General features: G+C 35.9%; 1 protein-coding gene across 1 annotated transcript; it reads right to left on the bottom strand.

Annotated features, from left to right (window-relative positions):
- Positions 1-38121: 38121 nt before the first annotated feature.
- On the bottom strand, positions 38122-67506 carry HNF4G (hepatocyte nuclear factor 4 gamma). The gene is made up of 10 exons (XM_043601228.1): positions 67316-67506; positions 64239-64410; positions 58132-58226; positions 55186-55292; positions 53477-53632; positions 50376-50463; positions 45862-46014; positions 45497-45733; positions 44328-44450; positions 38122-39913 (listed from the first exon to the last, which is right to left on the bottom strand). The coding sequence occupies exons 1-10, from the start codon at positions 67449-67451 to the stop codon at positions 39792-39794; spliced, it is 1389 nt and encodes a 462-aa protein (XP_043457163.1). The 5' UTR covers positions 67452-67506; the 3' UTR covers positions 38122-39791.
- Between the last annotated feature and the right edge of the window lie 4583 nt (positions 67507-72089).

Below are 72089 nucleotides of genomic sequence, written 5' to 3'. Positions count from 1 at the left end.
GTATGTGGTTCTGAGGGAATGTGTTAAACAGAGGGCAAAAATGTTAACAAAGTTGAGTTGCTGAGATGTGGTGCAGCCAAAGTTCCAAAAATGAGAGTGTGAAGTAAAGGGTGCTCCCACTTCAAGAGGGTACTGAAGAAACAAAGGCTACAGTATCGAAGGGAAGTGGTAGAGAACTACAATTCACAAGAAGAGATACAAAGATGCCAGAAACAATTATGTAATTTCAGAGGAGTCAGAAGAATTGGCAGCAGTATGTTAAAGAATCCATAGGGTAGAAGGGAGAATGGTCGTGAGCAATTGGCTAAAGGTTGACTTTGCAAAGGATAAGACTGAGCTGAATAGAATTAAGAGAAGTAGGGAATAGATTTTTAAATTAATAAGTCAGTTCCCCAATGGGGTATAAATGTGGATAAATGGATGAAAGGAATTTCACTGTAGGTGAATGTGCACGTGACTGTGTACATGTACATGCTTGCGGGTGTAAGTGTGCATGTGCATGCATGTGCAAGTGTGGATAGTGAGAAAAAGTGAGGTTAAGAAATATAAAGGCGGGGCACCTGGGTGGCTCAGACGGTTGGGCGTCCGACTTCGGCTCAGGTCATGATCTCACGGTTCCTGAGTTCGGGCCCTGCGTTGGGCTCTGTGCTAACAGCTCAGAGCCTGGGGCCTGCTTCCACTTCTCTGTCTCCCTCTCTCTCTGCCCCTCCCCCACATGCACTCTGTCTCTCTCTGCCTCTCAAAAATAAAGAAAACTAATAAAAAAAATTATAAAAAATAAGAAATATAAAGGCTGGAAAGTTAGTGTAGGAAGTATACTTTTTTTCTAAAACTTGCTTTGTTTAATTTAATGAAATCTGGTTGGAGTTGAATAGAAAAGAACAAGGTATTTTCCCAAAGATTACTAACAATGGTGTAATGTTGGGATATGAGTGCAGATAGTCTTAAAAGTACTTCAATTTTAAGATTTTATTTTCAACAATCAGCTGATTATACCCACCTAGTTATTTAAAGTCAATGCTTTTTATTTGTGACAGTGCCCTGGACTAACATCATAACTAACATAACAATACCTCATTGTTTTTTATAAACACAATATCTGACTTAAATAAACTTTGTCTCTGCATTCAGCAAGTACAAATTTACAAGTATAATTTGGCAGGTCCAAATTTACATGCCATTGAGACTTGAAAGCAGGTGTGCATGGAGCAGAACGTAGAAGGAAAGAATAAAAAGAATGTTCTAATTTAGCAAGCAATCACTGTCAGCACCATTTTTTTTTTCTGTAACAAGAAGAACGAAAGTACATCATTATATTTAAGCATAACACAACTGTTAACAGCTCTTATTGTTGTTGTCGGTTTTAAGTCAAGGACTAGTTCATCCAAAATCAAAAAGATACCATTTGTTACCATTCTGCAGAGGGTGCTGTTTACCTGGCTTCCCAGGTGGCACCAGTCACTGGAATGGGGACAGTCATTTGATCTATTCAGTCTTAATATCTAAACTGGTTCCTCATAGAAACAGAAACTTTTTAAAAATTTTTTTAATAATGCATAGTCATCTAAAAACTGAAAAACATATTGAAAGAAATTAATTAAAACATCATTTCAAGGAGCACCTGGGTGGCTCAGTCAGTTAAGCGACTGATTTTTGGTTTCAGCTCAGGTTATGATCTCACGGTTCGTGAGTTCAAGCCCCACGTAGGGCCCTGCATTGGCAGTGCAGAACCTGCTTAGGATTCTCTCTCTACCTCTCTTTCTGCCTCTCCCCCACTTGCTTTCTCTGTCTCTCTCTCAAAAATAAATAAAGGGTTTTTTTATTTAAGAAAAAAAAACCATTATATCAGAATGAGCAGTACTACAATACCTTCTCATATTTTAGAACATTTAACAGTTTCTACCTTACCACATATAATTTGCTGCCCAATTATTTTTCATTTTATATTATATTGAAAAACATTTAACTATGTTTCTAACTTGTTTTAAATAATTGCTTCAAATATATAAATATCCCATTACCATCTTTGGAAGGTATTTTTCCTTTTTCTTTTTTTTCAAAACACGTCCTTAATGAAAAGTTCATCGAAACACAAAATGCTCTCAAAATATAAGTCAATTTGAGCATAAATATAGAAAGCAATTTTGATACGCACAGCACACATACAGATATATATGAACTGTGGAATTGATCTGGTATTCTGGTGTTATCTGCTAAGTCTTTCCCACAAAAATTGATAAAACCATCAGTCGGTTATGGCCCTGGAGAATGTCTCTGTTCTGATTCATTCTAGATCCTCAAATTCTGTTATTCTGGCTTTCAGTCACCTAACTAACTGATTTCTGTCTGTCTCCTCTGTAGCCATAGCAGTAAGATAAATTTGCAAAGGATTCTTTTCGAAGTTTATAAATGTTCAAGAGTAATTTCGATAAGTAAAACATTTGTTATAAACAGGATTTCCCAAGGTCTGGCCCTCTCTGTTTCTACTTCCTACTGTAGGTGTCTCAAATGTGCCACATGACCAGCGTGCACATGGCAGGTGACCAGCCTTCCTCTCGGTGCTGATGTGGTGACAGAATTCCCTCGTCCTCCATGCCACTTGGTAGTTTGGAAACAGCTTCTATTACTGGTGCTGTTTGTAAAAACCTTTTTTCCAAATGTGGAAATTCCGTAGTTATATTTTGCCTAGCATCTCCAACATTCCACCTTATTGCTATGATTCTATAAAATAGTCCAAATATTACTTAGGGGGTTGTTTTGTAAGTATTTATCCCAGTGAATATGCAAATTCAACTCATCTTCTTTACAGTGCATAGCACAAGTATAAGTACAGTTTTCTCCCCCACAACTATCCAGAAAGAATGAGAGGCAGTTGCATATGAACTGAGCACTTAGTCTCCTTTGCAGATATTTAGTTCACTATGAAAAGATGACAAACTTTTTTATCGATTTAGCCTGCAGAGGAAAAGTTATTGCTTATTTAGAGGATACTTATCCAGTACTAAAGGACAGAAGTGATAAAAAGATATACAGAGTGAGGGGCGCCTGGGTGGCGCAGTCGGTTAAGCATCCGACTTCAGCCAGGTCACGATCTCGCGGTCCGGGAGTTCGAGCCCCGCGTCAGGCTCTGGGCTGATGGCTCAGAGCCTGGAGCCTGTTTCCGATTCTGTGTCTCCCTCTCTCTCTGCCCCTCCCCCATTCATGCTCTGTCTCTCTCTGTCCCCAAAAATGAATAAAAAACGTTGAAAAAAATTAAAAAAAAAAAAGATATACAGAGTGAAAGAAAAATATGTATGAACTTTTCTTTCTGATTTCTTTTTGTTGGTTTGAGTTTCAATATTTGCTTGGTTTTATTATTTTTTTTAATTTTTAATGTTTATTTATTTTTGAGAAAGAGAGACAGAGAGCACAAGCAGGGGAGAGGCAGAGAGAGACGGAGACACCGAATCCGAAGCACATTCCAGGCTCCAAGCTGTCAGCACAGAGCCCAACGCAGGGCTGGAAACTCGTGAGCCAGGAGATCATGACCTGAGCGAAGTTCTATGTTCAACCAACTGAGCTACGTAGGCGTCCCTGCTTAGTTTTATTATAATGTCGGTGATTACTTAAAACAGTGGGATATTCTTTCATTGCTTCTCCTGATTCTGCAGTGATCAGGGCTAGTCAAAGACATATGGGCACCCTAAGAAGGCTCATAACCTGATACTCCTTCAGATAAATATTGTCAGATGACTGTTTAAACATTTTTTAAATAAGGAAGATGCTGGGATCTATAGGAAGGAGAATGGAAAAAGAACTGCTTATGGCAATACCATAATGCCTTGAAGAATTCATCTCCAAACTCCAAGCTCCAAATTTGCATTTTTCACTTAACAGAAGACTGGAAATTCCTGAGAGAAGAATCTAGTTTGACAGCTGGGGACGGAGAGCCAAAGCTCACCCTAAGTATTCCATCTTCCACTATGTACATAACTTCCCATGAAGAGAGTTCAAGGAAGTACAATTTTCTTCATCCTCTTATGTTTCTGGTGGAGTTTGCATGGCTAGAGAACATTGAGCAATTTCCATACTGTCCTGACCCTTAAACCAGTTCTTGTAATTTCAGCATCAATCCTAGTTGTCTGAGTTCTTTGACAGATATTAGTTCTACATCTTATAAGCATTATAGATATGACTTTTTAAAAATTTTCTTTCCTTACTCAATATACAAATGGGCATTAAAAAACATTAGAGACATACGAATAGTGCCAATCCTATGCCAAAGAGTTGAGCTTATATTCACCAAAGAGTTCTGTCTCCTTCTCTCTCCCTCTCTTCTCTGTCTCCTTCTCCCTTTCTCTGTCTCTTCTACTCTCTCTATCTCATTTTTCTTTCAGCAATTCTCTTTTTTTTTTTCCTTACACAAAGCCCCATGTCGGAACTTCTTTCCCTAGTCTCATGTCACACATTTATCCTTCTAGTAAGATTTGTCCCTGTCTTACCTACTCTCTTGAAACTTACCTTTTGGTGCCACCTGCCTTCGGAATAATAGTTATGGACCTGATGAATTATGACATAATGGGATGCAGGTAAGTTCCTTAATAATTTGTTTGTATTATTGAATTAATTGATATAAATTTTCGACCAGGTCCACAATGAGCTGTTTTTTGTTTGTTTGTTTCTTTGTTTGTTCTTTTCCTAATGGGTAGACCATTTCAAATCCCTTAAGTACATCAGGTTGAATATTTACAAATACTTCTTCAGGTAATTATTTATCTAGGAACTGAGATCAAACACCTGTCAAACATCTCTGTATAAAGCTGGGTAGACTATGATTAAGAGTCACTTATGAATACCATTTACAGACTTTGTGCTCCAGGGAGGTCAGAAAGCCTCTCTAAGCTCAATATCCTCAGAAGGGATATCACAGAAGGGTTTGAGAGAAAAATTTAAAAAAAAAAGGTACATAAAGTATTAAGTATAGCACTGAGAAATAAAAGACTTGTAATAAATATTCTCTACGATTGTTACTTGTCTCAAGTCATCATGAAAATAATCAGGATCTTGTTGTTTTAATGGCTTAATTTAATATATTCTGTATTCAAATGTTACAGAATGCAGAAATAGCAGAGTTTAAAATGACATAATCTTTAAAGTATTTTCAGTCCCTAGGGAATAATGATTCTATGATTCATACAACTATGAATTACTTTTTTGAATAAGTGTCCAGTCAAATACAACCCTAAATATAATATTACTAATGTATTTTCTTAGTTATCCTTTTTTTCTTTGTAGATGTCTAACAGCAACCTGATGAAATTCAAAAGCAATGAGATTCTAGTGTCAATTTCCTTAGTTTTCCTTGAGTATCCAATAAAATAAATGTGGGGGTACCTGTTTATTGATGTTGAGAAAGTGAAACTAAAATCACCATTGAAACAAATGGAGGCTGATGATTCCCCCATCACTTTAGATGACATCATTGTTAAAGATTATTTCTTTGGGGATGTGTTTGCTGTCGAGTCCTATTGACATCAGTGAGGATGCCTTCATTATCCGGTTGCCCTGACTGGATGTTCATGCAGTGAAACTTAGAAAATGTTTCTGCCAGTACACGGCAACAATTTGATGATTTTAATGTTCTTGCTCTTTCAGAACTCAGATTTTTTTTTTTTTCTAAATGGCCAAAGGCAGTAATGCCAGACAGGCTGTCCGATTATTTGGTTTAAAAATCAAACTAAACTCCTAAGTCCAGTTATCATCTTTTTGACAGATTTTGAAACAGAGCACCAGAGCTACACTACAAACTGTCAAAAAAAAAAGTTGTGTTTCAATTCTATAGCTTCCCCAAGGCCTGGTTACCATTTGGTATTCCTAACTTACTTATTGAATTTTCACTCAAGTAGTCTGGGTTTCTGAGAATTGTCAAGCTGTTCTATTAGAAAGAAAAGCTCATTTGTAGAATGGCAGTGTAAACACGGCTGAACTAGAATTATGTCAATTCACTAATTTTTAACTCTCGTAGGAACTATATGTCATATTTGAACATGATTGTCACTTGGCTCAGAGTGATCAATTTCTAGACAGTTCTTGGTACAATGAAGACAGATAAAAGAGGGCTGGGGTTTAATTTTATGCCAAATTTACATATTTTGTTTCAAATTAGTATGTATATTACAAAATGGGTTTACACAGTATATGAATAGAATGTAGCCCTTTCTAAACAGAGGAACCTTTTGGAATACATTTTCCCCCTCAAAAAATAAATGAGTGGGGCGCCTGGGTGGCTCAGTCGGTTAGGCGTCTGACTTCGGCTCAGGCGTCCGACTTTGGGCTCTGTAATGACAACCTGGAGCCTGCTTCTTATTCTGTGTGTGTCTATCTCTCTCTGCCCCTCCCTTGCTCACACTCTGTCTGTCTGTCTCTCTTTCTAAAAAATAAACATTCAAAAAATTTTTAAATAAATAAATGACAGTAGCAATTTTGCTTTACACATTCCTGACATATTTCGTTTTCATGGCATTATTTATACTTTTCTTATATGCCTTCCAAAATGGAAACATTATGGAAATACCAACTACTAATGGCCCTAAATATTCAAGTAATTTACAGATTATGAATAATCTAGATACAAATGAAAGCAAGAAAGCCAAGATTCCATGTATGTGGCTAAACGTTTGCTTAAAAATGAGTCAGGTTTGGCTCTGGGCTGATGGCTCAGAGCCTGGAGCCAGTTTCCGATTCTGTGTCTCCCTCTCTCTCTGCCCCTCCCCCGTTCATGCTCTGTCTCTCTCTGTCCCAAAAATAAATAAACGTTGAAAAAAAATTTTTAAAAAAGGGGCGCCTGGGTGGCGCAGTCGGTTAAGCGTCCGACTTCAGCCAGGTCACGATCTCGCGGTCCATGAGTTCGAGCCCCGCGTCAGGCTCTGGGCTGATGGCTCAGAGCCTGGAGCCTCCTTCAGATTCTGTGTCTCCCTCTCTCTCTGCCCCTCCCCCGTTCATGCTCTGTCTCTCTCTGTCCCAAAAATAAATAAATGTTGAAAAAAAAATTTTTTTTTAAAAATGAGTCAGGTTTTTTTTTTTTTTTTTTTTTTAAGGAAACAAGTAATCAGGTAGATTTTTAGATTTTCATTTTGGAAAATACATAACATAATCTTCTCATTTTACAGATATGAGGAAACTGCACCAAAGAAGGTAAAGAACTTACTCATAGTCATATCTGTAGCATCACAGTGGAAGCTGCTCAGATCCCCAGTTCTGAATGAACTCATGCTACCAGCATATAGTCATTTTTTCATTCCAGCTTGGTTCACCTGCACCAATGTATACGACAATGAGAATAACTGAAACAAGTTCTGATAACCATTCACCCATCACGACTTTTCCAAGACTTTCCTTTCATTGTGAAACTTCTTGCAACAGATAGAAAGGCAGTTTAAGGGAGGGTGCTGAGTGGCTCAGTCAGTGAGGTGTCAGACTCTTGATTCAGCTCAGGTCATGACCTCATGGTTTGTGGATCAAGCTCTGCACTGGGCTCTGTGTGGACAGTGTCCAGAACCTGCTTGGGATTCTCTCTCTCTCCCCCTCTTTCTGTCACCCCTGCTTGCTTACTCTCTCTCTCTCTCTCTCAAAATAAATAAATACATTAAACAAATAATAAAGGCAATTTAAGACAGGTCTACAATCTGAAACTTGGTTCTCTCTGAGATGGAAAGTTTACATTGAAACAAATTAATGCTCCAGTATATTTTTTCTTTTAATTAAATTTGGTGATAATTGAGGTGGGAAAGATAAAACTGAAAACACAAATATTTTGTACTTTAAGAACAAGAAGTTGGATTTTGGTGGACATAAATTCTTCATCTTTACCTCAAAGAGCAGCTTCACAGCATTACTATTTTCATATATTTGCATATGTCTACAAAAGCATGTCTATAAAAATATGCAGAGAAAATAAAGAGCACAATAAAATTAATCATAGTGAGTTTCATCTTTGTTCTATATGTAATTCATTTCTCATAGCATTTGTGTTGGTGTTGTTAATTCTTGACTTCAAAGTTGGGTTTGTTTTTTTTTAAAGATCATGAGTTTAATACCCATAATAGGCTCTTCTCAAGTATTTAGATGTATGTCCAAAAATCCACAACTTCAAACTATGTTCCCTAACAGTAAAATGCAGTAATAGAAAAAAACAATTGTGTGAAGTGCTGGGTGGATATCATATTAATATTTCCCATCATTTTTATTCAGGTGCATGAATGATGTACTATGCAGCTTGCTTGATATTCAGTGATAATATGACTACTCTAATTAAAACGTGTCTGTCCAAATAAACATTATGGAACATATAGCAATTTTAAAAGCAAATTGAATGAGATGATTTTCTTTTATACCATTTCTAACGTGTATTTTATTATTTGAATTAAAAAAAAAAGCTTTTGCTCTATTGCGACGATTTGGCATGAATCGTCACAGCAGTAACCCTTTATGGAATTCTCCAGAACCTCTTTGACTAGTTTTGGCCATTCTGTCAGGAAAGGGACGGAAGGCACAAGACAGAGCAGGGGAAGAGTATTTGTTTGATATTTCATTCCGTGGCCAGCCAGCAAGCTAATTTGCAATTTGCAGAGTCTATAGTTCAACACTTCCCATCTGCTAGATGCATATAGGAATATGAACTATAATGCATATATCCTAATTCCAGAAATTGGGAAGTAAAACTAATTGTTTTTAGTTTGTCTTTCTTAAAAGATAGCAATAAAATACAGCAGTATCATGGTGTTCTGCATGGTTTAAACCCATAAGAAAATCAGTTTTTATCAGTTTCCCCTCATTTGGCATTATCTTGCCATCAAATTATTGAAGGATGTCATGACACTATTAAATAATTTAATTTTGTTTGCTACATAAAGTAAATATTCAAAATACCTAGTAACTCAAACTGATAATATGCACTGTAAGATATGCTTTCTCCTTTATAGTAGCTGTCTGTCTCACTTTCTCTGTCTCCCGCTCTCTTTTTATTTATGCATTTTTAAATTTTAATGTTTATTTATTTTTGAGAGAGACAGACCAACACGAGCAGGGGAGGAGCAGAGAGAAAAGAAGACACAGAATCTGAAGCAGGCTCCAGGTTCCCAGCTGTCAGCACAGAGCCTGACACGGGGCTCAAACTTAGGAACTATGAGATCATGACCTGAGCCAAAGTTGGATGCTTAACTGACTGAGGCACCCAGGCGCCCCTCCCTCTCTCTCTTTAGATCAGCAGCATATGTACTGTTTTACAGAGTAAACTTTACTTTTCATCATAACTTGGCAGAGTCTGTAACTTTTAATTATTTAAACTCCTATTCTTTGGAGAGAAACTTCACTTTTGCAAATGACTATGTGAAGAATTATATAATTCTCTCTATTATTCTTTTATTATTAATTTTAGCAGGGTATTGCTTTGCCCTGCTTTCCTGAATAGGTTATGGCAGAGCCCGAAATGTGCTCATTTGCATGGGTGACCACAGCAGTTCCTATTTATTTCACTTGAAAAGACAAAATACATTTTGACGCTGTGCAAAATATTAAGCCAACACAAGCAGAAGCTTATCTTTCTGGTTTGAAAAATGAAAAGCAAAGGCAAAATTGGGAAGATCTCTACAGAGTCACGTGATGATATAAGGTAGGCATGAGTCTGAGAGAGTCTCCAATATGGTGCAGGCAAGTTTTGTATCCTTAGAGGAAAATAGCTGGGATATAGCTGGATTCTTTTGCATTGACAGATGTTATGTTCAGGCAGTAGCCAGGGCTACAAGACACTTAACAGTGAATTCCCAAAACACAGGAACTGTGCTTGAGGGAATGATTGACAAGCAAGGCAAGAGCAGGAGACTAGAAAAAGCAAGATGGCTACCAGGCAGGATTCTGAACATGTGCAGTAACAAATAAAAAGTTGTCAGGGTAAAAGAGTTTGTGCAAAGCTGTATTTGTCATGGGACTTTGTGGCATTATTAATAGAATTTCTTCTATGTGGATTGGATAAGGGTAGCTGAGGGTGTAACAGCTAGCTGGGATGGTTTGCCATATATTGAGTAGGAACAAAAGCTTTTCACATTTTTAAGTCCCAAAGTCATTTAATCATTTAGCCTCAATCCTTGTGTGTTCATCCTTGTCTTGTTCTTTTAATTTGTTTTATTTTATTATTTTATTTTATTTATTATTTTATGTTTTTAAGTTTTAGAGAGAGACAGAGTGAGTGGGGCAGAGGGGCAGAGGGAGAGTGAAAGAATCGTTTTTTAAATTTTTTTTTCATTTTTCTCAAGTTTACCTATTTTGAGAGAGAGAGAGGGAGAGAGAGAGAGCATGCACACACAAGCAAGGGAGGGGCAGAGAGAAGGAGAGACAGAATCCCAAGAAAGCTTCGCACCATTAGGGCAGAACCCAATGTGGGGACTGAACTCACGAACTGTGAGATCATGACGTGAGCCAGAGATCAAGAGTTGGATGTTCACCTGACGGCACCACCAGATGCTCCCAATGAGAGAATCTTAAGAAGGCTCCACACTCAGGGCAGAACCCAATGCAGGGCTCAATTCCACAACCCTGGGATCATGACCTGAGCTGGAATCAAGAGTCAGATGTTCAACCCACTGAACCACTCAAGTGCCCTTCCCTGTCTGGTTCTAGATCTTAGCATGATGTAATATATAATTTTAGAATACTTTAATATTAGAATATGATAATATTAAAAAGAAAAGAATAAACTAAGCCCAAGCGGAAGTAACCATGATCAGAGCAGAAATAAATAAAATAGAGACCAGAAAAATTCATTTTATAAGGCCAGCACTACCCTTATACAAAAGCCAGACAAGGAACCACAAGAAAGTACAAGCAAATATCTCTAATGAATACAGGTACAAAACTCCTCAACAAAATACTACCAAACAGAATTCAATGGCATAGTAAAATGAACATGCACCATGATCAAATGGGACTTATCAAGTAGGATTTATCCCTAGGATCCAAGAACAGTTCAACATATAAACATCAATGAATGGGAGACACCACATTAATAAGATGAAGAAGGATAAAAATCACATGATCACATCAATAGATGCAGAAAATGCATTTGACAATATTCAACATTTTTTCATGTTAAAAATTCTCAATGCATTAGGTATAAAAGGACTATAGTAATATATATTCTCAGTATAATAAAGACCATATATAACAAGCCACAGCTCACACCATGCTAAGATTAGGAATAAGACAAGGATGCTCACTCTTGTCACTTCTGTTCAACATAGTATTCAAAGTCTATTTAGGCTTCCTGAAAGAAAGAAAGAAAGAAAGAAAGAAAGAAAGAAAGAAAGAAAGAAAGAAAGAAAGAAAGAAAGAAAAGAAAGAAAGAAAAGAAAAGAAAGAAAAGAAGGAAGAGGGAGGAAAGAAGGAAGGAAGAAAGGAGGGAGGGAGGAAGGAAGGAAGGGGGAGAAAGGAAGAGGGAGGAGGGAAGGAAGGGAGGGAGGGAGGGAGGGAGGAAGCAAGGAAGGGGAAGAAAGGAAGAGGGAGGGAGAGAGGGAGGGAGGGAGGAAAAAAGGGAGGGAGGAAAAAAGGAAGGAAGGAAAAAAGGAAGGAAGGAAAGAAAGAAGAATGGAAGGAAGGGAGGGAGGGAGGAAGGGAAGAAGGAAGAAAAGGCATCCTAGTTGGAAAGTGAGAAGTAAAATTGCCTGTGTTTGCATATGACCTTATCTTGTATATAGTTAACCTGAAAAGACTCCACCAAAAAACTGTTGGGACTAATAAATTAATTCAGTAAACTTGCAGGACATAAACAATATTACAAAGCTATAAAAATCAAAGCAAAATGGTACTGGCATAAAAATAGACACAGAGACCAATATAACAGAGTCAGAGTTCAGATATTTACAGTCCAAAAATTTTGACAATGTTGCTAAAAACATAATAGGGAAAAGATGATCTCTTCAATAAGTGGTGTTGGAAAAACTGGATATCCACATGCAAAAGGAAACTGGATCCCTATCTTACACCATTCACCTAGGGAAGAAAAGAAACTTCTTGACTTTGGTCTTGCCAATGATTTTTTAGAAATGACACCAAAACACAGGCAACAAAATAAAAAAATGAACAAGTAGGATTACATCAAACTAGAAAGCTTTTACATAGCAAAGGAAACAATCAACAAAATGAAAAGGCAACTTATGGAATGGGAGAAAACACTTACAAACCACATATCTGATAAGGGGTTAATATCCAAAACATATAAGAACTTATATAACACAAGAGCAAAACACCAAATAATTTGATTTAAAAATAGGCAAAGGACCTGAGTAGATCTTTTTCCAAAAAAAGATATACAAATGACCAATAGGTACATGAACAGATTCTCAATTATCACTAATAATTAGGAAATGCACATCAAAACTACAATGAAATGCCATCTCACAACCATTAGGATGGCTTTTATCAAAAAGACAACAGGTAACAAGTGCTGGTGAGAATGTGGGAAAAAGGCAACTCGTGTATTTAAATAGTGGCAATGTCGAATGGTGAAGCCACTATGGAAAATAGCACTGACATTTCTCTAAAAATTAAAATACTAGGTATATATCCCAAGGAAATGAAATCAGTGCTTTGAAAAGATATCCCCACCCCCATGTTCATTGTAGCATTATTCACAATAACCAAAATATATAAAACTAAAACAACTTAAGTTTCCATTGATGATGAGTAGACAAAAAAGATATGAAATATATACACAATAAAATATATTATGGACTATTATTCAGCCACAAAAAAGAAGGAAGTCCTGTCCTTGGAACAACATGGGTGAATCTAGAGTCATGGATGAATCACATTATGCTAAGTAAAATTAGCCAGACAGAGAAAGACAAATAGTGTATCATCTCACTTGTATGTGGAACCTTAAAAAAAAAAAGGAACTTATAAAAACAGAGAATAGAATGGAATAGAATGGTGGTTACCAGGGGCTGGTGGTGTTAGTCAAAGAGTTCAAGTCTTCAGTTATAAAATGAATAAGCTCTGGAGTTCTATCGTACAACATCATGACTATAGTTAATGATAATGTCTGGTATACTTGGAATTTGCTGAGAGAGTAGACCTTAAACCATCTCATTACACACACACACACACACACACACACACAGTTAAGTATGTGATGGATGTGTTATTTAATCTATAGTTAAATCATCCTATTGTTTACTTTAAATAGATAAAATTTTATTTGTCAATTATAGCTCAATAAAACTGAAAAATAAAGAAAACTCTATCTGAGTAACATTACCATCCAAAGCAACAAGAGAACACAGGAGACCAGAGATTTTGTAAAGTCATAAACCAATAAATGACCATGGGGCTTCAGAGTAAAAGAAAAATTATCTTTATAGATACTTTTGAATAGCAAAGATTGGGATACATTTTGTCACCAAATAAAAGCTTTTTAGCTAGTTGATATCTTTGGAATATCTTACATAACAGAAAGAGTCAATTAAAATTATTATCTACTGAAATATCTCTTGGTTAGCCAATTGATGACACACTGAATCTAAAAATTTTCACCATATACACCCTGCCAACAAAATAACAACAACAACAAAAAATTATTCTAACTTCCAAGTTAGCTTACCATTTCTTCTTCTTGGTTTTCTGCTTCCATCCACAAGTTTTAGTTAAGTTCTCAATAAGTTAATAATCTTAGTACATTTACTCCTCTATAGAAATGCAGCCACTAAAAGAAAAATTTTTGTTTGCTTTATTTTTGTTTTTGGTAGTTTGGAAATATCTATGAGATATATATAGGGATTCAGTTACTAGATTCAGTCACTAGTCACTAGTCATTAGATGGTAAGCTAATACATCGAAGCTAACTCCAAGTTCATTTTTAATGAAAAATATATCTAACTCTGAAGAACGTGGTATATTAGGATGGAAGAGTTGCTTCTATGACTAATTTAAAATTCTCTTTACTTGCTTCCCAAAGAATATTTTAAAGTCCTAACTATTTATATAACATTTCTTTGGTTAGTGCTTCCCATGGTAGTTCTTCAAGGGATGTCTAATTAAAGTCTTAATGATCATAAACTGAAAGAAATCCTTACAATGGAAAATTCAAATTAAACAGAGTAACACTCATGCCTTAAGATGTGAGCTAACATAGGGGTGCCTGGATGGCTCAGTTCGTTGAGCATCTGGCTTTGGCTCAGGTCAGGATCTCGCGGTTTGTGAGTTTGAGACCCGCGTCAGGCTCTGTGCTGACAGCTCAGAGACTGGAGCCTAGAGCCTGTTTCAGATTTGGCATCTCCCTCTCTCTGCCCCTTTCCCACTCATGCTCTGTCTTTGTCTCTCAAAAATGAATAAACATTTTTTAAAAATTAAAAAAAAAGGGGCGCCTGGATGGCGCAGTCAGTTAAGCGTCTGACTTCAGCCAGGTCACGATCTTGCAGTCCGTGAGTTCGAGCACCGCGTCGGGCTCTGGGCTGATGGCTCAGAGCCTGGAGCCTGTTTCCGATTCTGTGTCTCCCTCTCTCTCTGACCCTCCCCCGTTCATGCTCTGTCTCTCTCTGTCCCAAAAATAAATAAACGTTGAAAAAAAAAATTAAAAAAAAAATTAAAAAAAAAGACTTGCGCTAACACCTGAGATGTTTTTCTCTGTTTCTTAGGTTTGAATTGTTGCCACTCTTAGTTGTTTTCATTGATGCAGTCATTAATTTATCTGTTTTTGAAGGAAAAATAACACTGTGGCAAAGTCATTGAACCCAGCTGATAGACCATTCCATACTGTGAATGCATATCTCAAGTACCTGAACAAATATTGTATGAAGTAGAATTGTAAATAATTTTCTCATTTGTAGTTTTCCACTGTCTTTTCTTATTGGGCATTTTAACATTAATTTTGTGCTTCCCTTTTCTTTGCCCAGGTCTTCTCTGTCTCTCTCTGTCTGTCTCTCATAAAATAATCACAATTACCATTTATACATTGACAGAACTGAATTCACTTAAATATCTACCTGTTATTATATTGTATCCATCTGAGTCCTTAAGCCTTTTTTTTTGGTAGAATCAATTGTCATACTTAAGGTATTTTCTCTGCATATTGTTGGAAATAAAATTTTAAGTCTACCTTTATAACCCATTGTTATAATTCACTCTAGTTAATTGTTACTCTACAGTTTAAATCAAAGATTTTTATCTGATATTTCTAAATTTCCTTTCATCACCTAAATTATGTACAAAATTTGGGGTTGTGGTCACATAGTATGGGCCCATCACTTTCATGGGGCTTTAAAAGTTTTTAGTTGGTTGACCTTTTATCAATATCTTATATAACAGGCAGGGACAACTAACAAAATTATAAACTGAAATGGCCTTTGATTAGCCATATGATCCCATACTGAATCTAGTAATTTTAATCATACACACTTACCCAAAAAAAAACCCCACAAATTATTTTTCTAACATACACATTGTCTCTGTTTCCTCCTATTGATGTTTTCCCTTTAAAAAGTGGAAAACCACAGGTTAGTAGGCAGCAAATATTGCTATCAATGATACTGAGTTCTTAAGAAATTACTGAGGATATGGATAATGAAGAAAATAAATAAAAGGAAACAGAAATATTTACTTAATTTTGCTGAGAACTTTTTAATGATTTATATACTACCATAAAAGTTCATTTTGGGGGTCCATGTATGAGCTATTAATGGTTGCCACATTTTAAAAATATATGACAATCTCATGCACGATGTTGTTTCTTCCATTGGAACTCAAACCATTAAATCCATTATCCATTTTTGTTTCCTTGTCAATGCAATCGGCCTCTTTGCTTTGCCCCTATTAATGCCACATTGAAAAATTGAATCTGTTCCTTAAGTTAGTCTCTAACCTCTTTTATTATTTGAAAGAGAGTTTAGTGCTTGGGAACTTGCTCAGGGAAATAGAATTCCCTTCCTAAAATTTTCCACAGCACAAACATCAGTATTGCAAGCATGTTCACCAGTGAGCCCCTGGCCTGCTTTTGAAGAATTGCTGAACAAAATGACTGAGGTCAATATGGGGCCTCTCAGAGGCTCAACTAACTCATATGTTACAGGTGACAATGATCCCCTCAGACTAAGAGAAAAGCCACTGCTTTCCAAAGTCCATTGTATGTGGGGGGTATAGTAATGGCAGGGGGCAGGCGGAGATTGTTTGTCTGGTTTATGTGCTTTCTGGACCTAAAGAGAAAAAGCCTTAATAAATTCAATGCCAGTTTCAGATACCTTAAAAGCACATTCCTTTTCTAGTCCAAGCTCGATTCTGGGTTTTTGTATTATTTTATGACTTGACAAAATTATTGATGATTATTAAATATACTTTATATATATTGGATTAGCTAGAATAATTTGAGTGCTCAGCATTGAACATGTACTGTGCATGAGGTCATCTAAAACCCAAATCAAGGGTTTTTTTCTCAGATGTATGGGGGAAAAGATAAGACTAGCAAATTTCAGCCATCTGAGCTGCCCTGAATTCTGATACCTGCCTTCTGGCCTCCTCAACTCAGTGAGACCACTTTCGTCTGCTTCAGAGTCCTCTCCCTACATCATGGTCTACAGGGGTTGGCTGATTTCTCCACGCAAAGAGCCGAGGTAATTGTAGGAATTACATGACTTTTTTTCTTTCTAAGGCATCACAAGCCAGCACTTTCAGCTCTTCAATGTCTAAAAACAGCAGTTGCATTTACTTTGTCCATTGTCTTTTTATTTTATTTATTTCTTTTTAATTTTTTTACAGTTAGGAGAACAAATCCATTCTCAATGACTTCCTCAGGACATGGAACAGAAATCCCTACATCCATTTTTGAATTATAAACTCTTCAATTGCTGAGTAGCCCACATATAAAAAAAATGCACAAATCGTAAACACATAGACTAATTTCAATAAAAGAAACATCCATGTATATAACACTCAGATTAAACATAAAACACCACCAATAGCCCAAAGCCTTCTGCATGTCCCTTTTCAACCACTATAATCACTCTTTTGACTTCTAATAGCATTTACTCGACATTATGTTTTTGTGATTAACTGTGTTGTTGCATGTGGTTCACTTATCTTATTGTTGCAGAGTATTGCAGTCTGTTCCATATACATACCACAATTGGGCAATCTCTAGTTCGAAGCTATTACTGGTGGTGCTATTACCATTCCTGAAGAGCTTGTTTTAAGAACATATGCACATACCCTGTTAGGTATCTACCTAGAAATTAAATTGTTGGGACATAAGGCATTTGTTCATTTAACAGAAGTATATACTGAAAAATAATTGTCTCTCTCCTTTTTTTCATTCTTTTCCTTCCGCTCTTACTTCTCTTTTGAGTGGTACTGCATTGATATATAGTAGTATGGGAATAATTGAAGTCTTAACACTTCTGGGTCTTCCAATCTTCATGTTGGTGTCTCTTTCCTTTCTACTTTTTCTCACAAATATGTTTAGTACTGATTATATAGGTCTTGCATATTTTTTATTTTTTTCTTAATTAAACTTTGGTATTCCTGTAAATGGAATGTTTGTTTTATTTCCCAACTGTTACTTGATATTATACAGGAATTTTTTGTTTATTTTTATACTGATATCTGATGACATTTATTTTTAGTTCTAGTAATTTCAGCAATTTCTATATATGCAATCAAGACATCTGTAGATAATGACTGTCTTCTTTCTTTGTAGTCTTTATGTCATTTTTTTCTCTTTCTTACTTTAATGCATTGGATTTAACTTCCAGTACAATTTTGAATATAAGTGGCAAGAGTGGATATTTTTGACTAGATCCTCAAGAGGAAAACAATGGGTATTTTATTATAGTTTTCAGATTTGAGGAAGTTGCACTCTATTTTTCTGAGAGTTTTGAAATTAATTTTATCAGTTTTTCTCTGTATCTCTTGAGATTATCAGATGAGTTTCCTCCTTTATTCTGTTAATGTGCTGAATTACATTTATTAAATGGTAAAACAACCATTCCTTCCTGGAATAAACTGCTCTTCATCATGATATATTACCTTTTGATATATTGCGGGAGTTTATTTGATATCATTTTGTCAAGGATTTTTGCATCTGTGCTCATGAAAACTATATGTCTATCAGCTTTTTTTTTTTTCTTTTTTCTTTTTTTTTTTTTTTTTCTTACTTAAACGTCCTTTTCAAAATTAGGTCTCAGGATTATTCTGCCTTCATAAGGAAGCTGGGAAGCATTTTGTTATTATTCATTTTCTTAAAGTTTTGCACAAAGTTAGTCATATTTCTACTTTAAATGCTTAACAGAATTTGCCACTGAAACCACCTGGGCCTGGGAGAAGTCTTCACATTAAGAATTCAGTCGTTAAGAATTCAATCGTTTTGATAAATATATGGTTACTTAAATCTAATAGTTCTTATGACTATTACATATATTTTTAAAAGAAACATTCATTTCTTATAAATTTTTTATGTTACCATAAAATGTTAATGCTTTTTGCATATTTTAATGTATGAAGAACTTATATTGATAACTATTTGTTCTTTCCTTATGTTGGTAATTGGTGTTTTCTCTCTTTTTTTGTTGATTATTCTCTAGGGGTTTATCAATTTCATAAATTTTTTCAAGAATAACTTTTTACATACATTATTTTTCTTGAATATTTGTCTCCTCTTATTTCATTTATTTTTCTTCTTCCAATATTTGTTATTTTTTCTAATAATTTTGGGTTTAATTTATCTTATGTTTCTAGCTTCTTAAAGAGCAAGTGTACATCTTTGATGTTTCTCAACATTTGTTTTATAAAACAAGTATGAAAACTATACATTTTCTTCTAAGACTGTTTTAGCTACATTCCACAAGTTTGGACATGTTAAGCTTTATCAAATTTCAGCAGAAATGTTTTCTAATTTTCCTTGTGATTTCTTCTTTGACCCAAGGGTTACAGAAGCATGCTGCTTAACTTTAAATATTTGTGACTTCCTAGATATGCTAATTTTATTGGTTTCTAATTTAATTTTGTTGGAGTCAGAAATTATATTCTATATGATTTCAGAAATTTGAAAATTATCAAGACATATTTATGGTACCACATATTTTTTATCTTTGTGAATGGTCCATCTGGTTTGGAAGAGTGCCTAATCTGGTTATTAGGTGTAATACATCTCAATTAAATAAAATTGGATCATAATTTTGTTTACATCTTCTATATCCTCACTCATTTTTGTCTATTTCTCATTTTGTCTCTATAAATTACTAAAAGATGAGTCTAAAACTTCTCTAACTTTGGCTGTGAATTTGTCCATTTCCCTTTTTGGTTATCAATTTATTTCTAGTTTTTAGCTCTATTATTACATACTGCAGAGTTATGATCATTACATTCTTAATGAATTGAGTCTGTTAATATTACAAAATGTCCCTTATATTAACATAGTCAATAATTTTGTTATTGAATTGTTTAAGAATATTTCCATCTTTGGGGCCCCTGGGTGACTCAGTTGTTTGAGTACCCCATTCTTGATTTTAGCTCAGATCATGATCTCACAGTTTGTGAGATCGAGCCCCACATCCAGCTCAGCACTGACAGCATGGAATCTGCTTAAGATTCTTTCCCTTTCTCTCTCTGTCTCTGTCTCCCTCTTTGCCCGTCCCCTGCTCTCTCTCTCTCTCTCAAAATAAACACACATTTTTTAAGAAAGAATATTTCTGCCCTTTATTTTTAGTACATCTGTGGCTTTATATTTAAAATATAAACAACATTTAGCTGATTCTTGCTCTATATCCAGTCTGAGTGTCTCTGACTTTAAATGTTTAGTTAATTTATATTTAAGGCTATTATTGATGGGTTTGTGTTTAAGTTTACTGTCTTGTATTTGTTTCTTTACTTATCCCTATGTTCTTTTCCCCTCTTTTTCTCATTTCTGCTTTACTATAAGTCAATTTAGCATTTTTAAGGATTCCATTTTCATCTCTATCATTTTACTTACAGCTCTTTGTAGCACTTTCTTTTGGTTGCTCTAGGGATAAAAAGTACTGGGTGTGTACAATTCCTCTGAAGCTGAATGCCTGTCTTTCAGTTAGTTAATGCAACAAATATTTGTCCATGTAAGCTACCTTCTCTGTAACTCTACTAGAGCAATGATGAATAAATTAGACATGCTTTGTTGCCTCATATAGGTTACATTCTAAATGGGAGGGGGGGCGCCTGGGTGGCGCAGTCGGTTAAGCGTCCGACTTCAGCCAGGTCACAATCTCGTGGTCTGTGAGTTCGAGCCCCGCGTGGGGCTCTGGGCTGATGGCTCAGAGCCTGGAGCCTGTTTCCGATTCTGTGTCTCCCTCTCTCTGCCCCTCCCCCATTCATGCTCTGTCTCTCTCTGTCCCAAAAATAAATAAGCGTTGAAAAAAATAATAATAAATGAATAAATAAATAAATAAATAAATAAATAAATGGGAGAGGGGGGAAAGCAGGGAAGACAAATGAACAAATAATAAAATAATTGTTCATGGAGATACATTTTTGGAAGCACTCATTATTCTGATGATAGGGAAGATAACTCAGGGGACAGAGTCAAGGAGAATCTCTCTGAAGAGGTGACATAGGGGCACCTGGGTGGCTGAGGTGGTTGAGTGTCTGACTATTGATTTCGACTCAGGTCATGACCACAGTGTGTGAGATGGAGTCCTGTGTAGGGCTCTGTGCTGACAGTGTGGAGCCTGCTTGGAATTCTCTCTCTCCCTCTCTCTCTGCTCCTCCCCCACTTGCTCTCTCTAGCTCTCTCTCAAAATGAATAAATAAATGTTTTAAAAAATTGAAGAGGTGACTCAGAGCTGACACAGGAACTATTAATAATATGCTAAACATGTGAAGAGTATTCTGAATAAAGAAAACAGCATGGTCCAAAGCCCTAAATATCACTAATCAAGTGTCCAAGTTTATAATTTGTTGAGGTGTTTTTCTGTGCCAAAAACGACTCTTTCTAAGGCTATTTTAAACCAAAATATCCTCACTTGCATGAATTACAATTACATTTATTAAAATGTAACTGTAAAAAATATAACTGTAACTAATTGTCTTCCTTTTTATACTTATTGTTACTGAAATTTCATGACTTTTTAGCTGCTCAAATGCACAAGTTGAAGAAATAATTTTTCAGTTTTTCAGGTGGTTTCCTAGGGGAGGCTGTTCTTTGTATCTGACCTTATCTGGGAGTCAGGAGACAGACTGTCTTGGCCCCAGAGTGAATTGCTGTGAATACTTGGCCAGATCTCAAAATCCACTCTGAGCTTTCTGTAATTATGGAAAATTCTCAGCCTATAGGAATTAACTTAGAGTGATTCTCATTTATAGCTCTCTTGCAATTGCACCTGTGTAATTATTTATGGCACATAGGGCACCAAGAGCACAGACTATGTCACTCAGACTGTCTGGATCTTAAAGATTGCCACATAAAATTTGAACCCTTGGGGTGTGTACTTGGGGTCATTCTGGCTACCTGGTTCAGGTGCACCATTAATTCCTGGATGAGAATTAACCACTTCCTTGCATGTCTATCATTTCCTTTTCAGCCAGGAGATTCTTATATAATAGAAATATGTATTAAAGTAGATATTATGTATCCCTTTTAAATTATTGTTTATAAAGTCAAAAAGCATTTTGTTATACAATATACAAACAATTGTTCAATAATTATGTTTCAACTCGTGTGTATAAAATGTTGGTCAGTAAGTTCTTGGCTATTTTATGTAATTCCTTATTGCAATGCTTTACCACAATATGAAAATAGCACTGTCATATTAGAGTACCATATAAAAAAAGGAATATGCAATATGTTTAAGAACTCCTTGTATATATTCAAGCTATGATAAATACTAGATTACGTGGATCACTTTTAACCTGAGAATTTATTTAACTGGTTAAAAAAATGGATTTATTGGAGCTCCTGAGTGGCTCAGCTAGGTAAGTGTCCTTCTCATGATTTTGGTTCAGGTCATGATCTCATGGTTCATGTGCTGATGGAGTGGAGCTTGCTTGAGACTTTGTCTCTCTCCCTCTCTCTCTCTTCCTCTCTCTCTGCCCCTCCCCAACTCTCGCACACACTCTCTTTCTCTAAATAAATAAATAAGTATTTTTTAAAAAAGGATTTATTCAGTTAAGCTCTTGAAATTCACATTACAGCATTATTAAGATGATTTATCATAAATAGTATGAAAAATAACTTCATTATTTTCCAAGATGATATTTTAAAGTGAAATTTCTCCAAAATATGTTCTAAGAAACTATGGGAAGGAATATGTAGATGCTAAAATATACTTAAGAAAATATTTAATACTTGCATTGGATCATGATTTTGAACTAATCATTATAATATTCATAATCAGAAATCACTGATTTTTTAAATCTGTGCTCTCAGACCTTGTGTATACCTTAATAATACTTGCTAGTATTATTTTTTACTGTTTACTAAGCCTCAGATCCCATGATAAGCACATTTCATAAACTTTCTCAATTCATCCTGATCATAGCCTACCTGATGTTAATAGTATAATTACTCTTTGGTTGGTATTTGTCTTGTTTTATTTTGTTTAAAGACGAGTAAATTGATACTCAGAAAGAACTTGCAAATAATTTTACAGATATTACACACTAGAATCTAAGCTAAGCCTAAATTCTCCTTCATCTCTATGGTAGACTGCATCCTAACACTTAACTGCTTTCTCTGCTATAAGTATTAATAACTTGTCAATCTTCCTCACTAAATTTCAAACCCCTTGAGAACAGAAATGTATTTCCTTCATTTTTGTTATTCTGACCAAATTCAGCTTAGTAAATTAATTCATTTCCTGAACACGGTATGTCCAAAATAAATATTTGTGAGATATTAAAATGCTTATATGAAAATTCCCTTTAATTTTTTATTCAAGAATTATCATGATATGTTTTATTGTAAAAGTATTTCCTGTACATTGATAAAGATCTATTGCAATTCCATAGCATAAACACTTTAATTACGCTCAGAAATACTGTCATGTTGGGTGTCTTGTGATGCTGTTAGAGGTCATTTCAGATTTTCCTTTTTTAGACCAAGCAATCCAACTCTAGATTAAGATCAGTGTTTTTCTAAACACACACCACTGCATGTTTTGATTTGTGTTTCTGATCTTATTTATCTGCCAGATAACTACTCATTAGATCCTTACATTTATATTTAAATTGAATTATTATACAGTGCAAGGGCATCAATGACTTATAAATAAAATAATCAATAATAAAACCTAATTTCATTTCTCTCCTTTACTGTCATTATCTTAGGGTGAATGGGCTTTACATGTTTTTCCTAAGTTATCAGTGTGTTAACTCCACATCATTCTGTAGCTTTAAAAAAAAAATAAACAGGCAATATTGTAACTATCTACTAACCTTCCTGTACCACTAATGTCTAGTATAAGCAGGTAAATGGCTTGTGTAAATTACAATTTAGACTGAATGAGCACAAACTCCCAATGTATTATTTAAAAAAAACCTTTTGTGTTTTGGGGCACCTGGGTGACTCAGTTAAGTGTCTGACTTCAGCTCGGATCATGATCTCACGGTTTGTGAGTTCAAGCCCCACACTGAGCTCTTTGCAGACAGCCTGGAGCCTGAGGCCTGCTTCAGATTCTGTGTCTGCCCCTCCCAGGCTCATGATCTGCCTCTCAATAATAAACGTTAAAAAAAAAAAAAAAAAAAACTTTTGTGTCTTGATGCTGTTTTTGTCCTATAAAATAAGTTTTGTGAGGCAAAAGTTCTTTTTAACAAAGTTTTTGTTATAAAATATGAAAAATAAGTTGTTGAAATCTGTGCTAAAAACATATCTGGGTGAATATTAGGGGAGGAGCCAAGATGGCAGAACAGCATGGAAGTTTTTTGTGTGTCTCGTGTGCATGAAATACAGCCAGACCAACACTAAACCATCCTACACACCTAGAAAACTGACTGGAGGATTAACACAACAATCTGCACAACCTGAACCACAGAATTCAGCATGTATGCGGCACAGAGAACTGAACTTGGGGAGCAAGAAGCCGCGAAAAGTAGAGAACCGCTTTTGAGGGTGGAGAGAGGACAGAGACTGGGGTGGGGGGAGAATATGGGAAAAGCACCCCTCCCCAAAAGCAGCTGGAGAGAAAGTGGAAAATTGGGAACAGCCGCAGGGACTAAACCAAAAAGGGAGAAAGGAGAGAGTTTAAATTCCATTAAGACTGTAAACAAAGGGAGAACAAAGGCTGCAACTCCGCAGCTCCATACCTGGTGGTGCTCTGGTGGGAAGGGCGAATCCTCAGGAACAGAGTGGGGTCCGGGAGGTTCTCGGGCCACACGGGGAAAAGCGGTTCCACTGCTGGAAGGACATTTGGTAGAGACTGTTGAAGCCACCAGGTCCCAGCAGACCCCAGAAAACAGCCACATTCTCTGGTGCTGGGGCAAGGTCGTTAAGGGTGAAGCCTGGTGCCAGATGTGTGTTGTGATTTTCCATAATCCCTGAAATGCTGCTGCTACACTGTATCGCGAACTTTTTCTGGGGCGGCTGGCACCTGGCCTCAGTCTCAGGGCACTGGCAGCAGCAGGCTCCAGCAAGTGTTCCTGGGTACAGCTGACATCCGGCCATTGCTCAGTGAGACCCTCCCACACAGGGGCAGAACGGGTCAAAGTCGCAGTCCTTCGGAAGTAAGGAGCCAGGGAAAACAGCCGCATCGGAGACAAAACTTGGGAGAGAGGTATTGCCTGGGGCCTGGTCACGGAGAGTGAAAAAGCGGGGAGTGGAGGAGGGCTGAAGACAGAGGATGGGTGCACGATTGCTGATCCGGAAGAACAGATTGGGAAGCTGGCTGGCGCCATTTTCAACAATCCCGCGCATGCCCAAACGCACCTGCGAGCCCCGCAACAATCCACCCCAGTAGGCTAGCAGCGCCATCTACTGGAGAGCGGAGTTATTACACTGAGCTCCACCCAACTGGGCCAACTTCCCTCTTCAAGAACACAAGTCTCACTGCCCGCTTAATTTATGGACTATAAAGAGCTACATAGACTGACTTCTAGGGGAAAACAGAGTAATTTCAGTCCTATGTCAATCTGTTAGTAGGTTCACCTATTCAACTTTCTTTCTTTTTTTTTTTTTTGTTTTCTCTTTTGGGCTTCTTTTTCTTTAATAAAGAAAGAGAAAAAATTCATTTTTATTTTCAATTTTTGTTAAAAATATTTTTCTTTAATTCTTACTACTATCTTTTTACTTTTGTGTAAATTTTTTCAAATTCTATTTTACTTCCATCATTTTATTCTAGTCTACTTCAGTGTATTCACCTTTTCAAAATTTCAAACAATTTCTTTCTTATTTTTTCTTTCTTTTTCTTTTATTCTCTTTTTTAATTCTTTTCTTTTTTCTTGAATGCAGAAAGAGAAAAAATTGATTTTTATTTTCAATTTCTTAAAAATATTTTTATTTAATTTTTTACTATATTTTTGTTTTATGTAAATTTTTTCAAATTCGATTTTACTTGCATCATTTTATTTTATTATACTACAGTGTATTCCCTTTTTCAAATTTTCAAGCGATTTCCTTTTATTCTTTCCTTTTTTAATCTTTTTTCTTTTTTAATTCTTTTCTTTTTTCTTGAATGCAGAAAAAGAAAAAATTCATATTTATTTTTAATTTTTATTAAAAATATTTTTCTTTAATTTTTTCTACTATATTCTTTACTTTTGTGTATATTTTGTCAAATTATATATTTACCCCCATCATCTCATTTTCATCTACTTCCGTGTATTAATTTTATCAAATTCTCAAACGATTTCCTTTTTTTTTTTCTCCGCCCCACCCTTTTTCTTCTCTAATCTGTCAAACCACTTTCAACACCCAGACCAAAACACACCTAGAATCTAGCATCATCTATTTGATTTCTGTGTGTGTGTGTTTTAATTTTTAATTTTAATATTTTTTAATTTCAATTTTTCTACCTCATTAATTCCTTTTCTCCCTTCAAAATGACACAACGAAGGAATTAACCCCAAAAGAAAGAGCACGAAGAAACAACAGCCAGAGATTTAACCAACACAGATAAAAGCAAGATGTCTGAACCAGAATTTAGAATTACAATAATAAGAATACTAGCTGGAGTCAAAAGTAGATTAGAATTCCTTTCTGCAGAGATAAAAGAAGAAATGCCCAAATGAAATAAAAAATGCTATAACTGAGCTGGAATCACGGATGGATGCAGCGGCAGCAAGGATGGATGAGGCAGAACAGGGAATCAGTGATATAGAGTACAAACTTATAGAGAATAATGAAGAAGAAAAAAAGAGGGAGATTAAGGCAAAAGAGCACAATTTAAGAATTAGAGAAATCAGTGACTCATTAAAAAGGAACAACATCAGAATCATAGGGGCCCCAAAAGAGGAAGAGAGAGAAATAAGAGTAGAGGGGTTATGTGAGCAAATCATGGCAGAAAACTTTCCTAACCTGGGGAAAGACACAGACATCAAAATCCAGGAAGCACAGAGGACCCCCATCAGATTCAGCAAAAACCGACCATCAACAAGGCATATCATAGTCAAATTCACAAAACACTCAGGCAAGGAGAGAATCATGAAAGCAGCAAGGGAAAAAAGTCCCTAACATACAAGGGAAGACAGATCAGGTTTGCAGCAGACCTATCCACAGAAACTTGGCAGGCCAGAAAGGAGTGGCAGGATATATTCAGTGTGCTGAATCAGAAAAATATGCAGCCAAGAATTCTTCATCCAGCAAGGCTGTCGTTCAAAATAGAAGGAGAGATAAAAAGTTTCCCAGACAAACAAAAATTAAAGGAGTTTGTGACCACTAAACCAGCCCTGCAAGAAATTTTAAGGGGGATTCTCTGAGGGGAGAAAATATGAAATATAGTGTATATATATATACGTATATATATGTGTATATATATATACACATATATATATATGTATATATATATATATATACATATATATATATACCCAAAGCAACAAAGATTAGAAAGGACCAGAGAACACCACCAGAAACTCCAACTCTACAAGCATCATAATGGCAATAAATTCATATCTTTCAGTACTCACTCTAAACATCAATGGACTCAATGCTCCAATCAAAAGACATACGGTAACAGAATGGATAAGAAAACAAGATCCATCTATATGCTGTTTACAAGAGACCCACTTTAGACCAAAAGATACCTTCAGACTGAAAATAAGGGGATGGAGAACCATCTATCATGCTAATGGTCAACAAAAGAAAGCCAGAGTAGCCATACTTATATCAGACAATCTAGACTTTAAAATAAAGACTGTATCAAGAGATGCAGAAGGGCATTATACCATAATCAAGGGGTCTATCCACCAAGAAGACCTAACAATTGTAAACATTTATGTGCCAAATGTAGAGCACAAAAAATATATAAATCAATGAATCACCAACATAAAGAAATTCATCGATAGTAATACCATAATAGTAGGAGACTTCAACACCCCACCCACAGCAGTGGACAGATCATCTAATCAAAAAATCAACAAGGAAACAATGGCTTTGAATGACACACTGGACCAGATGGACTTAACAGATATATTCGGAACATTTCATCCTAAAGCAGCAGAATACATTCTTCTCCAGTGCACATGGAATGTTCTCCAGAATAGACCATATGCTGGGACACAAATCAGCCCTAAGTAAGTACAAAAAGATCCAGATCATACCGTGAATATTTTCAGACCATAACGCTATGAAACTCGAAATCAACCACAAGAAAAAATTTGGAAAGAAAACAAATACTTGGAGACTGAAGAACATCCTACTAAAGAATGAATGGGCTAACCAAGAAGTTAAAGAGGAAATTAAAAAGTATATGGAAGTCAATGAAAATGATAGCACCACAACCCAAAACCTCTGGGACGCAGCAAAGGCAGTCATAAGAGGAAAGTATATAGCAATCCAGGCCTTCCTAAAGAAGAAAGAAAGATCTCAGAAACACAACCTAATGTTATGCCTTAAGGAGCTGGAAAGGAACAGCAAATAAAATGCAAAACCGGCAGAAGACAGGAAATAATAAAGATTAGAGCAGAAATTAATGCTATCTAAACCAAAAAAACCAGTAGAACAGATCAATGAAACCAGAAGCTGGTTCTTTGAAAGAGTTAACAAAATTGATAAAGCACTAGCCAGTTTGATCAAAAAGAAAAAGGAAAGGACCCAAATAAATAAAGCCAAGAATGAAAGAGGAGAGATCACAATCAACACAACAGAAATAAAACCAATAGTAAGAGAATATCATGAGCAATTATATGCCAATAAAATGGGCAATCTGGAAGAAATGGACAAATTCCTAGAAACATATACACCACCAAAACTGAAACAGGAGGAAATATAAAATTTGATTAGACCCATAACCAGTAAGGAAATAGAATTAGTAATCAAAAATCTGCCAAGAAACAAGAGTCCAGGGCCAGATGGCTTTCCAGGGGAATTCTACCAAGCATTTAAGGAAGAGTTAACACCTATTCTATGAAGCTGTTCCAAAAAATAGAAATGGAAGGAAAACTTCCAAACTCTTTCTGTGAAGCCAGCATTATCTTGATTCCAAAACCAGAGACCCCACTAAAAAGGAGACCTATAGATGAATTTCCCTGATGAACATGGATGCAAAAATCCTCAACAAGATATTATCCAACCAGATCCAACAATACATTAAAAAAATTATTCACCATGACCAAGTGGGATTTATACCTGCAATGCACGGCTGGTTCAGTATCCACAAAGCAATCAATGTGATTCATCACATCAATAAAAGAAAGGACAAGAACCACATGATCCTCTCAATAGATGTAGAGAAAGCATTTGACAAAATACAGCATCATTTCTTGATAAAAACCCTCAAGAAGTAGGGATAGAAGGATCATACCTCAAGATCATAAGAGCCATATACGAAAGACCCAATGTTAATATCATCCTCAATGGGGAAAAACTAACAGCTTTCCCCCAAGGTCAGGAGCAAGACAGAGATGTCCACTCTCGCCACTGTTATTAAACATAGTATTGGAAGTCTTAGCCTCAGCAATCAGACAACACAAAGAAATAAAAGGCATCCAAATCGGCCAGGAGGAGGTCAAACTTTCACTTTGCGCAGATGACATGATACTCTATATGGAAAACCCAAAAGATTCCACCAAAAAATGGCTAAAATTGATTCATGAACTCAGCAAAGTTGCAGGATATAATATCAATGCACAGAAATCTGTTGCATTCCCATACACCAACAATGGAGCGACAGAAAGAGAAATCAAGGAATTGATCCCGTTTACAGTTGCACCAAAACCCATAAAATACCTAGGAATAAATCTAACCAAAGAGGTGAAAAATCTATATACTGAAAACTATAGAAAGCTTATGAAAGAAATTGAAGAAGACACAAAAAAATGGGAAAAGATTCCATGCTCCTGGATAGGAAGAACAAATATTGTTAAAATGTTGATACTACCCAAAGCAATCTACATATTCAATGCAATCCCTATCAAAGTAACACCAGCATTCTTCACAGAACTAGAACAAATAATCCTAAAATTTGTATGGAAGCATAAGAGACCCTGAATAGCCAAAGCATTCTTGAAAAAGAAAACCAAAGCAGGAGGCACCACAATCCCAGACTTCAAGCTATACTACAAAGCTGTAATCATCAAGACAGTATGTTCCTGGCACAAGAACAGACACTCAGAGCAATAGAACAGAATAGAGAACCCAGAAATGGACCCACAAACATATGGTCAACTAATCTTTGACAAAGTAGGAAAGAATATCCAATGGAATAAAGCCAGTCTCTTCAGCAAGTGGTGCTGGGAAAATTGGACAGCGACATGCAGAAGAACGAACCTGGATCACTTTCTTACACCATACACAAAAATAAACTCAAAATGGATGAAAGACCTCAATGTAAGACAGGAAGCCATCAAAATCCTTGAGGAGAAAGCAGGCAAAAACTTCTTTGATCTTGGCCGCAGCAACTTCTTACTTAACACGTCTCTGGAGGCAAGGGAAACAAAAGCAAAAATGAACTCCTGGGACCTCATCAAAATAAAAAGCTTCTGCACAGTGAAGGAAACCATCAGCAAAACTAAAAGGCAACTGACAGAATGGGAGAAGATATCTGCAAATGACACATCATATAAAGGGTTAGTATCCAAAATCAATGAAGAACTTATCAAACTCAACACCCAAAAAACAAATAATCCAGTGAAGCAATGGGCAAAAGACATGAATAGACACTTCTCCAAAGAAGACATCCAGATGGCCAACTGACACATGAAAAAATGATCAACATCACTCATCATCAGGAAGATACAAATCAAAACCACCATGAGATACCACCTTACACCTGTCAGAATGGCTAACATGAACAACTCAGGCAACCACAGATGTTGGCGAGGATGTGGAGAAAGAGGATCTCTTTTGCATTGTTGGTGGGAATGCAAGCTGGTGCAGCCACTCTGGAAAACAGTATGGAGGTTCCTCAAAAAACTAAAAATAGAACTACCCTATGACCCAGCAATTGCACTACTAGGCATTTATCCAAGGTATACAGGTGTACTGTTTCAAAGGGACACATGCACCCCCATGTTTATAGCAGCACTATCAACAATATCCAAAGCATGGAAAGAGCCCAAGTGTCCCTCGATGGACGAATGGATAAAGAAGATGTGGTATATATATATATGGTGTATATATATACATATATATATACACCATATATATATATGTGGTATATATATATATATGTGGTATATATATATATATATATATGTGGTATATATATATATATATATATATATATATATAATGGAGTATTACTCAGCAATCAAAAAGAATGAAATGTTGCCATTTGCAACTATGTGGGTGGAACTGGAGGATATTATGCTAAGTGTCTTTAGTCAGTCAGAGAAAGACAGAAATCATATGACTTCACTCATATCAGTATTTTAAAGGACAAAACAGATGAACATAAGGAAAGGGAAACAAAAATAATATAAAAACAGGGAAGGGGACAAAACAGGAGACTCATAAATAGGGAGAACAAACTGAGAGTTACTGGAGGGGTTGTGGGAGGGGGGATGGGCTAAATGGGTAAGGGGCACTAAGGAATCTACTCCTGAAATCATTTTTGCACTATATGCTAACTAATTTGGATGTAAATTTTAAAAGATTAAAAAAAACATATCTGAGAAAAGATCACAAAATACTACAGACAAGGATTAAGTGATAATGTTTCACTGATAAAAATAATTTGATGGTTTTTTTACTATTTTTACTTTTACAAATTAATATGATAAACTGTCTTGTAGAAATAGTTACCATTATCTAAAAATAATCCATTGAATAAGAGGTAAATATGCTATTTTTATCTTCAGTTCATTTCCTTCTTCAGCTTTACTAACAAAAATTCATAGTTGTGACTATTCTCTTGTCTAATTTAGAAATCACTATTGATCACCTATTAATTGCTGGGAATTCTGTTGAATCTTTGCAATTCAAAATGTACCCAACTGGTACCGGCTCTTCTGGGGTTCATTCTAACTGACAATAAGCAATAATGAAAGCATTGAAATAAATGGTAAAATAGCAGTATAAACAACAAATAATAAAACTTGTAAGGAAGTCCTTAATTTTACCTGAGAAAGTTTTAAACATGCTCACAGAAGGGGTGAAGGTGATATATTAATGACATTTTACAAGACACATGGGAACATGCCAAGAGAGGAAAAAGAAAAAGAGAAGAAGAAGAAGGAGAAGGAGAAGAAGAAGAAGAAGAAGACCCCAGCAGAAAAATAAATAGCCTGTGAAAAAGGCAAAGCTGGAAGTTTGTCATCTGGGACTCCTCTTTTACAAAATCTGTAAGTATAATAACTTTTTCTAATGGAATCTCTGGTCTGGCCAGCCGTTTCATTTTCATTTCTATTTCCATACATCTGTAACTCTACTTCATCAACATCCTTGCCTTAATCGGTGCCTTAATTTATCTGAAGATAAATTAAACTTTCAGAAATGCCTCAGAGTTTTCAGCATTTCAGTGTAACCCTTTTCATTAGGTTATTTTTTGTAAATTTGACTTCTGATGATAGTGTAATCGATGCTTCATAAATCTGATTTTCACCAATTTTTTTTGATGATATAGTAAGCCATATGGTTGATTAATTTCATTTTACAGTTACCTACATTAGCATATAAGTATAAATGAATTCTATAGGTTGTTTTAGGTGGGTTACCTAGGAATCAGACTCTGAAGTTAGCATGTAGCATACTCAGCAGGGAAGACTTTAAGGGTGCATATCCAAGAGGGAAGATGGAAGCCAACTTTGGCAGAAGTTAAACTATGATGCACATTCGGTGGAGATAGTTCTGCCATTAAGGCTTGATGTTCAAATATTAACCCAGTAATTCATTTTTGGAACAAAAAGCCCACTTGAGTATGTTATGTTATCCTTTCATTATAGCACTAAATTTAATTTTCCAGTATTTTGTCTAGACATTTTGCAGTTATATTCATAAAAATTATTGGCTGGTGGGGCACCTGGGTGGCTCAGTCGGTGAAGCCTCCAACTTTTGCTCAGGTCATGATCTCACATCTTGTGAGTTTGAGCCCCACGTCGGGCTCTGTGCTGACAGCTCAGAGCCTGGAGCCTGCTTCGGATTCTATGTCTCCTTCTCTCTCTGCCCCTCCTCCCGCTTGTGCTCTGTCTCTCTCTCTCTCAAAAATAAATAAACATTAAAAATAATATTTTTAAAAAGTTGTTGGCTTGTACATTTCTTTGTACTTGCTCCATTTTCTTTAATCAAAATTTCATCTAATTTATTTATCACTTCAGAGCACTAGTAGCTGGATTTATTACAAATTATATATTTTTTTCTATTTCTTAAGTTATATGTTTTTACTTTCTTATTTATATATTATTTTCTACAGCATTATGTTCATTTCTTGCTGTTTTTGTAATTAAAAAAATGTTTTTAAGTTTATTTATTTTGAAGGAGAGAGAGAGAGAGCAATGCACAAGTGAGGGAGAGACAGAGAGAGAGGGAAAGAGAGAATCCCAAGCAGGCTCCACACTGACAGCACAGAGCCAGGCATGGAGCTCAATCTCATGAACTTTGAAATCATGACCTGGATCGAAATTAAGAGTGGGATGCTTAATTGACTGAGATACCCAGAGCCCCTGTAGTTTTTATTTTATTATTATTTTTTTATTTTTTTTTCAACATTTTTATTTATTTTTGGGACAGAGAGAGACAGAGCATGAACGGGGGAGGGGCAGAGAGAGAGGGAGACACAGAATCGGAAACAGGCTCCAGGCTCCCAGCCATCAGCCCAGAGCCCAACGCGGGGCTCGAACTCACAGACCACGAGATCGTGACCTGGCTGAAGTCGGATGCTTAACCGACTGCGCCACCCAGGCGCCCCTGTAGTTTTTAAATAATACAGTTAGTATATTTTGTTTTTGTGAACTTTATTGAGATATACTTTATATACAGTAAAATACACACATTTAAATGTTAAGCATACAATATGACCATCACCAAAATAGATATGCAAAGGTATCATTCCCCACCTCCCACCCACAAATTCCCTCCTGCCTCTTTGAATTCAGATTCAAGCCTTGGCAATAATTGATTTGCAGTCTCTCACAATAGACTAGTTTCCTTTTTTTTTTTTTTTTAATTGACAGTATATACTTTTGTGTCAAAAAACTACACAGGTCCTTATTTGACACATATTTTCTTTCCTTTTTTTATGTTTATTTATTTATTTTTAGTGGTGGGTGAGAGGCAGAGAGAGAGAGGGAGAGAGAGAAACCCAAGCAGGCTCCATGCTCAGCGGGGAGCCTGATACAGGGTTTGATCCCACACCTCTGGGATCCCCTGGGATCATGAGTTGAGCTGAAAACAGGAGTCTGATGCTTAACTGACTGTGCCACCCAGGTGCCCCTTGACACAAATTTTCATTTCTTTTGGCTCCTACTGGTAATTGTGTGTTTAACCCCCGTAAGAACATGAACATTCTTTTCAAAGCAACTACACCATCGGACACACCAAATATCAAGTTTGGAAGTTCTATTTTGTCTGCTTCCAAATGATAGTCATATATATTAGTATATATTTGGTAGCATATATTTGGTACCAAACTTGGTACTCTCATCCTAATCCAAAATACAGACATCTCTTCTTACTTCCTTTTAAGGATGATGTTTCTGCTCCAACTTGACTCATTTCCATTTAGCAGAGGGATCTGTTCCAAAAAATCAAATTGGATCATGTTCCACTCTACTTAAAACCATTTGGTGAATCACATGGATATAGTTAAACTAAAACCTAAAATACCATGGTCCATTAGGAACCTTGTCATCTGCCTCCTGTCACCTTCATAGCCTCAGGTTTTGGCCCTGTTTTGTTCACTGAGCTTTACTTACAGTCTTCTCTCAGTTTTTTTCTGAGAGCTCTTTCCTGATCTAGAAGTAAATTCATCTAGGAAACTCTCAGAACATCTAGTTCTTGGACTAGAAAGTAATCATTGGTTATCTTTAATTATTTGTATGATTATGGCTTAATGTTTTTCTGCCTCAAAATTCCATTAGAAACTTGAGAGCTCCAATGTCTATAAATTTTTGCCAAAGTGTAGAGGTTTAATATATACATATTGGATAATGCATAAATGTCACTTCCTGGATTGCTTTGTAAAGATTTATGTACTAAAGAATTATGTAATGAATTATGTAATAAAAACAGATGAATTTGTATTCTAATCTAATCTAAAAGTAATTATATGGTACTAGGTGATGTTTTTAACTTATAAAAGTTGATGAGATATCTGAGTTTTGTCATATATCTCTCATATTATTTTTAGTTATGTTTCCTTGATAATTTTTCTTTTTTCTTTTTATTAATTTTTTTTGAGAGAGAGAGAGAGACAGAACATGAGTGGGAGAGGAGCATAGAGAGAAAGAGGGAGACACAGAATCCGAAGCAGGCTCCAGGCTCTGAGCTGTCAGCATAGAGCCCGATGCAGGGCTTGAGTTCAGGAACCACAAGATCATGACCTGAGCTGAAGTCAGATGCTTAACCAACTGAACCACCCAGGTACCCTGATAATTTCTTTTTTAAAAAAACTACTTGTTCACCAGACTGCTCAATTTTCCTTATTCTTTTTTTTAAATAGTGTATTTTATGAATCTTATTTTTGTTCTATTAATGGTTATCTATAAATTAATTTTTAATTGCATTTATTTTATGAAATATCAAGAGGAAATACACACACACACATATAGTTGTACCTTGTTATTTGCAACCTATGTAAAATTAGAGTCCTGGTATAGTTTCTTCTTCCCTCTCACCTGTCCCTGGACCCTCTTCGAAGCACTTACTTTTTGTCTTATAGGGCAAACTTTGCATTTTCCAAATGATTATTTTTCCAGATAAGGGATCAAACTGGATACAAGATAGAGCACCGGCTACTTTTGAAAGATGGTCACAGGAGGAAAGGTTACAGATTTCTTCAGTAACTGCTAATTTTCAGAGTTTCCGTGTCCGAGTAGGTGGATAGAATTGTCTTTGTCCTTCATCCTATCCAGTTGCATCCTATCCACCCAAGGCATTACCTCTACTTAGATAAGTCTATGTATATCAAAACCTCAGTTATCTGTGTCTATAAGGAGACCCTCAGGGGGTTGGCAGGTGGGGGGAAACACCTGTGGGGGGAAACAGGTAGGGAGGAAGTTCACTACTGAATTGAGTACCTTCTTTCACGAGATTATTAGAGTACTCTGAAGTCAGGATCTATCTCTTCTGTAACTGAATCCGACTCTCCTATTTTGGAAATTGTTGTGGCCCCGACCCTCCTTCACTGATCAAGCCATCTGCCTCAAGGGAAATCAGGTGAATCACATAGTGAGTCTTCCACAGTGGGTCACCGCTGTAGCTCCTTACGTCCTTTGATTTGACATTCATTGACTATCACATGCTCTTATCTTGGTCTTAGCCTCTTGTGTTACAACTTTGATATTTGTTTTTATTTTTTTTTTATTATTTTTTTTTAACGTTTTTATTTATTTTTGGGACAGAGAGAGACAGAGCATGAACAGGGGAGGGGCAGAGAGAGAGGGAGACACAGAATCGGAAACAGGCTCCAGGCTCTGAGCCATCAGCCCAGAGCCTGACGCGGGGCTCGAACTCACGGACCGCGAGATCGTGACCTGGCTGAAGTCGGACGCTTAACCGACTGCGCCACCCAGGCGCCCCTGATATTTGTTTTTAAAAAGAGAAAGAGAGGTTGAGTGCACGCACAAGCTGGGGAGGGTGTGAAGAAGCAGGGAAGAAGCAGAGAGAGAGAGAGAGAGAGAGAGAATCCTAAGCAGGCTCCATGCTCAGCACGGAGCCCAATGGAGGGCTTGCTCCCAAGACCCTGGGATCATGACCTGAGCTGAAATCAAGAGTCGCACACTCAACCAACTGAGCCACTCTGGTGGCCCTGAAGATTTAGAGGGCTCTATTTGTGGAATTTCATATCACTTTCACAGCAGCACGATTATACTCATGGTTAATCATGGACAAGTCTGCATTTCTTTTACTCTGATGTCATCTGCCTTATATTTTGCAGAAAAAAAAATTTTAATTTAGTTTAAAATTAAAATTTAATTTCAGGAAATGTATAGATGGTTCTTATTTTTTAAAAAGTCTTTCTCTGGGCAGTTAGTGAAATCTTGGAGGGAAGGAAGTGACATAAAAAGATCAGCTCAAATGCCCAGGTTGAAATGGATGTCAAATTGCACTTGACTATAGAGTAAAATAAACCTTATTACTAATACATGCAATGTTTTATCTTTATTCTAGGTTGCAATCTTCCTGTGGCCTAGAGCAAGAATTCTTCTTTCTCTATTAAATTAGAGTATATTTCTTGTATTATCCACAAAGATATAAAAATTACATGCTTTCATATTTTAAAACATGGTAGGCAATTAAATGTGAACACAGGACAATGGCAATTAAAACATCTAGGTTAAAAATGTATTGCCAGAGTATATGGATACAACGTTTAAGCCAAGCTAGCTCATTTATTTTAATCACTATCACAAAACTTTAAAGAATAACTACATCATAAAGCTCAAATGTGAGGATTCTCCCTTCAATCAGTAGCCAATTCTATGATTATTTGGAGATGTGCTAATTAATTTTGCTCTGGCCTCTGAAGACCAGTATTAGTGAACTATATATGAATTTAATTAAATGTCCATATAAAATATATTATCCATATCTCTAAAAGTACAAAATCATTTTAAACAATAATGAAGCACCCTACTTCAGTTTTTTTTCTCAATTTTTATTTAGAAAGTTCAGTGAAACAACATATCACAGTTTAGAAATATCTTAATCTCACTATAATTTACACTTAAAAATTTAGTAAGTTTTGATTTTCAACAATAAAATTTATAAAAATAATTTTACATTTATAAAATGAATCATTATTTCACAATAAATTATTCATATTTACCACCTGAAAAAGTTTTGTGCTATATAAAAGCAATAAGTTTCATTATCAATATTTTGAAAATACACTGAAAACTTCAGTTCCTCTTTGTCCAGCATTTTTGGCAGTTAAGTATACAAAAATATTATATTAAAAATTCCCTGACCATAGTTATTAAAACAAAATCGTTAGCAATAATTTCTAAAACAAAGCTGTTTAGTAAATATATGCAGATAAGTTAAAGGGTTCACTAAAAATGAATTTTTTTAATATCTACTAAAAGAACAGCACAACAAGTAAAACAGAAACCTACAAAAGTATTTGTTATTTATAAAGATCAAAAGCATTCTTATACATGAAATTGAGACGCTAGAGTAAATTTCCAAAAAATAAGAGTGAAGTAAACTTTCCTCTTCCCTCACTCACTCTCAAAGATATATTTTACAGTTTTCAGGTACCAGCTACTGAAGGAATTTTGATTTTATTAAATCCATTATAGCTTCCAATTAACCATTTTTCTACACTGAATAAGTTAGTTAATATTAACAGAAACTTTTTTATTCGTAGGGTAAATGGGGGTTATGAAATCTTAGAAATTTTGAGAGATTCTGTAAAAATCAGTTAATTTAGTCTCTTACAAGTTGGGACACTATTTTTTGTATCACTCATAATTACTCAGTGATATTTCCTTGCTTCTGTGTGTGTGTGTGTGTGTGTGTGTGTGTGTGTGATAGAGAAAGAGAGTGAGGGAGATCACTATTTCTTGAGGTGGCCCATCATGCATTGTTTTCAAATACACTTCAGCTTTAGATGATATCAAATAGGGCTCCAATGAACTGTACTCCTCAGTCCACTGGATTTTTGAAAATCCTCTGAGCCAGTGATTTGCATTTGTGTTTTCATCATAACCTATCTGGTATGTCTTTTATTTCCTTTAATTTGTTTTAAGGTTTTGTTTTGTGTTTTTGTCTTGTTTTTTTGTTTTTTGTTTTGGGGGGAAGACATTAAAGTGACAACAGTGGTTTCTTATTCATGCTGCAACAAATTTACACTCATTGATTACATGTAAATATGTGTTACAGGTAACAAGATGGGCAGGATTCAGTCATCACATCAACTGCATATATTTAAAAACCATAGTAAGAAGCTCACATTTTTCATTCCACACCAGATTTATTCTCCTTAGAGTCTAGCAGATCTGGGCGTCAAGGTGGCTGTCCTGCTCTTCAGGTTTACAAACTTCAGTTATGTACTTCAACCCTCCAAGCAATAGGTTTCTTCATTTATAAGTGAAAGACAATAATACCTCTCTTACGGGGTTGCCGTGAGGATTAAGTGAGACACTGTGTGTGTGACAATGGCCATTTTGTCTCCCAATATCAGCCTCCCAGAGTGGTGCCGTTTTAGTTGGCACAAAGCTTATCACCTAAAGACTGCTCTTGCAGGGTCCCTGGGAACTAGAGGCAGGCATATGCTAAAATTCAAGTCAATGGATGACTACCAGATTGTTTTAGGAGAGAGAAGGCAGGGTTTCTCTTGGTCGAGCCACTGTGTTAAGGGTTTCCTTTTTTACCATTTATCCTGTATCTTGATTGGTAAAACAAACATGTTTTATGTTAAAATACATCTTCAAATATAGGCAGGATTACAAGGAATAGCCAGTCAGCCTCGGCATGACTATAATTTTCTAAGCTTAAGATAGAGGTGTATTTAACTGTGGGCCAGAAAGATGCTTCTTAGCCACTGGATATCCACAAGTGATTCTTCAAATAAATATTTCCTATTTTATAGCAACTGCTTTATTTTTCTAACTTGCAAGTTTGAAATTGATAAAAAAAAAATGGTTCATTTTACACTGATCTGGAATTGCTGATCTACCTACCATTCTTAGTCACAAAAGAACACTCAGTTCTGCATCACATCACAATGAAGCAATTATTTACAGATTTAAATTAATATCGAGACAACAAATGAAAGTAGTACATAGGATTCAACTGGTTCCAGAGCAGTGCAAGGGAAGTTGGAAAAATATACTATACAAACATATTGAAACTCAGATATACATTATTTGCATCTGAAAGTTTTAAACAATAGCAACAACAAACAAAATGAGCATATAAACAAGAAAAGAGGATACCATCTTACAACAGCACCATGAAGAAGCCTTGGCTAAGAGTTTGCCAAAAGTACTATCCTGAGTTATTTTAAGACCAACAAGTTTTCACATTTACGCAGTGCCATTCAGGAGTAAACATATTCTCACAATTGCTTTTGTTTGGAGAGAGGCTGGTGTGAAATCACTGAAGCTTGGTTTGCGGCTATTTTGTACTGTTCTTGTCCAGAGCCTTGTGGTGGGGAAGGGAGTGGGGTCTCAGGAGTTGCTAAAAAAGAATCAGAGAATTGGATGTGATGGTGACAGTCACCTTGGCCCGGCCTAGTAAGCCCTGCATGACACCCATGTGCATTATTCCACTTTGGAGATATTATCATATATATGAAGATCAAATATAAAGTATGATTATCTAATCCGTTATGAGCTCACTGAGGTGCTATTGGAGTTGCACTGCCCTCCTCCCTCCCAGATAGCATCCAAACGGAATAGAGATGCTTAAACTTCTTCATAGTCACTCAACAGTCATGTACTGTCTTTCTTAATAGCATTTATGAGCATTTGATTCTCGCAAACCCAGCAGAAAAAAAGTTAATGAAGAGTATGAACAGAATGCCAGGTTGTTGTTTGTTTTTTCAAATCTTTGAAAACAACTGTACAATTTTTACAATGAAAAATGCACATAAAATATATTTGGTTTGGATTCCACTGACTCAAACATAATAGACGACATAAAAAGTTAAGACATTTTGCAAGTGCTTTGAAACCTATATCGGAATTAAAAACATCTGAAAAATACTGGCATTTTGCTTCAAAATTATTCTATTACAGTTGAGCTCACTCATCCCTTCCTCATCAAAAAGCAAGCCCAAGTAATTGAAAAAAGAAGTTACAGTGTGAATACTTCATTGTCTAGAAGAGTATTTCCTCCTATTGCAAACTTTTACTATATTATAAAATAATCTGGGAGCTATCTTAGATTTTTAATTTTTTAAAACTTGAAATATTTTAATATTCACATTGATTTTAATTCCATATTTAACAGAACGAATAGAAAATGTTTGATAATCAGCCTGAGGCACTGCAAACTGTATAGCTTTTTTTTCAAAATAGCTTTTAAAAATTGATACAAAAATAAGAACACTTCCTTTTTGCCTGATCTTTCACATATTGACTTTATATTATTAAATATGGTTGGAAACAACATATTTACATACAGTTTAATTAACAAAAGAATAACCATATTTCCTTTACAAATTTTTTTCTGGATATTTGGGATGAATCTAAGACTGCCAGGACCTGCTCTAAAAGGCCAGGAAAATACACATGAACTTAAATTTATTTTGTGTGTGTGTGTAATGTTTTGTTTTGCATAAAATATAAACTATTCCAAATAGGTGCTAACAGAGGAAATTTTTCCTTTACAAATGGATTCTCATAAATATTATGTTGAAAGAGGTAAAATAAAAATGAGAAATGTGATGTGATTTTAAATAGATTAGGGTCAGCAAATATGCTTTTAAAAGTACTAGAAAACTAACATTTAAAAAGTACAAGATTCAACCACCAGCAGAATTGTTAAACGTTCTTGCCAGCCAATGCCTATAATGTTTAATATGTTGTTAAAGTGTTTTGTTTTCTGGGTTTATGAATAACTAATCCCTAAGAGAGATGACGTTGGACTTGCCCTGTCTGCTCTTGACTATGAAAGGAACATGGTAACATTTGCTTTGCAAGGATGGTCTCAAATTGATGTCTTTCAAACACATTTCAAGTTCTGTTTCCATAATATGAGTTGTTTTAACAATTTTATTTCTGCCTTTATCATGTAGTCAAAGAACTTTGTGTTTCGGACACTATTTACACATAGGTTTACCAGGGGCTGTATCTAAAAGGCAACAGGGATAATACCCATTTCTGTGGCCTCCACTTTCCCTACACCACTAGGTAGCAGTCAGGTGGTACTCACTAAATTGTCACATTTGTTTGAACATTTCCATGAAGCCACACTGTAATTAGTTACTGAGGGCTACTGTAAATTCAGTAGGTAATACAGACACACATAATAATTATATCACAATAACTCAAGGAATCTCAGTGAGTTAGCTGGTTTAGTGTTAAGAGGAGATAGATCAAAGGTAAATGTGGGAATACTAAGTATAAACTCAGAAACAATCCCAGGTATTTTGTCAAATACAGATTTTTATCTCTGGAGTAGTTTATGAAAAATAGAATTTTTGTTAAATCTGCAATATTATCATATTAACTTTGCTACTAACCCCTACTATTTATGTAATCATTTTAGTTCCAAAGTGTTTTCCCAGTGGCCCTCACTTTGCACAAATCTGACATGCATGGATTTCAGTTATTACAGCTTGGATAAATAGCACCAGTCTGGCAAAAACATGGCTCAAATTTCATTTAGCATGGTAACTCACAATTAACTGTGAGTAACTGCATAAATACAAACTTCACTGCTAACTCTTCGGTCTACATGAATCACCTCAGTAACAGATGTGTATTGTGATCAGTAACCAATCACATCACATCTTTAAGTCTGTCTGGGATGTCACTGAACATATTTTATTCAGTTCCTGTACTGACAACTAAGTGTGTAGTTGTGTTACCTCCTCATCTCCTAGTGATAAATTCTCATGACATTTTGCAAAAAAAAAAAAAAAAAAAAAAAAAAAAAATGGACAATTAAAACAGAATTGGCAAAAAAATAAAATAAAATAAAAGAAGCAAAAAGTGACAATGCAGGAAGTGAATGGAACATGGATGGAGCTGCAGAAGAAATAGTTCCCCTGGGAATGCAGACACTGCTGCTCTTTGAGTCTCTAAATCTGCATTCTGTGAAATCTTGCTGTTTGCAATAATGTGGATGGAGCTAGAGTGTGTTATGCTAAGTGAAATAAGCCAATCAGAGAAAGACAAATACCATATGATTTCATTCATATGTGGAGCTTACGAAACAAAACAGATGAACATATAACATGGGAAGGTGGGGGGAAGAGAAGAGAGGGAAACAAATCACAGGAGACTCTTCATGATAGAGAACAAACTGAGGGTTGATGGGGGGTGGGGAGATGGCTAGAAGGGTGATGGGTACTAAAAAGGGCACTTGTGATGAGCACTGGGTTTTGTGTGTAAGTGAGGAATTACTGAATTCTACTCCTGAAACCAATACTGCACTGTATGTTAACTGAAATTTAAATTAAAACAATAAAAATAAATCTGCATTCTGGGTCTTAGTGAAGGTAAAGTGATGGACATTAGTGAAAAAACTTCATATTAAATAATTTCTCAGAGATATTTCAGACATGGAAATTGCGAAGGGTAAAATCTTGGAAAGGGGCGCCTGGGTGGCGCAGTCGGTTAAGCGGTTAAGCGTCCGACTTCAGCCCGGTCACGATCTAGTGGTCCGGGAGTTCGAGCCCCGCGTCAGGCTCTGGGCTGATGGCTCAGAGCCTGGAGCCTGTTTCAGATTCTGTGTCTCCCTCTCTCTCTGCCCCTCCCCAGTTCATGCTCTGTCTCTCTCTGTCCCAAAAATAAATAAACATTGAAAAAAAAAATTAAAAAAAAAAAATCTTGGAAGCTGATCCAAACTTCCCAAAAGAGTAAAATTCATCAAGGCATAGAAAAGATGCTCACTTCCACTTGCAATTTAGAACAGAGGAAAGCAGGACGCACTGTTGAAACTATACTTCATAATTTTTTTACAGATTTAAAAAATTTTTTTTAAATTTATTCTGAGAGAGAAAGAGGGGACACAAAAGGGGAGGGGCAGAGAGAGAGGGAGAGGGAGAATCCCAAGCAGGCTTCACGCTGTCAGTACAGAGCCTGACGTGGGGCTCAAGAGTCAGACGCTTAACCAACTGAGCCATCCAGGCACTCCTTCTTGATAATTTTTTAACAAACAAACAAACAAAAACATGTGAATTCTCATTGTATCTAATGCTTACATTACAGTGTCTTAAATAGATATTAGGATTATTATTATTCACCCTCACTATAGAGTTACAACCTGTAGTTAGGAGAGTTCTTAATGTTTCAGCAAACACTTTTATTTATTCATTTTTAAATGTTTATTTTAAGATAGAGAGAAAAAGGGAAAAAGCATGAGCACTCTCACACACACACACACACACACACACACACACACACACGTGAGAACAGGGTAGGGACAGAGAGAGAGAGGGAGAGAGAGGATCCCAATCAGGCTCCGTGCTGTCAGTGCAGAGTCCAACATGGGGCTTGATCTCACAAACCATGAGATCGTGACCTGAGCTGAAATCAAGAGTCTGATGCTTAACCAACTGAGCCACCCAGCCACCCCGGCAAACATTTTTAAAGGTCACAATCAACTATAATTTTCCTATTGATTATTAAGATTTCCTTGCACGCTTCTGGCTTGCACAGTCCTTTTCACAGCCCTGCACTACCAGGCCAAACCAGGACTGCCCGTACATTCTGTTTTATGCACTCACATCCAATTTTAGGGAGCAAACCCATGATCCCTAGGAGAACAAGGACTTGCTGAATATCACAATCTCCCACAGTGGAGTCCTACAGAGGAAACTGCGCCTAAATTTTGCTATTGCTGGGTACTGATAGATTCTTTCCCCAAATTCCACTTTTTCTTAATTAAGTTTAAAAAATATTATGGTTGGCAAAATACTTACAGATCTGGTCTGTATGAACCAGTGTTGACATGGGACCTAAAAGTATAGTTTGTCCGGTTAATGGATCTTGAGACAAATGTGGGTGCACTGGATGATGGAGATGGCTGGCGTCATTGGAAGCACCTACAGAAGATAAAAAGATGCTTGCGTTAGTGACATTTAATCAGCGACAGCAAGTTTACCTTGCAACACATGCTTTGATTGACAGCTGGAATATTGCTATTTTTGCAAAGTGCTTTTTGGGATTTCAAAAATAAATTAATAGAACTGCTGCCATATTAAGGACAATGTCAGCTTTCACTGTGCATTGGCTAGATTAATGTTGTATCATGTTATGTTGTATATTAATAATGGACCTTGTGTGCTGTTTCCTGGAATCATTAGGTTTGCTGCCTGTTGTTAAGGCAATTCCAAGAATCACTTACCTCAAGTTTATAGTATTTGGGATCACACTAATAGCATAAACAACTTTTATTTCAGAAAGATGTCATTAGAAACACATTAAGCACCAGAAAACTAAAACTAAAATAAAATAAAATAAAGTGATTTTACAAGGAAATTTAATTTAGATCAGAACACAAAATAAATGATTTCTTAACTTATTCCTGACATTTATTGCAGCAATGAAATCTCATTTTTCCCTTCTCATTGTGTTATGTCAATTAATTATTTCAGGAGCAAAGTGTTTAGTTTTAAGGTATTTACTAGAAATATTTTTAGGTTCTGTTGCAATGCTGGTATCCTTGAGCTTTTAAAGGAGTCATGGCATAGAAAAATATAATACACCCCTAGGAGTCCTAAAAATAGAAAATCCATTTCTATTCACCATATTTGAAAGGATAGAAACTGAGGCAAGAAGAACTGCGGGGGACAAAGACGGCAGAGACTAGTAAGAATGAGGATTTCAATATGTTCAAGTATTTTTGTCTCCATCAAATGGGTTTTGCAGACTTTCTAAATGTTAAAAAAAAAAAAATGAATCCACTATGTCACAGACAAAAAATAAATAGATTCTGCTCCAGAAACCAATACTACCTATGTATGCTAACTAACTTGAATTCAAATAAATAAAATAAAATAGAAAAACTTGGAAGAAGATAAACAAACAAACAGATCAACCTATTACAGACTGCAATGCTAATAAATAATAAATTCTTAAATGTACTCACCACCCAGTAACATTTCCTGAAGTAAGTTGTCAATTTTAACCATCCCAAAAAGTTTAACGAATTGTATTTGCTCAATCATTTGCCAGGTGATGCTCTGCAGCGTGGGCAGGAGCAAGAGCAGCTCTCCAAACCTCCCCCGGGAGTCATATTGCCTGTCATTGATGTAGTCCTCCAAACTGAGCTGCACTTGGAACCGCATGTTCTTAATCTTTACCGGGTTGCTTAGCCCTTTTGCATCTAAGAAAGGAAGAAAAGGGGCAATCTAAGAGATCGCATCTTGCTAGAATGTGAGAGAAAATATTCCAATATTAAATAATGGTTAATTTTCATTTTAATTGTTGTTTAATGGAAATCTGAAAACAAACCTGGATCAAAAAATACAATTGCCTTCAAACAAGCATATTCATTGTCATCAATCTGAATTTCTTGAAATGGTCGTACCAACTCGTCTAGAACCCGGTTGGCCACGCGGCTGATCTCAATTTCACTGCTGTTGCGGTGAATTACGTAGTTGTTTCCTAGGAGGAAAAAAAAAAAGATCAGCACACCCCAACAAAAGATTGTCGGATATGATTTAAGTTTTCACAAACAAATATTTTAAACGGTTCTTCCCTTGAAGAAATAGGAATAGTACTTTCTTTCAGTAGTGGATTGGAAGAATAAATATTGTTAAAATGTCAATACTGCAAAGCTCTCTATACATTCAATGCAATCCCAATCAAATTGCACCAGCATTCTTCTCAAAGCTAGAACAAGCAATCCTAAAATTTGTATGGAACCACAAAAGACCCCGAATAGCCAAAGTAATTTTGAAGAAGAAGACGAAAGCTGGAGGCATCACAATCCCAGACTTGAGCCTCTACTACAAACCTGTAATCATCAAGACAGCATGGTATTGGCACAAAAACAGACACATAGACCAATGGAATAGAATAGAAACCCGAGAATTAGACCCACAAAAGTATGGCCAACTAATCTTTGACAAAGCAGGAAGGAATATCCAATGGAAAAAAAGACAGTCTCTTTAACAAATGGTGCTGGGAGAACTGGACAGCAACATGCAGAAGGATGAAACTAGACCACTTTCTTACACCATTCACAAAAATAAACTCAAAATGGATAAAGGACCTGAATGTGAGACAGGAAATCATCAAAACCCTAGAGAAGAAAGCAGGAAAAAACCTCTCTGACCTCAGCCACAGCAATTTCTTACTTGACACATCCCCAAAGGCAAGGGAATTAAAAGCAAAAATGAACTATTGGGACCTCATCAAGATGAAAAGCTTCTGCACTGCCAAGGAAACAATGAAGAAAACTAAAAGGCAACCGACGGAATGGGGAAAGATATTTGCAAATGATATATCAGGCAAAGGGCCAGTATCCAAAATCTATAAAGAACCCACAAAACTCCACACCCCAAAACCAAATAATCCAGTGAAGAAATGGGCAGAAGACATGAATAGACACTTCTCTAAAGAAGACATCCAGATGGCCAACAGGCACATAACAAGATGCTCAACATCACTCGTCATCAGGGAAATACAAATCAAAACCATACTCAGATACCACCTCACGCCAGTCAGAGTGGCTAAAATGAACAAATCAGGAGACTTATAGATGCTGGAGAGGATGTGGAGAAACGGGAACCCTCTTGCACTGTTGGTGGGAATGCAAACTGGTGCAGCCGCTCTGGAAAACAGTGTGGAGGTTCCTCAAAAAATTAAAAATAGATCTACCCTAGGACCCAGCAATAGCACTGCTAGGAATTTACCCAGGGGATACAGGAGTGCTGATGCATAGGGGCACTTGTACCCCAATGTTTATAACAGCACTTTCAACAATAGCCAAATTATGGAAAGAGCCTAAATATCCATCGACTGATGAATGGGTAAAGAAATTGTGGTTTATATACACAATGGAATACTACGTGGCAATGAGAAAGAATGAAATATGGCCTTTTGTAGCAACGTGGATGGAACTGGAGAGTGTTATGCTAAGTGAAATAAGCCATACAGAGAAAGACAGATACCATATGTTTTCACTCTTATATGGATCCTGAGAAACTTAACAGAAGACCATGGGGGAGGGGAAGGAAAAAAAAAAAAGGTTAGAGAGGGAGGGAGCCAAAACATAAGAGACTGTTAAAAACTGAGAACAAACTGAGGGTTGATGGGGGTGGGAGGGAGGGGATGGTGGGTGATGGGTATTGAGGAGGGCACCTGTTGGGATGAGCACTGGGTGTTGTATGGAAACCAGTTTGACAATAAATTTCATATTAAAAAAAAAGAAAGAAAAACTTAAGAAAGAAAGAATGTCATTTATCAAGGATAAATGACATTGATAATATGATCACATGCATTTTAACAGACTCAGTCACTAGTGATAACACGAAAGTGCAGACTAATAACAAGCTAATAATTGACAGGAGAGAAACAAAATATAATGATTACCCTTCCACTATGTCAGTTATCTATTAGTGTCTTAATCATTAATGAGCATAACACAAAACCTAAAGAAACTTTCTTGCTTACAGTGGATAAAAAGAGGACTCCTTTAGTGGTCTAGGTATATGTAGGTGTAACAACTTTTGAAACACAACTTTAACAGGCCTAAGTAGATGAATTCAAGAAAGTTCAGAAATTGAACAGAGACTAGACTCCCTACTCCCTAAGGACGCTCCAATTTAGAATGTCTCTGGCTATAAGTGACAAATAGTATAGCTTTGAAAATATTAGAAACTAGAAGTTATTAGAGCTCGTAAGATAACAGCTAAATTGTTATTTTCCGATTTTATAAGAAGTCAATATTCTGAATTCTTTCATTGGCAGGCAAAGACAATCTTCAGTGTAACAACATGTAAAAAGATCTAAAAAAATATAGTCTTGCTCTTATGAAAAGTTTGTTTACCTAATTATTCAGGGTAAAACAATTTAGAAATAGGTAGCAAATACATTTGAGTTTTTAAGTATACTGTATTCAATCTATAATGAGAGCAGTATTATAGCAGTCTTATAAATGCAGGAGAGTGTTTAATAGAATCTAAGAGCATTGTCTCTGCAGTCACATTATGTGGTTTAGAATCCTGGCTCTATCCCTTACTAGCTTTGTGACCTTAAGTTAACTTTCTCTGCCTGCATTTCTTCACCTGCAGAATAAAAGTACATACCTATCCCTTAGGGTTATCATGAGGATTAAATGAGATAGCATGTATTTATATGTAAAGCATTTAGAGAATGCATCTTGCATAGTAAGTCCTCAATAGATATTAGCTATATCTATTATATTAGCTATATCATATTATATGTGAAAAATAGATCATATTTTATTTATTCCTATTTTGGGTTAAAATATCTAACACAAAGACATATTGAGCAATCTAGTCATCATTTCACACAGCCAGAGAGAAGTGGAGATAATAATCATTACAGCCATCTCAACTCTCTCAACAGGAAAACTAATTTTAAAAGGTAAGTAAGGTGGGTGGATGGAAGCAATTGCTTAAGGAAGACAAAAGCTTTCCCTTGTGTCTTCTTCCCCCATTCAACCTGCCATCCTACTTTTTCTCTTCCAGCACTACTACTTAACTATCAGGATTTTCAGACATAGTCACCAAATAATTTTTTTAACTTGGGATTTTGCATCATATCAGAGGCAATGAGATCATCGGAAATAGCCATGTTCCTTGGAAGTGTATAAAACAAGTTACAAGTATTAAGCAGCCACTGGAAGAGTTGGAAACAACACTGAGACTCCAATAAAGTGGTCACATAAATCACCAGTTATTTGTCCTGATAGGATTTAAAGATACTTCATTATTATGTTTATTGAGCAACATTTCTCTTTTATTTTTAAATCTTTTCCCTCCAGTTTTATTGGAAATAATTGACATACATCACTGTATAAGTTTAAGAAGGACAGCATGACGGTTTGATTTACATATATTGTGAGATGATTACCATGGTAGGTTCAATTAATGTCCATCTTCTCATGGATACAATGAAAACAGAAGGAAAAAAATCCCCTTGTAATGAAAATGCTTAGAATTTACACTCTTAACAATGTCCACACATATTATACTGCAAGTGTTAGCTCTAGTCATCATGTTGTACATCACATCCATAGTATTTATTTGACTTGTAACTGGAAGTTTGTACCTTTTATTTTTTTAATTTTTTTTTTAACGTTTTATTTATTTTTGAGACAGAGAGAGACAGAGCATGAACGGGGGAGGGGCAGAGAGAGAGGAAGACACAGAATCGGAAGCAGGCTGCAGGCTCCAAGCTCTGAGCCATCAGCCCAGGGCCCAACGCGGGGCTCGAGCTCATGGACCGCGAGATCGTGACCTGAGCTGAAGTCGGACGCTTAACTGACTGAGCCACCCAGGCACCCCAAGGAAGTTTGTACCTTTTGACCACCATCTCCAACTTATATTTTTAAAAATTTTTCATGTTTATTTATGAGAGAGAGAGTCAAAGTGTGAGAGAGGAAGGGGAAGAGAGAGAGGGAGACACAAAATCTGAAGCTGGCTCCAGGCTCTGAGCTGTCAGCACAGAGCCCGATGTGGGGCTTGAACTCTCAGACCACATGATCATGACCTGAGCCAAAGTCAGATGCTTACCAACTGACCCAACCAGGTGCCCCTCTCCAACTCTTATTTTTAAATGTTAATGCACCCGAAACATCTCAATGCCCTCTGAACTTCGCTGCAATGAAGTCAAGGAAACATAGGGTCTTGAATGAGGATACAATTAATTAAATCCAATTTGTGAAATGAGAGTACCATTTGACAGTGTCTTGAATGCTTGCTACATACAGAATAGATCCTGTGTAAAGATGAAGCATGCATAATTTCTTCTTAAATTAAAAAAAAAAAACTTACCCAAAAGCAAAATATCTTTATACACCATGGATCTCTTTGTCGCTCCAAGCAGTAAATGTTCCCCTGCGTGAGCTCTCAACAGTGCCACCTTAATGAAAAATTTCAAGTTTAACAATTAATTATAAAATATAATGATTAAAAGATGGTATAATATGTATCTGATTAATTCAGTGCTCTTTAAGCCTGGAACCTTTTTTTTTTGGTTTTAATAAACTATAATATTCATAGATGCTTGCCATCATTAAGCCTTCTATTTTTCTATTTCAGCATGTCAATAGAGTTTTACTTTTTATAATTTCTAAAGCTTAGAAGTTAATACAAACAAACAAAATAGATCTGGAGTGAAATAGAATCAAACAGAGTTCAAATGCTGCCTGGTCATACCTGTTGAATCTTAGATAAGTTAACCAGTATGTTTGGGACTCAATTGTTTTCATCTGTCAAATGGAGGTAGTGATAAAATCTCAGAGGTAGTCATGAGGACCAAATAAGAAAACATATGTAAAAAACAGTCTGTTATTACACATAATAGGCTGAATAAACAAAAGCAAAGCAAGGACTTGTGGCAAACTAAGAAGAGGATGGATAACCTCATTGCTGACACTTTGTAGACTGAAGCTAATTGCACTAAGCTGTCAACTGAGCTTTATGCATACGCTCAACTGTCTACTTGCCATCACCTCTAGGAAGACTAGGAAGCATTCCAAATATAAAACATCAAAGTAATGTTTCTCCAATATCTTCATCATCTTACTAAATGGTCTGCTCATCCAAAATGCTTGTTCACGTCAGAACCCAAAGCCCATTTTGATTCCTTTCTAGTTGTACAGCAAATCCGGGTACTGCTTCTCCATAGCTACCACCCCAGCCGAGCCTTTGCCATTCTTCATCTTGCCTGCCACAATGCGCTCCACAGAGCTAATAAGTTGATTCTTGCTTCCCTTCTGGTTCCTCCATCCTAAATCCTTCTTGACAGAGCTTCCCAGATAACTTTTGTGAAACAATAGTCACTTACTATCATCCCTCTCCTGAAAACTCCTCACTGGTTTCTAATTGCCTTTACAATAAAACCCAAAGTCGTTAACAATGGCCTCCCAGGTAACAGTACAATGGTTTGTCCTCCCCCGCTCCTTCCCCTGCCCCCCCCCCCCGACTTCTCTGATCTCAGCTTATGATATCCCTTGTTCTCTTGTTCTCTTTTCTCTGCACTTATTATTCCAACTTGCCTCAGAGCCTTTGAACATGCTGTTCCTATCCCTGGAATGTCTTGTCCTCAGATGTTGGTATGTTTGGTCCCTTGTCATTCAGGTCTCAGGAAAAGTCACTGATCCCCAATTTAAAGTATGTCTTGCCATTCTAACACAGTCATTCTACAACTCACCCCATTCCATTTTATAGAACTTATCCCCACCTAGAATTAACTTACTCATAATCTGTATCTTTTTTATTGTCTGTCTCTCCCAAATAGAGTGCAGACTTTATGAGAATCATGATGAGTCTGTATTTTTACTGCCAGATCGTCACAGAACCTAAAATGGAACTGTAGTCCCAATAAATATTCGTTTGATGAATTTTCTGAGTGAATTTAACTGATCTAGGATCAGTTTTAAAAATTGTTAAGTGGAGATAATAACATTTATGTCAGAGGTCCTGAGGGGATTCAATAAAATAATGTAATATTTAATGCAACTGAAAGCTACTTCTCTAATGCCTTAACCACACTGGACATTTGCCCGTCCAAGGCTAGTAATGTTATATTGTTAGTATTCAAGCGTCATTTAGCAAATAAAAACCATTTTTGACAGGTTACTAGATTTTAATTTTCCAGTTTTTAAATCATTGCCTTCACACATAAGTCAGCAACTTTTAAAGAGGACTGATAATAAAAATATAAAACTGATAAATAACGTAACCTACTTATATGGCTTGGGGTGAGACACGTATGTTTTAGCAATTTAGCATTATTCACTCTGAAATAACCTTCTGAGCTTAGCTATCTTTATGACATGTCAATAACCATGACTCATACCAGGAAGGCAGTTACAGAACATTTTAAGAATGATTTCAGAATTCATAGTACTTTTTTATTTTTTTATCTTTTGGTCACCAGGATTTCACCTGTCCTAGAAATATAACTTCTGACTTCCTATGATCACTTTTTGTTCTGGTTGTATAAATATTTTGCCCTTCTCTGATTTTTAAACAATCAATATGCACCTTTCCCTTTAATTGTTTGTTTTTGTATATCAGTGATAAAGAACATGGCCAGAGGGTGTAAAAATATACACTGGGCATAATACATATCATGGTTTACTCAGTGTGGGGAATTAAAAATTTTCAAATTATATGCATCTACAAAATATTATAAACTATTTAAATGGAGGCATTAAAAATGAATCTGAAGCTAATAATCTAATTTTCACAGACTAGGAAATTAAAATTCTTAACTATTCATTAAAATGTCTTAATGTATATATGACAAAATACCAAAATATATGTATTAGGAAAAGTTTGTTGTGTCTGAAATACTATTGAAATCTGTAGACTTCAGAGCATGATTCTAGAGATGTTTTTGCCGAACCCATATTTTTATACAGTAAATGCTAGGATAGAATTGACAACATGAAAGGCAAAATTTTATGTTAATTGCATAGAGTTCCTACCAAGACACCAACACAACCTGTGAGGTTTCTGTCTAGGAGTGGCCTGGTATTTCCATGGAATTTTATACGGTGCCTTCCAAGATACACCAAGACACGAGAGTATACCTTTTCCCTCCCAGACATTTGTCTCACAATGGCAGTTACTTGCTATCCTGTTTTTCTTCTTCACTTAAGCTTTTTCAACTCCAAGAGGGAAGATCAGTGTCTTCCTCAACTTCACCCAATTAATAAATTTGCAAGACCCCTAACACAGAAGTTAAACAGTTGTGCCTCTTAATAGAACAAGGTGACTGGATAAGAAAGCCAATCTTTCCCTCACAAGATAATTTAACTTGTCAACTATGGTAAACCTATTTTAAATATAATTTAAAAAACACATAAACTGGGCAAAGTTCAAAAATCATTTCTGAAAGCATTCGTAAAATCTTTAACTTATACCTGGTCATCCAGCGGTAACTCACAGAAGGCGGGGATATATTTAGCCCATTCCACCAAGACTAAGAGCTGCTGCTTCATAGATTCGCAGACATCACTGATACTTGCAATTTTCTTAACGTTTATGTCAGTGCTTGCTCCAGGGCTTGAGACTGAGATCTGGCATTAAGAAGATTACATTAATTTATCATTTCAAATAACACCTGAGTACCATTTCTCTTTTTTCTATGATTCCAATAAGTAAACACCTTTGAAGTGGACACTATCATTGCCACAGTATCTTGAAATATATGAAACATTTTAAAATTGAGAAAAAAAATACCAACCAGTACAAGTTAAATTGAAAACATTCACTGCACAGTACCATGGCTCTGGGAGCACTACCTTCTTTTACTGGCAAACCCATAAAATAAGTTACTCAACTTTCAGGGAGTTTCCTAATTCAAAATGACTATACAGGAAGATATGCAGTATTCACCTGAAATACACTCTGTGATTTTATTTTTAATTAAAAAATGATATTTCCACTAAGAAAGCCCACCTTTAACTTTTAAAAATATCCGAAGAAAACGTTTCCAGTGGATACAGTTTACCAAACTGAGGAGAAAAGATTTAGACGAGAAGCCAGAACTGCAGTAAATAAAAGCCCATCAACATAAAATTAAGAAACCAACTTTTGACACAGCAACATTGAAAAGCTTAACATGGAATGAAAAAGTTTCAAACTATATATAATTTTGAACTATATAAAATATAAGTGGCTTCAAAATGCTTTTCTACTAAAGAAAATCTCTTTCTAAAAGTCCTTATAAACTTAATTTTTGAATATGTGTCTCTGTGGTATACATGTCTTTCTATGTGTATGTTTATTTCCTCACAGCTTCCCTTTAAGCCATTTCATAAATGCTCTACACGACTATCAAGTAATCTTCAAATACTGATGATAATGGTGATGTTAGCCTCATCATACTACTCTCATGCTATTAAAAATGAAAGTAGTTGCACTGACTCGTTATAGGACCTGATTAATAGTTAGCTATTTCATAATTTGCTTTACAATAGAAAAATACCATTAACTTTTCTAATGCAGCAATGCCAAAATAAACTGTCTTCAAAAGGTTTCTTCATCTTAATTTTAAACGATTTATTTTTATGTATATAACTAATGACAGACATTTTTTAAACTTTGGAACTGATATTCTCATTCTAGAAGTTTAAAATAATAAACTCTTTCTCCATTGGCTTCTGAATTCTGGCTCTTTTCTTAAATACTTGTTTCCAAAGCTGATGCCAAGATGAGTTCTTGAGTCCAGAAACCATTTTCAAGGAAGCAAGCTCTGATGATAGGTCTCAACCAAACTCCCAAAAAGCCACAGTAACCAATTTTACAGATTCAATCAGTGAAACAAGACAGTGCCCCCAGAACACTGTGCTCCTCATTCAGAATTTTAAATCAATCTCATAAGCTAACTTTTACTGAACAATAGTGCACTGAAATGCATTTTGGTTTTTCTTTTTTTTCTGTTTAAAAACAGGAAGTTGTCCAGGGAAAGTCAAAATTAAGTCAACAGTCCACCTAATACTTTCAAAGTAAAACTGCAACTGACTTAAGTAGTGAGCACATGTAAAGGAACGTAGATTATTTTAGAATTATGCCTAAACAGACATTTGATTCTTTTAAACAGCATTGAGTACCGGTGTGCATTGCATACCTGGCGAGACCGAATTTCTGCCTGTGCCAGTGTGTTAATGGAGGGGATGTTGCTGCCATCAAATGTGCTCCTTCTGGTGCTTATTCGATCACGTTCATTTTGCACAGCTAGAGAAGAAAATCACAGTATTCACTGGTCAGTTCTCTTCAGTCCACGTCAGGACATACACTTTAAAGATTAAAAAATAGTAATTAAAAGTAAAAATGGATATTTCTTAAAGACCGGGGAAGGGGCTAAGACAGAGGGGGAAGTATGACTGAAAATATGTTTCATTCTGTACTGCTTTTAAAAAAGTAGAAAGCCAGGCCTGTCAATAGAGCTCATAAAATACTGCCTTTTGAAACTTCATGGTTGCATGCGTGTCACAAAGTGTTGTGTCAGCCAGTTCAGCCACGCTGTATAACAGGATGACTTTCCATTCTCTCAAAGTTAATAAAACCATAAGATAAGTAGATGAAGAGTATCGCCATAAGATTGACCAAGTCAGAGAGTGTATCCACTGTTAGAAGATATGAGTCATAGATTTTGAAACTTCCATATTCGTTTTTTTTTCCTTAAACACTAGCCAAAATGGAAATTAAATTTATTTAGTGAAGGTGAATTTAAGCTTGCAATCTTATAATCTCTTGTGAAACCATGTCCCTGGGACAGTTTACTAACATTAATAAAGCAAAAGTTGCAGCAAGGGGTCTCTCCCGAGAAGAATGAGGTTTTGAACATCAGCATTTTGGAAAGATGAAGACTTCTTAAGTATTATACAAAAAGCTTCTAAGAGAGAGCCAAATTCCTTATTGAAAACTACATTTTAAACATAAGGAAGAGTGAACAAGGGAGTATTACCTTGTATATCTGTCATACAAAGAATAATACAAGTCAAATATCAAAGTTAGTGTTTAAAACTTAGAAGATAAATTTATCATCTGTTAACCAAAAAGAACAAAAACAAGGCCTATAGTCCTTAAATCTTTTTAGATCAATATTCTACTCTGTATTGCTGGAGAGATAAGACATTAAACTATTAGAATTTTTTATGCAATTATTCTCCTTAATACTAAAGAGATTCATCAGCTCCTATGCCAAAATCTACTATCTACCCAAACGTACTATTAACCACCAACTCATTAATTTGGAAGAGAATATACTGGACTTTTGCCTTTAAGAGTGAGTAGTGTTTAATTTGGAGTGAATCATTAATATTTTATTTTAAAATCATATTTACTGGTAGCTTACTCCTTTTTTTCTCCCACAGAAATTGTCATTGATTTGTAGCCCAGACTGACTCATGTGGAAATGCATATGTGGAGATAAAAAATTAAAATGTAAGCTATGATTTTATGAATTTCATTTACATGATCAACCCTTGGAAACATGCCAAAAGAAATTCTGAACATTTGTCATCTTCTTACTGCTATCATTTTTGACATAAAACCATGTTTATATATGTTTCCATCTAACTAACTTTGATATTATGCTATTACTGTAAATAAGAGAAATATATCTACTTTGAAACCCAAAAGCTACTTCCTAGTCTATTTAGGAAAAAAAAAAAAACAAACAACAAGGCATTATTCTATGAGCAATAGAAGACATGATTTAACTATTTTTGAAAGTAATTTTATTTCAAAATCTGTCCACTCTTAAAGGAAATACAGGATGGAGACTTGCTTATACTTTTGTAGGAGTAATGCTGGGGTTCATGTAGAAATAGGTGAAGTTGACTGACAGAGTATATAATTAATCCCATAAACTACTGAATATGCCATTAGAAATAAGTCATTTTGTAATGACAAAGTGCTTCTCCCTTAGTTCTGTAAACTTTATTTTGCCTTTTTTTTTGAGATTAGCAGTCTGAATGAAACTAATGGAATTTTTTGTCTCCTTAAAATATTGTGACAAAGAAAAAATGAGTTATGTTCAAGATAGGTATACTTCTGTAGTGTATTAACCTGATTTAATTTTTATGGTTTGTAAAATAGTTCTGAAAAATATTTCTTCGTCTATGATAGGCATAAGCCTGTGACAAAACTGAATAAGCATTAAATCTTGCAGAGGCTCATCCCAACAAATCCCCCAGATTTGTTTCTGAATTAACCATATTTAGGGTGCGTGCCTGGGTGGCTCAGTCGGTTAAGCATTGGACTCTTGATCTCTGCTCAAGTCTATCTCACAGTTGGTGAGTTCAAGACCCATGTTGGTCTCTGTGCTAAGGGAGGCTGCTTGGGGATTCTCTCTCTTTCCCACTCCCTCTGCCACTCCCCCATTTGTGCTTGCTCTCGCTGTCTCTCTCTTCTCGAAATAAATAAATAAACATAAAAAATAAATAACCATATTTAGAATGTAGGATAGTATAATCAGATTATTTACATTTGAAATGCAATTAATGCACACTAAAATAGAGTATCTACTCCATTGTCTCTGTTCCTCAATAGAATGTAAGCTCCCTGAGAGGAAGGACTCTTTTTTTCTGTTATGTTCACCACTGCAGCCTTAACGCCATGAACAATTTTTAGAAAGAAGTGCTCAATAAATATTTCTTAAATAAACAAATGAATGAGCAAAAAGCTCATGTTTAGTCAATGTTGATGAAATGAATAAAGATATTCAGTTGCTATTGACAATAAATATGTGTTTAAAAATACATTTGTAACTTCAACCTATTAATCAATTTTGGCATTTATCTTTGGAACGTGGTATTGGAATATTATTTAGATGATAATTTTGTTTCCAGGGATAAGACAGTAATAGAGATAATAGTTTCTAGAATCAGACAGTCATCAGAGACTAGGTGCCAGTGTTCTTGGGTAAATTCTTACACTCAAGGAATTATAGATTCTTCATTTAGGCAATTCAGAACACAGGTGAAAAGGTTATTGTGATTAAATGAAGATGTATATTTTTTAACACTTTTGCTTAAATAATTGTCATTATTATACTATATATTATTACCTTCTTTTTTCATTCCTGCTCTAAAACACTTTCTTAATCGACAATATCTACATTGATTCCTTTTGTCCTTGTCAACAACACATTGCCGACTGAACCTATAACATCAAACAAAGAAAGATTAGCTTGCAGACAACTATTTATTTATTCAAAAAACACACAAATAAACAGATAAATAAAACTTGAATAAGTATGGTCAAGTGTGGCCCAAAAGGAAGAATGTATAAGAACAATTACCTGCGACATTTCCAGTCAGTGATCAGCATGTGCATGGAAATGCCCATCAGCTGATGAACAGATCAATAAAATGTGGAAATAAAGCCCTCACCTCTCATGCAGTCTTTACAGTAAAATAAAACCGAATGATATCTCACTTCTCCCCGGTATACATTACCACTTCAATCATGAGTCATGAAAGCCAAATCTGGTTTAAAAATCTTTGATATGTGAATTCTAATTGCTTATTACTAAATGGTTTCAGTGTAATGGAGAATATATCAGGACTTCATTCCTCTGCTCCTTTCATGCTTTGCTCTCTTTAAATATTTTCCTATTAATTTTAAATGTGCCTCACATGCAATTGAAATTGCTGTAACTGCTCAGTTACATAACCAGAGGCACAGCATAGTCTCTGTATAATTGGGTACTACCTCACACTCACTAAAATGGCTATAATCAGGGGGAAAAAAAAAACAGACAATAACAAGTGTTGATGAAGATGTGGGGAAAACTGGAGCCCTCATACTTTGCTTTTTTTTTTTTAATACATTGCTTTTTGTAATATAAAATGATGGAGCTGCTTGGGAAGAAAGTTGGGTAGTTTTTTGAGAAAAGTTAAACGTTAGAGTTACTCTATGACCCAGCAATTACACTCCTGGGTATATACACAAAAGAATGAAAGCATATGTTCACACAAAAACTTGTACATAAATGTCCATACCACCATTATTCATAATAGCCAAAGTGCAGGGACAGACCAAATGCCCATCAGCCGATGAACAGATCAATAAAATGTGGTACACAGACACGATACCTATTATTGTTTGGCAATAAACAGGAATGGAGGACTGATGTATGTTACAACACAGATGAACTTTGAAAACACTATGCTAAGAGAAAGAAGTCAAACACAAAGGCTACATATTATACCCAGGCATACCTGAGACAGACTGCTGTTTCATACCACCACAATAAAGCAAGTATCATAATAAAGTGAGTCAAATGAAATTTCTTGCTTTCCCAGTGCATATAAGAGTTATGTTTACACTATACTGTAGTCTGTAAAGTGTGCCACAGCATTGTCTAAAATAGCGATGTAGTACCTTAACTAAAAATACTTTATTGCTGAGGCGCCTTGGTGGCTCAGTCGGTTAGGAGACTGACTCTTGATTTCAGCCAAGGTTGTGATCTCATGATCCGTGAGATTGAGCCCCACATCAGGCTCTGCACTGACAGTGTGGAGCCTGTTTGGGACTCTCTCTTTCCCTCTCTCTCTGCCCTTCTCCCACTCGCACTCTCTCTTCCTCTCAAATAAATAAACCTAAAAAAAAATACTTTATTGATAAACACTGCTAAGCATTATCTGAACTTTCAATGAGTTGTAATCACTGATCACCATAACAAATGTAATAATCATGAAAAAGTTTGAAATATTGTGAAGAATTACCCAAATGCGACACACAGACACAAAGTTGGGAAAATGGTGCCAACAGACTTACTCAACACAGGGTTGCTACAAACCTTCGATTTGTAAAAAACACAATATCTGTGTAGCACAATACAGTGAGGTGTGTCTGTAATTTAATTTATATCAAATGTCCAGAAAAGGCAAATCTATACAAATAGAAAGTGGATTAGTAGTTGCCTATCATTGGAGGGGAGGGAGTTAGGGAACTGGGGGGAGGGGGGGGGCGGTGGTGACTGCTGAAGGGTATATTGTCTCTTTGCATGGTGACAAAAAGTGTTCTAAGTTGGTTGAAGTGATGGTTACACAACTCTGGGAACATACTCAAAACTGTGTTGTACACTTGAAAAAAGAGAAAAATACAGTCTCTGGAATTAGATGTGAGCTTGATTCTCAGGTCCATCATTCACTCTCTTTTTTTTCTTTAAGTTTATTTATTTACTTTGAGAGAGAGACAGAGATAGTGAGTGGAAGAGGAACAGAGAAAGAGGGAGAGAGAATCCCAAGCAGGCTCTGTGCTGTCAGCGTAGAGACCGACTCGGGGCTCGAACTCACAAACAGTGAGATCATGACCTGAGCTGAACCAAGAGTCGGACGCTCAACAACTGAACCACCCATGTGCACCCACCATTCGTTCTTGGTAGGACTTGGGGATATTATTTAACATCCCCAAATTAATTTACAGTTGTCCAATAGGAAGGAGCTTCAGTAAAAAGTTGTTGTGAGAAGGTATTTTTAAGGCTTTGGGGCAAATATCAATCATATAGTAAAATAATAACGTTTTCTAATAATAATAACAAAATGATAAAATAATAACAAAATTATATCATAAAATTGCCCACATGTATTGGTATATTACTGATTATTTGTGGCTGATTATTAATGATGGGAATAAAAGAACTATTTTGTGATCAATAAAAGAAGATATTGCTTCTGAAAATGATGGGTAGCTACTTTAAACCGAATGAATATAAAGCCTACTATAAATGAATTGAGTCAGAAGAGAGATATTTTCAGAGTGAGAAGAAAAGAATTGTTCACTTGGGAATGCATGGCTGAAGAGGCTTCAGGAGAGGGAACTGGATTAGCAATAAATACAAGAGGAAAACACACCCAATTAACATTAGTGAAAAAATTGAATAAACATTTTTATTTTTTTAAAAAATTTTTTTTCAACATTTTTTATTTATTTTTGGGACAGAGAGACACAGAGCATGAACGGGGGAGGGGCAGAGAGAGAGGGAGACACAGAATCGGAAACAGGCTCCAGGCTCCGAGCCATCAGCCCAGAGCCTGACGCTGGGCTCGAACTCACGGACAGCGAGATCGTGACCTAGCTGATGTCGGACGCTTAACCGACTGCGCCACCCAGGCGCCCCTAAACATTTTTATTAAACACCTGTACAAGATCCTAGTGTAGGGAGTTTAAAAAAAAGGAATATTACCTGTCTCCTCTATTCAGGGAAACTAGAGTCTAACAGAGTATACATACAAATTTGCAAACAGCCATAATAAAACAAAACAAAAAATAAAAAAAAAAAACCAAAACAAACATAATGTGAGAAGTATTGAAACAGTAATTTAAAGTGCTTTGGGAGGGGAGTGCCTGAATGGTTCAGTCAGTTAAGCATCTGATTCTTGATCTACCTCAAGTCTTGACCTCAGGGTTGTGAGTTCAAGCCCATATTGGGCTCCATGCTGGACGTGGAGCCTAATTAAAAAACAAAACAAAACAGGGGTGCCTGGGTGGCTCAGCCAGTTAAGCCTCTGACTTCGGCTCAGGTCATGATCTTGCAGTTTGTAAGCATGAGCCCTGAGTTGGGCTCTGTGCTGACAGCTCAGAGCCTGGATCCTGCTTCAGATTCTGTTTTTCTGTCTCTGCCCCTCCCTCGTTCACTCTCTCTCTCTCTCTCTCTCAAAATAAATAAACATTTACACACACACACCCCCATATATATATATACATATATATATATATATATATACATATATATGTATATATATATATACAAAACAAAACAAAACCAAAGTGCTTTGGGAGGGAAAGCCCAACTTTAATGTAAGGAAGAGTTAAGAGTGGAAATGAAATTTGCACATCTGAGGAAATGGATAAATTTGAGACCAGCAAAATCTGAGCTTAAGAAACCTTCATGGTCCTACACTTTCATCATTATAATAATAACTATTTTCCAAATGGAAAATCATAGCATTTGCTTAATGCCAAAATATGTAAAGAAGGCTAAGTTGGCAGCAATACTCATTTTGGGAAGGTGTGAGGAGTTAAACTCTATATGCGGTGGGAATATTTCTTTAAATTCCAAAAGTTGCTACGGGAACACTCCTTTCTCACTTTTCCCGTCCAATAAGGGAGGGAATCTTGGAAGCCCGTGGTGCTGATGTTCTTTGATTCCTACAAGTCTGTTGGATCACACCATTTTTCATATGTATGTATTACACCTTTAACAGAACACATGACTCAAAATATATTGTAATTTTGATTACAATACGTGTAATTTTGTATTTATTTTAGCTGTTAATTTTGTAAAAGCACTCAATATTTAATGTAATCAGAGAAAAACATTTTAATGAAGGAAATTTACTTGGTCTACTTTTTACCTCTAGAGTTTTGAAATATATAAAAGCAAGAGTCATCTAACTATGTATACATTTTTGTTTATCAAGAAGATTTTAAAGTAGGGTATTCACATTTTTTAAACCAACTTTAAGCCCTCCTGGAAAAATTATGGGAGAATACTAGTTGGCTATTCAGAGAGTTATTAACTTTTTCCAGATCCCTAGAAATCAGGTTGCACCATATTGTGAGAGAGTTAATTTTTTCCTAAAGGTCTAATTTTTCCTAAAGTAACATAGCTTTTCGATACAAGCTTTTCATCAACAGAGCAAACATTGATATTTTTCTCTTGCCATCAGCCATTCTTTAATAGTTCACATTTAAGAGACCTAATCTGCACTCAAGAACTGTCATTCTTGGGGTGCGTGCATGGCTTCGTGGGTTAACCACGGCCGACGTCAGCCCAGGTCATGACCTCACAGTTTGTGAGTTTGAGCCCCACGTTAGGCTCTGTGCTGACAGCTCAGAGCCTGGAGCTTGCTTCAGAGTCTGTGTCTCCCTTTCTCTCTCGCCACCCCAGTTTGTGCTCTCTCTTTCTCAAGAATAAATAATAAACATTAAAAAAAAAGAACTGTCATTCTGAACACTCAAGGTGGAACATCTAACCCTAACTTGTACTATGATGTTAACTAGATATTATTTTTTTAAAGGCCTACTAGAAATATGTGACATATACAGTACAGTTAAATATGTTTTAGACAAAACATTAAATTCAATGGCAAAATTGTGGCATGACAAATATATTTAAAATTTTGGGACTGAAAATTTAATTTCATTCACTGACATCAACAAACTACCAAAATCATCTGCGCTTTTGTAATTTTGTTTTAAAAGACTCAGGCTGTGAGATGTTGAAAATAAAATTATTACGCAGAAAAATACACAGATTGGGAATCCATTTAAATATAGATTTAAATATGTCTATTGGTATGTGAACATGTGGTAAAACAATAAAGAAACACAAAGAAAAGCCAAACACCAAATTTCAGACAGTAGTCACCTCTGGGAGAGAGGAGAGAAAGAGAAAGTGATAGGGGAGGTGGGTTCACTAGATGCTTCAACTATATTGATCTAGGTTGGGTGGTAAGTATGTGGGTTTTTTTTAATACATTTGTGTCTAAAATGTTTCATAAAAAAGATCTACGCTGTAGGAACGCATCCTGCATAGGCACCTACATATCCTCATTTCTTAATGAATTAAAAAAAATTTTTTTTTAATGTTTTGTTTATTTTTGAGACAGAAAGAGAGAGAGACAGAGTAGGAGCAGGGGAGGGGCAGAGAGAGAGGGAGACGCAGAATCCGAAGCAGGCTCCAGGCTCCGAGCTGTCAGCACAGAGCCTGACACGGTGCTCGAACTCACGGACCAGGAGATCATGACCTGAGCCGAAGTCGGACGCTTAACCGAGTCACCCAGGCGCCCCAAGAATTCTTTTTTTTTTTAATGTTCATTTATTTTTGTGGGAGAGAGAGAGCATGGGAGCATGCACGTGCATGAATGGGGGAGGGGCAGAGAGAGGGAGACAGAGGATCTGAGGCTGGCTCTGTGCTGACAGCACAGATCCCAATGCAGGGCTGGAATTCATGAACCATGAGATCATGACGGTGAAATCAAGAGTCAGAAGCTTAACAACTGAGCCACTCAGGTGCCCCCACATATTACTCTTAATGTAGCTTACAGATTTTGTTTGTAGAGTTACAGAAATATGAAAGGACTCATCTTCTTCCCTTACTTCTTGCACACCATTCTGAAACGCCTCTAAAGATAACTTTCTTAAAAGGAGCATCTCAAGTACCTGCAGGAATAAACGTGACTCTTGCGTATGCTGCGTCTGAAGAAGCCCTTGCACCCATCACAGCTTGATGCTCCATAATGCTTTCCTGTCGCTCTGTCCCCACATATAGCACATAGACAGTTGACACCATTGTCTGTGGTATTCATACTTGTTGTCTCTGGAGCAGAGCTCTCTGTTGAAGAAAAAGCAGAGTAGCCTTCAAGTTAATACTAAGTATTTCTTTGTTTAAATTACCCTACTAATGATTCACAGGCTCAAAACAGTCCATTCCTTGGCTTCTTGGAGTGCACCAGGGGTGTCCTTTTAACTGCTGACCACTTCTGCCAGTCTCCATTCCAGTTTCCCTTCTCATATTTCTGAACATTAAGCTTTGGGAATACCAGAGGTCTCAGTCCCCCCAAATATACTCTTTCCAAGGAAAGCTCATCCAGTCACATGAGGTCAAATATGTGTATGATGAAAAATCCCCAGATTTTATCTCTAGCCTTGATGCCTTCTGTGAGTATCAGTCTGAAATGCCCAAATACCTATTTAACAACTTCACTTTGAAGTTTAATAGGAATTGCAAATTAATGTATCAAAAAGAGAACTCTTTATTTTTCCCCTGAACTTGTTCTTTTTCAGTCTTCCTTATGTCAGTTAATGGTACCCAGTACTTGGGATCAATGACATGGTAGTCTTCATTGGATTCTCTCCTTCATTGTTTGTATCCAATCTAATAGTAAGTCCATGTTTGGAACACATATCAAATCCACGACTTTTCGTCCTTTCACCAAGGCAAGTCGTAAGCGATTGACTATCATCCTTCACTTGGATTACTGCAATAGCCTCTTATCTAATTTTTCTATTTCCACCCTTGCTCCCTCCTCTACTGTTTATTACCCGAAAGTGCTCTTGGAATGAGAAATTTGCCTCCTATTAGCCTTCTGCACCCAACCCTCAGAAACAGAATAAAGTTTATACATCATGTAAAGCCCTGCATGGTAAAGCCCCCTCCTACCTCTCTGATCCCATTACTTGGTACTACTTTTCATCCTGTTCGCTGTTCTCCAACAATGTTGCCTTTTTTACTCCCTTGAAGTCTGTTCCCATCTCAGTCTTTACATTTGCTGTTCCTTCTGCCGCCAAGAAACGTTCTTCCCCAAGGATGTCTGTGAGCTGCTCCAATCTCACACTTTTCTGTGAAATAGTCTCTGAACACCCATCTAAAAGAGTTAGCTCTAATCTGCCCTTCAAGTAGAATCTAGAACCATGCCTATTTTTTTAAATAGCTGCTTCATTTTTTAAAACTATATTACGTATGGGTCTGTTCATTTATCGCCCCTCTTTAACTACAGAATATAAACTTCATGATGTTAGAGAATGCAGATCTGTTGTAGGCACACACTCCCGTCTTCCAGCTCTCAGAACTGTGCCTGGTGTAAAGTGAACATTTAATGCATAGTTTTGAAGGAAAAGACTTAAAAACCTCCACATAAGTGTTTTCATTTAAGTATTTCTTAAATAAATCAACATAAAATTGTATGAAAATATCAACATACTAACAGCTCATCATATTTTGAATATAACAAAAGGTAAAATTAAAGGTTGTGATATCTGATTATATTCTGTGAAAATACATATATTCTACTTACTGATACTTTTGAGTAGAAAGACATCACCATATATAATTCCCACCAATGAGAATAGGTTTAAGGGTTAATCATGTGACATTACAGAGTTTAAATCTAGGAACTTTTCTTTTGGTAACATAAATAAAATAGATATTAGGAATATGGCAGCTAGAAATATCAGGATTGATTATATTCTAGGAAGCTTTTGGAAGTAGGAAAAAATTCAACTCTTGCTTCCAGTTTAATGCTATACTTAATATATTGTTAACAACATTATTCTAAAACAAACAACATAGACAACACTTGGAAAAGTCAGTAGTGTTAAATATTTAGTGTTAAATATTTAGTGTAAACCTGCCCTTACTATTTAGTAATCTACAGTCTTTTAAAAAAATCATGATTAATCTGACAAACCCATTATTAAATGTCTCTAATCAAATCTAAACATAAGGAAGAAAAATAGTGACTTCCTAAGATTTGAACCTAAGATTACATGTTCTTTTTAATTCTCTTTGTGCTAAAATTTCAGAATTCCTTTTCTGGTGGTTTAAAAAAAAATTTCCAACTAATAAACTATTGTTTATTTAAATATAGCAAGAATAGCAGTTGTAAACTTGAGGAGCATAGCAGAACATTACCATATCCTGAGTACAAGATACATTCTCAATCCTGAAGTACACACACACACACACACACACACACACACACACACACACACCCATTGCAAAGTATACATAATTACCGGATTTTAGTAGTTCTAACAATTACAGCTAATCTTGGACAAGATTTTTACTTGAGTTAAAGTCTAAATACAAAGTCAACAGTAAACTGTTGTATTTATTATTCAAATCTGCGAACTCTAGACAATTCATGCCTTCTTTAAAGTTAAAATGTTACAGTAGATAAATACCAAGGGCTCTGTGAGGCTAAACATTAGCCTGTCAAGTAGTAAGGTTATAATATAAGCCTTTATTTCCTTTCATATTGTGTTCGGTGTTAAAACTTGATAGTCATTTTAAATGCAGTTTTCTCATCAGTAGTCACTGAGAACTGAAATGACAGGGGGAGGCAGCCAGTAAAGCCTCCCGCCTTCCGTATGTCATTTTAAATACTGCATAGAAAATGTACTTCACAGCCAATCTGCCAATATTACCTACTGCTGTGATTTACACTAAATAAAGTAATGCTGAAACTGTTCTTTTTACTCTGACAGGCCCATGACAGAATTCTGAGGTCACTTTATTACACATAGCTTGACTCTTTAAAAGCCTCCACATAAAATAGCCATAGCATTCTTAATTTAAATTTTGTGATGAAATGCAAAAGCTCAGATTTGTGGTCTTAAAAAACAAGCTCCGAATTCTTCAGCAAGAAAACTCAGAGCTACCTCCTGAGCGGTAGCTCACTTTTAACCCTCCCGTTTTACCTACTTTTCTCTATATCTACAAGCAGATGAGAACTCACCGTTTGAATTATATAGAATCTGCATAGTTTCAAACTCCAAGGTTGTATACGTTGGGTCCAAAACTTCACTGTAATTTGCCATATCCATGTCCAGTATTGGTTCCGATACCCTCATCATTGACTTAGGAACACACATACAAGTGGCGCCACAGGCCAGCGTGTGTGATGGCTGTTGGGCTTTCAATCTGTGAGTGATAATCCAAAGTTAACTGTAACTGAGTGACTTATGCGCTGCCGTGGGAGGAGCTGTAAAACTGTAAACTCCTCAGCAGGCCATATTCTGCTCATTTCTTTCTCTTTTATGGCACACGAAAGCAATTCCTTGTGATAATCTTGGAATGCTTCGTGGAATCACCTTATCTGAAGTGCTTAGTGGACTAACATGATTTCCTAAATTGATTCCCAGTAGACAATAAATGATGTCATTAAGTAGTTAAAAATAGAAAAGAGAATCTCTCAGTCTTCAACAATTTATAACAGGATTTATCCCAGGTAAGGGGCTGAAATCACATACCACGGATTCTAAAAGATGGGACTTTACTGTGTCAAGACTATAAGTTAACACTTAACATAAGCTCTTAATTTCAATTTTTCTTACTGTACAATAGAGCTAACTGTGTTTATGTTGTAATTTGAAGTGACAGGGATTTATGATATGCTCAGTAGCAGCCTGGGCATTACCCTAATATGGTTTAACATATCCTCCTTAACTATCTACTTATGAATCTGTGTCCTTTGAATGTTTGTAAACTGCCCAAGGACAGAACTAGTAAAGTTGCTAGTATATTGTGGGCATTCTGTGATTAAGAGCTACATGATTAAGGTATCATTTCTTCTGACTTCTGACAGCTATTACATTCTAAGCCTTACACGGAAATAAACCTATCCTTAACGTGTGCGTCTACACATTCCCATCATCCACCTTCTAATATCTAGCATCCACATAGCACACTATAACTTTTGCAAGCACATGTGACAAGGAGCATTTAGAATTCAGGGAACATTTAGAAGATACTAGCCAATGATTATATTTTACTTCTGAGAATACGTCTATTGATTTTATCTTCCAAGAAAAAATTCCAGCCACATTTACATTATAAACACAGAATCTCATTTCCTACATTTGTTAAAGAATCCTGCAAAGTAATATTTCTTATTCAATTTCTTAATACAATAAACCTTGTGAATATTGCATCTTAAAAATTATTATCTTTTCCTCTGGGAAGGCTGGCCTCTTAAACTCGAAACTATGTGAAACATTTGTTGATGAAAACAACAGTCACGTTAGCAACCAAATTCATTAAATCAAACAGCAATCACTGGAATTGTCTACTTGCCTTCATACTCTGTAGCACTCTTAATTGTGAGGCTATCTGAGGGATACATTTAAGTGACTGAGTCTCTTTAGTAAGAGCTATTGGTAGTTATTCAGTTTTTGGAGAAGTGGACAGCAAGCGAATCCCGTGGTTTTCATTCTCATGAGGCAGTTCCTACTTGTGGTGAAGTAACACAGACATGTTTCCTGTGTCAACCAAAGCAGTGAACTGTGCATAGCCCACCATCTTTCCCATCTATGTAGTAAGTAAACAACGATGAGGAATGTCACCCGTGAAAGTGTACCGACAGAAGGAAAAGAAGAAAAGAAAAAGGTAGAGAGTTATTCATATATAAGATTCAAATCACTAAAAGAAATGTGACTACAGCTCAGGAAAACAATACTATCATAATTTATTGTTCTACTCCATCTTGTGCCTAGGGGTGCCGTCGCTATTGGATCAGTGCTATTTCCTCAAAGGGGAAAGGAGCTACACATTCATCTCAGCACAGATCCTCAAGTAGTCACTAGCAATTAATCAGAGCTAGCTTTCAAGATGAAACCTGTTTCTCATCCATGTTATTGTAAATCATTTTCTTCATTTTATAGGGTAAAAACTTGAGAATTTCCAGAAAATATAGCAGATTCAAATAGCAAGCATATCTCCTCAAATGGGCAGTTTGTCTTCCTAATGATATTCAGATGTGGAAACACCCACAGAGTCCAGTCAGCCTCAGTCTAGTAAAGGACAGACTCTCTTTAGGTTTGTTTGTTTGTTTGTTTGCTTTTTTGTTTTTGTTTTGTTATTCTCAAAGAAATCACAAAGTACAGTAGAAGTCTTCTTTTCTTCAATGCGAGGATTGGTAACTGGATGAGCAAATAAAATAATTAAAACAGAATTTGTGAAAATGGTGTATCCATACTTAATAGCATATTTGACTTGAATATGTAAATTGCTCTTTTCAACACATTTTTACATTTTTAAAATGTTTATTTATTTTGAGAGAGAGAGAAAGAGCATGCAAACAGGGGAGGGGCAGAGAGAAAGAATCCTAAGCAGGCTCTGAGCTGTCAGTGGAGATAATGTGAGGTCATAAGATCATGACCTGAGCCAAAATCAAGACTTGTACACTCAACTGACTGAGCCACCCAAGCTCCCCTAAATTGCTAGTGTTTTGTTGGAAAACCAAGAGTTTTTGTCTGAATAAGAACCCACTGCTTGTGATTCTTTATTAATTTTTTGTTTGTATAAATCTCATACACTGTCTTTGATGTCTAGTTTTTGTCTTAATGGAGGAAAAAAGTCAAAGCTATATGTAAACACTAAGTGCAGAAGCCTTTTAGAATTTTATACTTTTTCAAAATATTTTATATGTTTTAATCAACTTGCTTTTATCCACTTCCAAAGTATTTCCCTAGGTTTTTATTGGGGAAAAAAATCTCTTTTTAATACTCACGTTTCATCAGATTATGCAATGTTTAACTAAAGCATGATGAAATAATAAGCATAAATGATATAACCATGCTATGTAACAAATACAGTTGACCTTTGATAACTATATATAGTTGGTGAGATGGTCAGGGAACATTGCAACACTCTTCACAACAGCCAAGGTGGAGACAATAGAAATGTCCATTACTGGATGGATGGATAAAGAAAGTATGCTATACAATAAAATACCATTCAGCCTCAAAAAGGAATAAAAAAGTATTGATACATACTACACCAAGGATACACCTTAAGAACATTATGCTAGGTAAAATAAATAAATAAAATCAGTCACAGAAAGGCAGGGACTACATGATTACACTAATATAAGAAATCTAGAGTCAAACTCATAGATTCAAAAAAATGAATGGTGGTTGCCAGGGACCAGGGAAGGGAGACATGGGGAGTTGATAATAAAAGAGTATAAAATTCCAGCTAAGCAAGATGAATAAACTATAGATAATCTGCTGTACAACATTGCGACTGTCAATAACATTGTACACTTAACAATTTGTTAAAAGAGTAGATCTCATGTTAAGTGTTCTTAGTAAAATAAAACATATTTATGAAAAAAATCTAAACTACATCATGGGAAAAAGATCAACCTTATTAGCAATTAGAAAAATGTAAGATAAAACAATGCTATTAAAACAAACAAAAAAAGTGTCTACTACTTAAGGAAGTTAGCCCATCCTAGAAACTAATTAGTGTGTTCCACAAAGGAAGTCGAAAACCTGAGTTAACTCAGGGAGTTGGCTAAATGGAGATTAAAGTTTTTGTCATATTGATTTTAATATGAGATAACTTGTTAAGTAATTTCTATTCCTCCTTATGACCAATCCCTTTTCTCTACTTCTAAAATTAATTAGGCTAAATTCAGAATATTTTTATTTGCTTAAGAAGAATAGGGAAGGACAATCAGATGGATGAGAAAGAAAAGAAAAAAAAGAAAAAGAAGAAAGTGTCACAGAGAAACATTTAGTCATGGTTACTTTTAGACTTTTAATTATGCATCACAATCTAAGCAAGTATCACATTCTTTAGTATTTTTTGTGTTTTCCACTCAATAGTGAGTGTGGAATTTTCATAATTCAGTAAATGTGATTTTTGGAAACACATCCATGGCATAATTGAACAAAATAAAACATAATTTAATTGTATAAACTTTAGATACATAAAACAGTTATGGTATTTGTATATTTTCACAGTAAAATTCATTTATTTTCAGGAAAAAGACAAATGGACATCACACAGGGAGTCTTTCATTCTTGTTTCCCCAAGCCCTTCTTATGGGTAACATTCATTAAGGCTACATTAGATTAAAAGCTTAAATCGTTATTAAAAAACTATATTAATTTTATGTCTAGGTGACATAGAAACAATTATCCTACATAAATGGGTTTAGTAACCCTATATTCAGCATAAATTTATGAGTACTTTCAAGCTTACTTTTAAAGGTTTAATTGGGGAAAACATCAAATATTCATGCTAATTCCTAAGGCAGTAATTTAGAGTAAGTAGCATACATTTTCTAAAGTAGAAATATATTAACTTAATCTAGGCCTAAAAATATAAATATATATGGTAAACTATGACCTACTGAAAATCTCTCTTAACAGAGGTCACTTTGTAGTAACGTTCTATAAGCTGAGCAAAATGTTACTGTTCTTTAGTGCGATATCATGGTTTGTAGGCAAAGATGGATCTTCTTAGTCCTAGTCAAGGCAAATACCCCAGACGGAAAGAGAATATTACTTGTAGCTAAAAGGTCGATTTTAAAAAGCACAACTAATGTTCTTGAGAAAGGTTTCTCTCTTAGCAATGGTTTTCTAAACTGACATATGAAATATGGTATTTAAATTTCTTTAGAGCAACATAACGAGATGAAAACTACAGGGTGTTTAAAGGAGTGTTATGCTAAGTGAAATAAATCACACAGAGAAAGACAGATACCATATGTTTTCACTCTT

Source organism: Prionailurus bengalensis, chromosome F2 (genome assembly GCF_016509475.1).
Source record: "Prionailurus bengalensis isolate Pbe53 chromosome F2, Fcat_Pben_1.1_paternal_pri, whole genome shotgun sequence".
Classification (NCBI taxonomy): Eukaryota; Metazoa; Chordata; class Mammalia; order Carnivora; family Felidae; genus Prionailurus; species Prionailurus bengalensis.
This window is presented reverse-complemented; position numbering and strand designations above follow the sequence as displayed.

Coding starts and splice junctions, on each gene's coding strand:
- HNF4G (XM_043601228.1), bottom strand. CDS start 67,451: ATGTGTGTTCCTAAGTCAATGATGAGGGTATCGGAACCAATACTGGAC. Junction 46,015..50,375: donor TAAAGATATTTTGCTTTTGG/GTAAGTTTTTTT, acceptor TTTTCCTCCTAG/GAAACAACTACGTAATTCAC. Junction 44,451..45,496: donor TCAGGAAATGTTACTGGGTG/GTGAGTACATTT, acceptor TATCTTCTGTAG/GTGCTTCCAATGACGCCAGC.